The sequence below is a fragment of the Podarcis gaigeae genome, assembly GCF_964106915.1.
Source record: "Podarcis gaigeae genome assembly, chromosome: 9".
Taxonomy (NCBI): Eukaryota; Metazoa; Chordata; class Lepidosauria; order Squamata; family Lacertidae; genus Podarcis; species Podarcis gaigeae.
The window spans coordinates 64,153,748-64,225,836 of record NC_139685.1 but is presented as its reverse complement, the minus strand read 5'-3'; the positions used below and the strand labels follow the sequence as shown (position 1 = coordinate 64,225,836).

The 72,089-nt window shown below is 45.7% G+C and overlaps 1 protein-coding gene across 2 annotated transcripts; it reads right to left on the bottom strand.

Moving 5' to 3' along the window:
* Nucleotides 1-16,413: 16,413 nt before the first annotated feature.
* Nucleotides 16,414-60,460, bottom strand: GPRIN3 (GPRIN family member 3). Of its 2 annotated transcripts, none has more exons than XM_083756495.1 (2): nucleotides 59,915-60,460; nucleotides 16,414-23,706 (listed from the first exon to the last, which is right to left on the bottom strand). In XM_083756495.1, exon 2 carries the CDS (start codon nucleotides 23,596-23,598, stop codon nucleotides 21,274-21,276), a length of 2,325 nt encoding a protein of 774 aa, XP_083612621.1. In that variant the 5' UTR covers nucleotides 23,599-23,706; nucleotides 59,915-60,460; the 3' UTR covers nucleotides 16,414-21,273. The 2 variants fall into 2 exon arrangements, with proteins under 2 accessions (XP_083612621.1, XP_083612622.1); XM_083756496.1 differs by lacking the exon at nucleotides 59,915-60,460 and adding an exon at nucleotides 27,761-27,860 and having other exon boundaries at nucleotides 20,201-23,706.
* Between the last annotated feature and the right edge of the window lie 11,629 nt (nucleotides 60,461-72,089).

Here is a 72,089-nt window from a genome sequence, read left to right as displayed (position 1 = left end):
TTTTAAGCAAATGTCCAAAAGAGGGCAATATCATATCCATGGGAAGTCCAAATGGGCAGGGAGTTCCAAAGTGTAACTGCTGTCACACTAAAAGATTGATTTCTTCAATGTGCATCACCTGTAACAGTAACAGTTCTACAGATCAAAGCCGTTGAGTTGCTCTCAAGACCTTAGGGACATTGGGTGGCAGTCAATGCAAGTTCTACTCAAGAGTAAACCCTCTGAAGTGTTTTTTTTATTGGTTTGAAGTTAATTGATGCAACTTAATTAATTTTGATAGGACTACTCTGAGTAGGACTTGCTTGAACAATACAACTTGCATTGTTCCATGCAGTAGAAAATCTAACTTGACTGTGAGTCCTGGAAGGACTGCTCCTTGCCTTTTTTTCAACTGGGCCTGGACTGACTCCAGCTACAAAAACAGTATCTTGCTCTTGGATATTGTTTAGGCGGCTTCGTTGCAGGTGGGGGTTGTTGCTGTTATTGATATTATTATTATTATTATTATTATTATTATTATTATTATTATTATTGGATCTTTACTTTAGATTTTACTTCGATTTATGTGGAAATTGTTCAGTTTGGCTGTGTACTTTTTAATGTTTTATTCATTGTTAATTTTGCTGTGTTTGCAAAAATAAAAAATAAAAAATCCATGCAAACTGAGCATGGTTTGAACTATGGAAAGGCAGCATGCAAATAAAAGGATGCATGCATGTATCTTGACCACTACTGACTGTTTGTTTCTCTAAACTCCTTGGGGTACATTACCCATGCAGAGATGGGCAATCTGTGATATGATGCGTGCATGTGGCTCTCAGCTGTATTTCACGAAGTTGGCAAGGAGGGGGGCAAATGGGGAGAAAGGGGTGGCAGAAGAAGAAAGCAAGAGGATAAGGGTGGCCCATCCACATTCTTATTCTGTTCCCAGCACCCATTGGTCTCCTACCGAGCCAGTGACAACTGGTGCCCATTGGGATTGGTAGGACAGAAGGTTGGGAGATGAACAGCAGGTGGCGCCAGAGCCAAGGACAGGCAGAGCCACCCATTTGACTGGTCAAACAGTAAGAAAGCGGGCAGGCAGGGATTGGCTGAAAGCAGACTGAGATGAGTGGAGCAGTTTCTTATTTGCCCTAATGGACCCCCCTCCACTGTCTAAGCCCAGCTTATCACTGGCCCTGTCCAATGTAGGCATGCATGCCCTGACAAGGGGGCGGGGGAAGCTTCTCTGTCCTTCAATGCCTTTTTCAAACAAAATTTTATATTAGTGTTAGATTTTGAACATGAGGTCAGGTCCTGGCACTGAGTCACGCTCTCAGGGCAATAAAATGGATCAGCGCTGATGTACTTCAGTTGCATTTTTGAAGTGGATTCAATTCCCTTGGCCAGGGGAGCCAGTTGCAGCGAGCCAGAATTCCCCTGGGAACAAAACCATACAAGGTGAAAGCTCCTCTGACTGGCTATCATGCCGAGGAGAGAGCGAGAGAAAGCAAACAGAGAATGTTGTGACAAATTCGGCAACAAACCGTCCTGTGGAGCCGTTGAGAGGTGGGTTTTGTCTGCTTGCTCAGACTGTGGCGTAGGCATCAACTCCCCGAGGCCGTGGGTGCCCGAGCACCCACAAAATTCCCCATGAAAGGGGCCCAGGCACCCACAAATTTCAGTGCTAGGGCCAGGCACGCTACATGGCACCCATGGCCACTGGGTCAAGTTGGGACTCCTGGACTAAGAACACCACTAGGTTAGAAAACATTGTAGCTGGCAAGATGTTTTGCAAAGAAAAGGCTCCAGAATACTGGTAGTAAAAGGAATAGGAGCGCCTCTTTTTTTGGGTCTGCTGGAAGCCCACATCGTGGGAACGGTTCCATAATATTTGATATGGCAATATATTGTGAATCACCATGTGTGTGTGCTATGTAAAAAACCATGTTGTGGGAAAAACCGTGAAGCCGGCCGTTGCTTCTCTCGCTGCTGCTGCTGTTGCTCTGTAATATAAAATAGCACTTGTAAGCAAACATTAAAGGTAAGTAAAAAATGCATCCGTTTTAGACCACGTATGTAGTAGCAGTTAGCAGGACATTACCCCGTTCGCATCTACATACTGTAGTTCTATCCTTATTCCAGACGTTGTGATATCTAGGTATATTGTGAAGTTTAACTGGTGGTATATATCACAATGTTGAAAACCAGACATCGCTCAGCACTAATGCATTCCTTGGAGCCCAGATCTGCTGCCCCCTGTGGATCCTGCTGCCCAAGGCAGACGTCTCCCCTTGCCTCAAGGTCAGGCCAGCCCTGTGCCACCCCAATCTCTGAGTGGCGAGAGACCCCAGGGGTTCCAATGCATACTCTGTGTTGGGTTTCCTTGGAAGGAGGGTCAGCGGGAATGGCAGTGTCTTTAGGATATATGGTTTTATTTACAGATATGGCACTACCTGAGCATAGGATGGAGGGGCTCACAGCATTAACAACCCAACAGAGCTTGCTTCCCCATTCGGTTCCCAGGGAAGCTCCAAAGTCCAGTGCAGAGCTACAAAAATAACTTCACCCCTCTTTCCCTCTCCAGCCCCCCCTGTATTTTACCCCTCTGGCTATTGTTCTTGGAATACCCACCTCTTTGTTCTATGGCACAGGGCAACTTCTTTGGTCATGCTACTGTAATTATGGTAGTTAACAAGCCAGGCAAAGTAATTATCTCAGGAAAGGAAGTGGCTTGGATGGTTTTCTTCTTGCCAGTGTGGTGTAGAGGTTAAAAGTGGTAGACTCGTAATCTGGTGAACCGGGTTCGCTTCCCCGCTCCTCCACATGCAGCTGCTGGATGACCTTGGGCTAGTCACACTTCTTTGAAGACTTTCAGCCCCACTCACCTCACAGAGTGTTTGTTGTGGGGGAGGAAGGGAAGGGAGAATGTTAGCCGCTTTGAGACTCCTTCGGGTAGTGATAAAGCGGGATATCAAATCAAACTCCTCTTCTTCTTCTTGTAGATTCTAACACACACACACACACACACGGTTTGGAAGGGGCACACATGGTATCATCCAGACCAGGGTTTCCCAAACTTTGGTCTTCTGACTGTTTTTGGTCTACAATTCCCATCATTCTTGACCACTGGTCTTGCTAGCTAGGGATGATGGGCACTGTAGTCCCAAAACAGCAGAGAGACCCAAGTTTGGGAAAGCCTGAACTGATCCTGCAACTCACAACATGGGGTTTTTATGAACGAATACAGGTGGGCTTTCTTCCAAGCAAACACACACTGTTCTCTATCACCAGCTTTTCTTGGATTCCTTATACTGTTACCTTCCAAACTGCGGAAGTCCATTTCTTATTTTAACGTGGGTTTGTTGCTCCAGAGTGACAGAGTCCCTTAGTCTACTGCAAACCTAAAATATGCACCTGAATTCATCCTGCAATATAGTGACAATCTGGAAGCAATCTGTGGGGAGAATGAGAGGGGTTTGGCATCAATGGTCAACTCCTATTTGGACCCAGACCTGCTGCCACTCAAGCAACATGGGGTAAACATGATGAAAACATGCTCAACTTTTGAAACACTTTGCTTGAGAGACTTGTCTGCTGAGGCAGGGACTTGCCTAACCTGAAAGTGCTGGACGAGGCAGAAATGCTGTAATTCATTGAGAAAAACAACCTGACCTCCGAGGTCTCTTTGGCAAACATCTTCCCATCTGGCACGTCTGTTGTTAAAACACCGTAAAGAGAAATATTGGCTTAGAGATGAAGCACAGTGTGGCCCCCTTCAGAAACAGCTGGAGTGCATCAGACCAATGGGCCATGGAGCCTAGCTTTCTGGCGGCTTCTCATATTCCACAAGGAAGTGGAGCCAATGGACATCCATCGCTTGCTGCTCAGGAGACACCCAAGCTCTTGTTCCTTTCCTTCGCAGAGCAATCCTATGCAAGCTCCTCACTCAGAAGCAAGTCCTGCTTCTTCTGGGCTGGCAGTTTACTCTACAAAGGATTGCACCCCTTTGTTTTTTTCTGGATAGATGGACGCTCTACTCCAGGCATAGCTAAGCTGTGATATTACAATACACTGCTCAACTAAAACTCCCATGATCCCTTGCCATTGGCCACACTGTCTTCTCTCTCTTTGTGTGTGGACATACACAATTTGGAACACCACCGCATATGTGAAATCAAGTCCAACCAAATTCAGATACAAACTGAGATAAATATCTCCATTCAGCAGAGAAATGTCTTTAGCAGGTGCCAGAAGGCAAGAGAGAGCACCCATGCGACGTGTCATGGGAAGACTTCCCCTGAGTTCCTTGTCCTGCATCCTTGCATGTCCTTCCCAGTGTGGTGTAGTGGTTAAGAGCGGTAGACTCATAATCTGGTGAACCGGGTTCGCTTCCCCGCTCCTCCACATGCAGCTGTTGGGTGACCTTAGGCTAGTCACACTTTTTTGAAATCTCCCAGCCTCACTCACCTCACAGAGTGTTTGTTGTGGGGGAGGAAGGGAAAGGAGAATGTTAGCCGCTTTGAGACTCCTTAGGGTAGTGATAAAGCGGGATATCAAGTCCAAACTCCTCCTCCTCCTCTTCTTCTTCTTCTTCTTCTTCTTCTTCTTCTTCTTCTTCTTCTTCTTCTTCCCAGCTATGTGGTGTGGAGGGAGGGAGCAGGATGGAGGACAGAGACCATGCACATTCCCAGCGATCGCCCCTTGTGGTTATAATGCCGGGTATAACTAGTATGGGATGGAAGGAGGGTGAGATCTTTCCAGTGAAGGAGGGCTGCTTTGATTCCTGCTTTCTGCTCACAAGTAAATCCCAACAGTGCATGCAAGCAGCCGTGTGGTGTGTGGGTCTTCTGTAAGGAGGGATTTAACAGAGGGGCTGCCATGTTGAGTGTCTCAGCTCAGCTCAGCCACTGCATTGCTTGGCTTCCCACTGATTTCAAAGGGGCTTGTGCAGGAGAACTTCCTGCTTAGTTGTGTCTCGTGCATGTAGGGCTGCTGAGTGTCCATCATCCTCAAGATATCTATCCCATCTGTTCTGCAGGGTGCTCAAGGTGGAGTGTGTGGTTCTCCCCCCCCCCCATATGCTGTTGAGACATGTGCTTCCCACTCACACGCAGCTGTGCCAAAAGGGGCGGGGGCAGAACATGGCAGGAGCAGAACAGGGGGGTCCCTACTAAACACGTCCTGCAATGGAATCCCAGTGCAAGTGGCTCCCACAGGGGAGCTGCGAAAGAATGTGGCTGGTCAAGGGCACCTTGACCAGCCAGAGAGCCAGTGTGGTGTAGTGGTTAAGAGCGGCAGTCTCGTAATCTGGGGAACCGGGTTCGCGTCTCCGCTCCTCCACATGCAGCTGCTGGGTGACCTTGGGCCAGTCACACTTCTCTGAAGTCTCTCAGCCCCACTCACCTCACAGAGTGTTTGTTGTGGGGGAGGAAGGGAAAGGAGAATGTTAGCCGCTTTGAGACTCCTGAAAGGGAGTGAAAGGCGGGATATCAAATCCAAACTCTTCTTCTTCTGTTATGTACTGAATTGAATAGGATCCAAACTGCAGCAGTCTGATTGGTCCTAGAACAATAGGATCCAAAAGGCAGCAGTCTGATTGGTCCTAGAACAATAGGATTCAGAATGCAGCAGTCTGATTGGTCTTAGAACAATGCAGCAGTATGATTGGTTGGCAGGAACCACCCAATCATGCTCCAGATAGAAGTGAATCCACAACCTGATTGGCTTACAGTAGAATTCCAGAATTAGCCAATCATGTGCAGCCCATTGTGTAAATAATGTATATAAAGCAGATACTTTGAGGGGACATTCATTCATTCCTCCTCACCACTATGAGCTGAATAAAGAGCATGAAATCACTTTGCGACTCTGAGTATATTTCAGCACCGTGGACTCAAAAAGGTTGAAAACCACTGGCCCCGTGCCAGAAGCTCGGCCCTGCCCTCACTGGTCCTGGAAGGAGCCTTTAAAAAAGTCCCATACGCTCCTGTTCATTGGGGGAGATAGGAAGCCCAGAGCACTTGTTCTTTAGATGTCCCTTTTATGAAGAGGCACGTCGTGAGACCATTGATCCCCTGCTGGTGAGGCTCTCTGACCTCCCGGAAAAGCAAAAATTCAACCTTTTCCTGTTAGGCAAAGATCAGAAGATGACCCGGACGGTCGCCAGATTCTGTGTACAGATCTGTAGGCACAGACCATATCCCAACTCAAACTAGTTCGTTAAGAAAATCCCCAAACTCGGTTCTATGGGTGACTCTGGGTCAGCTCCCTGAGATAGTTTATTGTTGTACATTGTTTTTAAATTTATTGTTGTACATTGTTTTAATTGTTTGTTTTCCTTCTGTGACTGTACCCCCAAGTGTGTTTTATAAGCTGGGCTCCGATCTATCTAGGCTGAGACCCTACCTGCCCATGGACTGTCTTGCCAGAGTGGTGCATGCTCTGGTTATCTCCCGCTTGGACTACTGCAATGCGCTCTACATGGGGCTACCTTTGAAGGTGACCCGGAAACTAATTCAGAACACAGCAGCTAGATTGGTGACTGGGAGTGGCCGCCGAGACCACATAACACCGGTCTTGAAAGACCTACATTGGCTCCTAGTACGTTTCCGAGCACAATTCAAAGTGTTGGTGCTGACCTTTAAAGCCCTAAACGGCCTCGGTCCAGTATATCTGAAGGAGCGTCTCCACCCCCATCATTCTGCCCAGAAACTGAAGTCCAGCTCTGAGGGCCTTCTGGCGGTTCCCTCACTGCGAGATGCCAAGTTACAGGGAACCAGGCAGAGGGCCTTTTCGATAGTGGCGCCCTCCCTGTGGAACGCCCTCCCACCAGATGTCCAAGAGAACAACTACCAGACTTTTAGAAGACATCTGAAGGCAGCCCTGTTTAGGGAAGCTTTTAATGTTTGATGTATTACAGTATTTTAATATTTTTTTGGAAGCCGCCCAGAGTGGCTGGGGAAGCCCAGCCAGATGGGCGGGGTATAAATAAATTGTTGTTGTTGTTGTTATATCACTGTTCCCCCGGTGCCTCCTTCCAAAGCTCAGGAAGCTTCTACCCAGCTTAGGGAGGCTCACATGCACGGCGTCTGTCCCCCCCATCGCCCTCGCAAGCTGGCCCCTCTGGCCCCAACTGTTCCCCCTACGAAAAATTTAACCACATGCCACTGATAGGAAAGAGTCCCAAAGGGGGCCACCACACTATGGGTCCTATTCTGACATTGTATGGAACTGGAACCAGTGCTGTTTTTGCAGAAAAAGATGTGCTGGAACTCACCACGAATGCCTCCCTTGTTCTCTTATAATGGCAATGGCGCACACCTGAGAGGTGCTGGAACTGAGTTCTGATGAGTTCCAGCCAAACAAAAAGCCCTGTGTTGAACAGACTCAGTGGAGAGCATTCCTCATACCCAGGCTTCCAATTCAATCCCTGGCACCTCCAGGCATGGTTTGGGAAATCCTGTCCTGCAAACTTCAGGAACTTCTGCCAATCAGTGTAGACCAATATTGACCTAAATGGACCAGTGGCCTGGCTCAGTAAAAGGCCGTTTCTTTTGTTCCTTATATACCTAAGGTAAAGGTAAAGGGACCCCTGACCGTTAGGTCCAGTCACGGACGACTCTGGGTTGCGGCGCTCATCTCGCTTTATTGGCCGAGGGAGACAGCGTACAGGTTCTGGGTCATGTGGCCAGCATGACTAAGCTGCTTCTGGCGAACCAGAGCAGCGCACGGAAACGCTGTTTACCTTCCCACCGGAGCGGTACCTATTTATCTACTTGCACTGTGTGCTTTCAAACTGCTAGGTTGGCAGGAGCAGGGACCGAGCAATGGGAGCACACCCTGTCGCAGGGATTTGAACCGCCGACCATCCGATCGACAAGCCCTAGGCTCTGTGGTTTAACCCACAGCGCCACCCGTGCCACCCTTATATACCTACCCAATCCTTTTTTTGCTAGATGTGCCAGGGATTGAACCCAGAACCTTGTGCCATTGTCTCTTCTTGTCACATCTTCCAGAAGTAACCTGAGGAAGCAGCCCCTCGCATCACTGCATTCAATTGCCTCACCAGTCCAGCATAGCAGGAATGCCTCCCTAATGATCCTTCAGCACATTTCATGCTCAAAATATTACTTGGCACCAGAGACGGCAATCGCTCCTCAGATGAAGCGGCACAAATGTCTCCTTGCAGCTGATGTGATTTGTGGGATGGCCAGTGCTGTGTTGTCACTCGGGCCTCATCCGCACTGTGCATTTAAAGCAGTAGCATACCACTCTCAAGACTCATGCCCCCCCCCCCCACGAATCCTGGGAACGGTTGTTTAAGGGTCCTGAGAGTAGTTAGGGGATCTCGCTTTCCCTCACGGAGCTATAATCCTTGGAGTGGTTTGACAACCAATCCCTCTTCCAGGGAACTCTGGGAACTGTAGCTGTGTGAGGTAAGTAGGGATCGCCTAACACACTCTCAGAACCCTTAACAAACTATAGCTCCCTTTAGCCCAGATATGGAAAGAAGAGAAAGTCTGTACCAGAGAAGAATGGCAGACTAAGATGATGGAGTATGCCAAAATGGCAAAAATGACTGGAAAGATCAGAAAGCAGGAAGACCAAAACTTCAATAAGGAGTGGGGGGAATTTATAGTTTACCTTGGAGACCAGGTAAACAGTCAAAATCATTGGCAGGACTCCGATAACACTTGAAATGTAAAAAGAACTATAGATACAATGGAGATTTAAAAATTGGACTACCATAAAAGAAGCAGTAGGTAAAGGTAAAGCAACCCCTGACCATTAGGTCCAGTCATGACTGACTCTGGGGTTGCGGTGCTCATCTCGCTTTATTGGCTGAGGGAGCCGGCATACATCTTCCGGGTCATGTGGCCAGCATGACTAAGCCGCTTCTGGCGAACCAGAGCAGCGCAGGAAATGCCGTTTACCTTCCCGCTGGAGTGGTACCTATTTATCTACTTGCACTTTGACGTGCTTTCGAACTGCTAGGTTGGCAGGAGCAGGGACTGAGCAACGGGAGCTCACCCTGTCGCGGGGATTCGAACCGCCGACCTTCTGATCAGGAAGTCCTAGGCTCTGTGGTTTAACCCACAGCACCACCCATGTCCCTAAAAGAACCAGTAGAAAAGGTTTAATAATAGAACCCACGGAGGGGTGAAGGGAAGCCCAAAGATTCATGCGAATCTTTTTATTTTTTTTATTATGATGAGTGCAAATTTTAACATGTAAACCAAATACAGTAAAAAAACAACCTAAAACAACAACAACAAACTACAGCTCCCTGGATTATTTGGGGGAAGCCATGACTCTTTAAAGTGGTACAGATATATATAGTGCAGATATGGCCTCTCCCTGGGCCTGCTTCCAACCACCTCCTGAGCCCAATCTCCCAAACTGCCCAGAGGAAGAATGTGTGATGAGTGAAGGATGCTTCTGTATCTTGTCCTTGGTCACTGCATCAGTGCTCAGGGAGGCCAAGTGAGCAGGAAGCAATAGCCAGGAGGAGGAGCAGCAAAGCCAAGAAATGCCAGGTGTGAGCAGTGTGTGTCTCCTGCAGTGGCAGACCCTACAATTTTTCTCCGATGCAAAAAGGGATGTCCTATTCCACAACAACAGTTTTACCATTTATACCCTGCCCATCTGCCTGGGGTGCCCCAGGCACTCTGGGCAGCTTCCAACGTATACATAAAAACTTAAAACTTCAGACGGCTCAGGGGTCGGATAACTCCATACCCTCCAACATTTCTCTGTTAAAGAAAGACACCTCAAAGAAAAGCGCGACATTCCAGGATCAAATCTGAAACCAGGACAGCTCCTGTAAATCTGGGACTGTCCCTGGAAAATAGGGGCAATTGGGAGGTCTGCAGTGATGGAAGACTTGGCAGCCTGATAATGGAGCAGGGAGGAATTTCCTTTGGGAAAATGGCATGGGGAAAGGGTTAAATACCCCTCCCCCTAGTGCTGCTCCCCTGCATCAACTAGAGGGTTGGACTAGATGACCACTGGGGATCCATCTGAACACTACAGTTCTACAAGCACATGAAATGTTATTAGACCACAACTACCACCATCCGTGGGACGCAGGTGGCGCTGTGGGTTAAAGCCTCAGCGCCTAGGACTTGCCGATCGAAAGGTCGGCGGTTCGAATCCCTGCGGCGGGGTGCGCTCCTGCTGCTCGGTCCCAGCGCCTGCCAACCTAGCAGTTCGAAAGCACCTCCGGGTGCAAGTAGATAAATAGGGACCGCTTACCAGCGGGAAGGTAAACGGCGTTTCCGTGTGCGGCTCTGGCTCGCCAGAGCAGCGATGTCACGCTGGCCACGTGACCCGGAAGTGTCTCCGGACAGCGCTGGCCCCTGGCCTCTTGAGTGAGATGGGCGCACAACCCCAGAGTCTGTCAAGACTGGCCCGTACGGGCAGGGGTACCTTTACCTTTACCTTTACCACCATCCGTGAGCACTGCGCATGCTGGCGGAGACTGAGGAGAATTAAAGTCCAACAATATCTGGAGGTTCACGGCTTTCCCCATGCCTGTGCTAGGCATTAATTCAGAAGCCAGTCTTCCCTCGCTTGCGTGTTCCAAACAAACTTATAAATTTGGGCTTTCTCCCCCTTCAGAAACAAGCAAGTTAATAAAGACATTGTTTATTGTGTTATATTTTTTTATTGTGAAAATCCAGAGATGTAAAACAGCAAAACATGGAATTTCCTAAAGGGAGTCGACCAAATCAATAATGTAACTTCAGTGTATTATACAGAACTGTTTTCCACATGCAAGTTTCTAAAGGTAATATACCAAAATAAATGCTATGATATAGCTTGGAAGGCTAAAACTAGCTCTGTTTTGTACAGTGCTTCACATTTCAGTCCCCGGACGTAGAAAAAGAATACAGCTGCAAGAATGCAAGACAGCTTTAGGAGCCTATCAACCTTCCAATTTTCGGTAGACAGATTTGTGGCCATTTTAGAGCGATCTTTTGCAACCGTCTGAAATGTTAAGGTCAAGTCCCTGTGTAAGCCCAACACTGAGTTTGGATGCCATCCCTTATTTAACCAACTCTTAGGTCTGTGTTGGCACTGGCAATGGCGTAGGAAGGGGTGTGTGGTGGGTGCGGTCTGCCCCAGGTGTCATCACTGAGGGGGGAGGTGCCAAAATGGCAAAAATGTGTGTTTTTGAAAAAATAACTCCGCACCCACCACACGCCCCTTCTTACCGCCACTGCAGGAGCAGTCTCACCTTGAGTGATTTCCAGAAACAAGAAGCATTGATTGCTGCCTCCAGTTTTGCAGGCAGACCACAGCCTTTATAGCTAATAGCCTTCGACAATCCTCACCTCCATGAATCTGCCTAATCCCGAGGCATACGTAGGTGAGGCAGGGGGCACTGGGCGTCACACCATGAGGCCTGCAGTGTGCCTGAGCCACTTGTCTCTCCTGAGAGGGAGGTGGCGGGCGGACTGCCTGCAAGCTCTGCGCTGCTTTTTTGAGCAGCTCGGGGCTTGCATCTGCCCACCACCTCAGCCGCCCTACAGGGGCTGCAGAGAGGCTCAACGCTGTTGAATGGTCTCTTTAAATTTGAAGGTTCATTATTGTTCCACAAGATGCGTATTTCTTTAAGGGCCAGAGCAAATAACGTGACCTAGTTTTACAGCTGTGAAGCAGTATAGCAGGTGCTGTTAAGTTATGTTAATTACCGTAAGCTGTTGAGTATAGTATATAAAGAGCAGCACCTAGCTCTCTCAGTACCCTGGTGGTTGGGTTGGTGGATGGGTCATGCTTATTGATACATTTAGTGTAAAAGGAGTTTTTGTTTTTGTTATTTAAACCTAGTTGAAGTTATTTTTGAGTTCCTTGTAATGTGTGTGTGGTCTCCCCAGCACGCTTTCTGCAGCGCAACTAATCTGCAAATAGCCAACAGACGCAGCACGTCTTGCCTTGTCTCGCCCTGCTCCCATGGGTAGCTTGCCCCATCCCCATGGCCTGCTCGCTTTGCCCCTGACTGCAGGGTGTGCACCCTGCCCCGGGCACCTGAGCACCTAGCTATGCCACTGGGCACTGGGGAGCTTCTGATAGTGGAGGCACATTTTCACTTATGGATGTTCCTTCCAGATTGGTTGCCCTTCTTGCCGCCACATGAAGCATCACTGGCAGAATCAACCCCGCCTTAAGGGTGTGTTCACATTACTGCCTTAAGAGCACAGCGAAGTTGTGTACCCCCGCTGTGTGTTTCACAGCTCTCTCTCCTCCCCACAGCTGTTCACCTCAGCACAGCTTCAATTCATTGCTGAACACGCCAGGTGGGCTAGAGACAAATTAGGAACCGCTTGAGGACTCCAACTGTGTGAAGCTGGTTTGAGAAATAACGCATCAAACAGTAGTATTTCTTAACAAAGTTCAGGATACATACGCGTCTGGGCCAACATTGTGTGAACACAGATTTGACAAAGCGGCTCTGCAATCACAGTGAAAGGGAATGTAAACACAGCCTAAGAAGAGAGAGGATACTGTTAAAACATCTCCCTGCAGCTCTAACATGCTTTGCAATATAATCAGTTCCTACAGATCATTACAAGCATTATATGCATTTCAGGGTCGACGCCCCCCCCCCAACAAGTTGTTTGGCACACTTTATACTCGCACTCCAGTATTTAGGTGATTCTAAGCCAGATCGCTTCTCTCTTCTGGGCCAAACATAGGGATGGATGTATTAGCAGAATGCGATTGTTTGCTTGGGATCACTCTATAAAGGCCTTTAGTCCATGACAGTTAAAACAAACACACACAAACACACCAGGCACTTAATGCTGCTTGCATTCCGTCCTATTACAGCCAAGTCTTAAAAATAAATACTTTATACCATGGGATGTGCTGGTGTTGTGGTCTTTTTTATTATTTTGAGGGGGGAGGGAGAAGAAAGGGAGAACAGAGGGCACACTATTGCTTGACTGCAAATGCATTTTAGCAGGCCTCTGTGCCCATTGTATTGTATTCACTAACAGTCCTAATTTCCCCTCACTTTCCAAGATTGTTCCATTTATTCTAAAGCAGTGTACCAGAGCTGTATTCTACAACTTACTCTCTCTGCTCGTGTGCACTCAAGTTCCCTGGAAGCCAATTATTCTCAGTTTCAAAATATCTAGCTAGCTATATATATATACATACATACATATATATTTGTATTGGAAACACTATAATTAGAGGCGTTTTTTCAGCTGGAAGGTGAGGTGGGTTGAATTCTTCAGCTGATAAGCTGCTGCAGAGCGTGAAGACAGATCTCACAGTTTTATCACGGAGCAGAAAACTTCCATTGTTTTTGACCACATTTAGGACTGACTTCCTCTGCTACTGAAAGGCCAGTAAGAACGTTTGCTGTAAATGAAGAAGGGAGGAAGCTTCATCCCGATTTTTCCTCATGAGATTCAAGTTCGTTTAAATACAGATATTTGTTTATTCCCTCAGTTCTTCCGACACATTATGAATAGTCCAGTCACAGTTTTGTTTTGGAAAAAATAGTACAGTATCGGCTCAAGAAAATCTTGTCAGAAGAGTTTACCATACAGAAGAGTTTTACCATAAAGAGGAAAAAAAACATTGGAGAAAATGACAGAAGGTTCCTTGACGGACATCACTTTCACAATCCGCGAGGACAATTTAGGGGGGAAACAACGGATTTGAAGGCACGAGAATAAACATCAAGAAACTTTAGATCATCTGAATGTGAGACAGCCACAAACAGGGCAGCAGTACGCTAAGAGCGAAAACACACTTTGGTGCCCAGCTGAGAGACGAACGATGGCAAGAGATCCCAAACATCAATGACTCTTACCGAACAATACCAGTCATGGGATACTACTGTTCAAATAATAAACCCAACATTCACATTTTGGACGATGATAAGGGAGGCAGGAAAAATGATATTACAGACCTCTTTCACAGGCATATACAAAACAACAACATCCCCCATCCCTCAAATATGGCACTTCAAATATCATCTGCGAGTGAATCAAAAGGTGGAATATGAGAGAATAGCTTTTTGTTATTTAAGAGTTTGTTCCGGTGACTGACGGCTAGACAGATCAATCCAGGGCCCTAACTTATTTGCTGACAAACAGTGTACTCAAAATTGGCTGAGGCTGAAACCTGGAAGGAAAAACAGTAACAGGAAACACAAGGTTGAGGCCAGGTCTTAAGGCATTGCCTAGAGCAGACATGGCCAAACTTGGCCCTCCAGCTGTTTTGGGACTACAATTCCCATCATCCCTGACCACTGGTCCTGTTAGCTAGGGGTGATGGGAGTTGTAGTCACAAAGCAGCTGGAGGGCCAAGTTTGGCCATGCCTGGCCTAGAGCTAATGGATTTTGTGTACCTATGAACTGGTTTCATGTAAAATGTAAATTTACCAGCCAAAGTCTGAGAACCTGATCTGGTGCACATTGCCTGTTATCTGCTACTATCGTCTATCGGACTATACTTAAAAGAAATGCTGAAGGGTCTTAATATCTCCTTGTTATCTCTTCCTAAACCCTGCTTCTTTAGCAAATCAATAGTTAAGGTACTGAAGGCCACATTAATTAATTTTCATTTAATTAAGTGCACAGCGAACACAGGGAAAACTTGGGGCATTGGCTGGGATTCACATTGTTTGGTTAATGCTTGTTTACATCTGTCTGTCTCTAGCACAATTTTCACCAGCACCAGTGCAATTTTAAAACACACACAGACAATTTACACCAATATTATAGTGTCAATGGCCAAGTATGCAATTGTTTTTTAAGATTAGGGTGTCAGTTTGAAGACTGAATAAACAGTGCTGTTGATAGCTAGGAGGCAATTTGTCTCTACAGATTTTGACAATAATAATAATAATAATAATAATAATAATAATAATAATAATAATAATAATTATTATTATTTACTGTTGATACTGGAGAACAATGAAAAGCATCTGTCACAGAATTGCAATGCATGGAATATAAAACTGAAATGGCAGCATGGCAATTATGATGAAGATTTAATGAACTTAAATTTCTAATCCATTTGATTTTGGTATTCCATCCAGAAATATGTTGTTCAGTTATGCAAAAGGAAGATTTACACATTGGAAACATCCCATATTTTGTAAAATATTTGCCATGCAAGTTCTATCAGCATGTTCTATTTACCATTTGCACGGTATCATAAATACTTGCCCCCTATCCGCCTCTCTCTCTCCATAAGGAAGTAATTCCTATTAATATGGCATTGCATCCTTCATCCCGTAAAGAATGCTTTGTAAATGATGAGAAGATTAGTGCTTGGTAGGATGGACTTTGCAGAAAGGAGAAATAAGCCCAGGCAGATATTCTAGGGTAAAGTTTTCAAAAACAACTCAAGTCATTTAAGCAGCAACTCCACACTCACCTGCCTGGCAGTAAGCCTGTTTGGACCCCATGGGATTAGCTTCTGAGCAGATGCATATAGGATTGCATTGTAAAAAAACAAAGCCCTCAGCTTTGTGGTATGTGGAAACCAAAAGGTTAAAAAAATTTTTTTTCAAATAACTAATAATAATGATTTTTTAGATTTATTTCACAAGATTTACAGTGGAACCTTGGTTCTGTCAGAGCAGGGTTTCCCAAATTTGGGTCTCCTGCTGCTTTTGGACTACAGTTCCCATCATCCCTGACCACTGGTCCTGCTAGCTAGGGATGATGGGAGTTGTAGTCCCAAAACAGCTGCAGACCCAAGTTTGGGAAACCCTGCTGTGGGGAGCATTTTGATCAGGGGTGGCCAATGTGGGGGCCCTTCAGCTGTTGTGGACTTCAATGCTCATCAGCCCCAGGCAGCATGGCCAACAGCTGAGGAGTCCAAAAATATCTGGAGGGCACCATGTCGGCTCCCCATTACAGATTGGCCCCCAAGGTCATTCAAGGACCCTTCCAAATATGATTCTATAGGGACGATCAGGACTGCGCTAAGCCCTATGCTGAGCCCATTTGGGGGCTGGGTGGGAGGGAGCTCTGCCTGCTGGTGGAGAGATTGTGCCTCAAATCTCCTTTTCTCGAAACCAGGGTTTCCCAAACTTGGGTCTCCAGCTGCTGTTGAACTACAAAGGAGATTCTACTCCCTCAAAATTAGATTGGCAGAATAAAATGTTAGAATATGCAGAGCTAGCAAGATTGACAGCAAGATTCTGAGACCATACAGATCCAATGTTTAATAGTGAGTGGAATGTTTACAGAGAATACTTAAAAGGACATTGTAATAATCTACGTTCTTTGGCAGGCCTCAGTTGATTTCTGCATGAAATAAGAGAAGTTTACAAAATTAACACAACCGAATAACCTAGGAGAGATAAAGTTAAGTGCGCAGTCGTAATGTAAATTAGGAATCACAATGGGGGAATTGGAAGTCATCTTGGAATTCGTGACATGGGAATTCAATCTAGCTAGCAGGACCAGTGGTCAGGGATGATAGGAACTATAGTCCAAAAACAGCTGGAGACCCACATTTGGGAAACCCTGCTCCACACAATACCCAGTTCCCTTAGCTGCTAATTTTGTTCGCAGCCCTTTCTACAGGCACCTAATTACAGATGGATATGAGCCCTAAGGAAGCACAACGGGTAAAGTAAAAAACTAGACTGCAAATCTTTCTAAAGAATATGGTGATAATATTTGTGTAAAACACAACGGTGAAAGCTGTTGCTGTTTTTTGTTTTAAATGCAACTGAATTAATTCTTTTAAGAGTGTTCAATGTTTTTCATTTATTTGTTTAAGGACAACATTTCAAGGAAGGATTTGCTGAACTGGTGCTCCTTACAGTAAATTATCTCCTATCATTATTATGTGTGTTGCATGCCCAACAGAACAGCCTGTTTTGCCGCCAGGGAAACAATGAAGCAAGGGTCAGTAAGATGTACATCTAAGTACATTCCAAAAAGCACCAGTGCCGATAGCTTCAAGCCAATATGTAAAACAGAGCTTTTCCCCTTACAAAAACAAAACAGAAGGAAAAATGGTTTTGCACAATACATGGCAATAAAGGAACTAAATGATTTCATGCTTTTTAAAAACAACAACATTGGAATACATTTCAGACAAAGTTAAGCATTTGGAGGGGTATTTCAAAAAAGTTCTATGCAGGCCTTGTTTCCATGTCACAGTAAACCATGGTTTGTGCTTTACTGTGAATGAGTACATTGCTCGTACTTGGCTCTTCCCTTTAGTGTGAATGAAAACAAACTATGAAGGCTTGTTGTGATCTGTGAATGTGAACCACATCCTGCTTTTGCCTATCTCAAGAAGCCAAACTTCAGGTTTCCTGAAGTCCTGCTTAGGGGTAAACCATAAACTACAGACGGCTACCCTGTCACCCTCCAGATGTTGTGGACTCCAAATCCCAACGTCCCCATCCCATGGTCAGGGATGATAGGAGCTGTAGTCCAACATCTGGAGGATTTCAGGTTAATCACTCCCACTGTAAACCATGGTTTGCTGTGACATGAACCAGGCCACTTGCTTAATTTCCTGTTTAAATTAGGGAGATATACAAGTGCTTAATCTTGCCAGGATTGTGGTCTATGGTCTTTATTGTGATTTCTCTCATAGCTGCATCCCACGAAGGATTGGCTAGTGTAGTCTTAAAGATAGCTATTAGGCAATGGAAACAACCTACCAGCGAAGTCATGAAATCCTAGGCAGGTTTGGATTTATGCCAGCTTAGTCTCTCTGAATTTTTCTGGGACTCAGCTGATTCAAATTCAAGGATGTAGGTTTAATCAGTTTGTGGACTTGGTTCTTAGGAAACTTTTAAATGTGAGCCTCTGTTTTACCGCATTCCACATGAATTTCTATTATCCCAGTATGGCATTGTGGTTTTATTTTTTAGTTTCTCTGATGGGGAAAAATGCAAGTATTTTCTTTTTGAGGACAGATAACACCACATACTCAAACTGTGCTAGTTATTGGGTCTGTTTTCTGACTATGAACAAAAGACAGAGGGGCAGGCATGGGAGATTGGAATTGGATGGTCTGTACTGGAATATGTTGATATCAAAACTGACATCTTAAGTAAACTCTAGGGAGAAGGCAAATCTTCGAATGGGACAGTGGAACTACATGTCATAAGGAACCCAGGGTTGCTGCCAAAATGAGCAATAAAACTCCCCTTACAGCTAGATGTCATAACGTCATGCATGTCTGCAATCTCAGTTACGGAAAGACGGAAAATGCACAAAACAGTGGCATCAGAAATAGGCCACATGTTTTACTGCACACTGTGGAGGGGGAAGGGGAATATTTAGCATAGGGGTTCCACTTTTGGCCGCAGACTACTTTTATTTTGTGCAATTGGTGGTTCCACCCTGCAATTTATCTGGAATAAACATGTATATGACTGCAAAATTTGAATTTCACTCCTGGAATCCAGCCTACTCTGCTTGAGCAGATTCTGTTGGGATGCTTAAGCCTTTTACCCATCCAACCTCAAGCAAGGGAACAGATATACCACAGACCTTTCCACTTTCAGCTGGCTAGGCTTGTGGCTTTTGCTTTTTTGACACGGAAAGCCTGGCAAAGGTTGGGCAATTATCTGGATGCTGTGATTTCCCTTCCCCCAGATTGTCTTTCTTAATCTAGCCCCCAGATCTATAAAGCAACAGTTACACAACTGGAGTGACAAAATCAATTAACAATCTACTAAGCTCTTCTGGCTGAGTGGCCACCGCCAATTTGTGGAGAGGGGAATAATTTGGAATTGATTTTTTTTTTTCTTTTTTAATAGTTAAGTTCAGTAAGAGTGCAAAGGTTCTCAGAACTGGGAAATCTATATGGGAGAAATCTTGTTTAAGCCTTACTGAGTGAAACTGATGGAACGAATGGTACCTTAACAGCACGGGAAGCCTCTAAAGTGCATATCCTTCCTGTGGTGCTCTGAGATCATTCAGGAGAGTATAGCAACGCAGATTTCCCCCACAATGTTATTATCCACGCTGAAGCCACTTCAGAGGCTCTTCCCACCTGCTCTGAAATGAAGGGGCACTCACATTTGCCTCTGAGCTAGAAATTATAACAATTATATACCACCTTTATCCTCAAGGTGGTGTATGTGGTTGTCCTCTTCATTTCAGGTAGGTTAGGCTGAGAGGGGGAGTGACCCAAGGTCACCCAGTGAGCTTCATGGCTGAGTGGGGATTTGAACCCTACTCTCCCAGATCCTGGTCTAACACCCTAACCCTTACGACACACTGGTTCTCCATGTTAACAAGACAGAGTAAAGAACTAGCAGTTATTTCACCTTCCCAAACAAGTTTCTTGGGAACAATCTGTAGGGAAACACAATGTTCAAACCCTATGACAACATTGTCCTGTTGGTTGCTCACATTCAAGACCAAGAGGCATAGCTTCTATCTAGCATGGCAACAAGCAGCCGTCCTGGCACCATGAATTGCACCATAAATCTCTAGCTGAAAGGAAAAGAATCTAGGGGCTGTGATAAGAACGCTGCAGAGATTCTGGGAGTTGGAAAGGAGTATTAAATGTTCAGTGCATTTGAAAACTGCCCACCTTTTCCTAGGCTGAGGGGGAAATGGCGAAGATCTGTGACGCGGTTTACTAGTGAGACGGAATGGTTTCTAGGAAACTGTTGCCTGTTCTGAGACATCAAAGCAAGGGATGGAGAGATAAGACCTCTGAGATACTTTGAGATTCAGTTCTGCACCAAGTCACAATGGGAGAAAACAACAAGTTGGGAAGTGAAAGAGACAACAATATATATGGACAGAAGGAATCTCTATGGACCTAACAGTTTTCACACACAAGGCAGACTAAAGATAATAGTTTGAGTTCCTCACTTGAAGCTTTATAAATTTGTATCTTATAACATCACGAATGGAGATAATTAATTATGTAGCTGTTGACTAAAGGGTTGTTATTATTATAACTGAAATGTAACTGAGATAAATTAAGATCATGGAACGCAGTGATATAAGATCAGAAATGCACCAAAATACCATACGGGGAGCCACTTTAACTAAAATGTATTAATTGGAAGTTGATTGGCATTTTGATAATTGTATCATTTGGGAATTAATTGTTATTGTTATAATTTGGCTATTTTGGGGGGTATAGTGGAAAACTAATTTTAAAAAATTATTTTTTAAAATTACAAGGCTGCACAATAATCTTTCATGCCCTCTTTACACTGCTGCTGAAAATCCAAACCATTTCTCCACTTCTCTGTGGAAGTATCACCTCTAAGATAAAACATTGCAAAATACAAAATTGCAATGGGCGGGGTGGAGGACAGGAAAAGGAGACCCATTAAGGAGCAAATAACAGTCAAAATCTCACAATTAACAGAAATTCTGGTACCCATTGAAATTTCTTGAGTATTTCTGAAGTCCCTTATACTCCAGTCTGAAGGACCTTTATCGCGTCTAGGATGCCAGAGGTTTCCAGAACCTTCAAGAAGAACGCCACCAGCAGGCCTTTTGGCACACTGTAACCATATATGTACAGATTAACCTTCTCCAACTGGATGTCCAGATGTTTTGGACCACAACTCCCATCAGCACAGCTGGGGCTGATGGAAGATGTAGTACAAAACATCTGGATGGCCCCAGGTTGGCAAAGGCTAGCATGTGATTGGTACAGGACCCCTAAGGGCTTTTTAGCATGTGAGGCAAAAAGGGGTGGATCGTCTTTGGGGTGCCTCCTTCTGACCGGCATACTTGGAATACCACCCTAATTGCAAGGGGATATCCTCTTACCACCGCCTCAGAGAGAGTCTATCATTTTAAGAAAACCAGCTCCTTTGACTCTCTCAGCACCAACGCAACCTGATCCAGGTACTTGGGAATATTTGCTACATAAGTTGTTGAAGTTTTCATTATCGACATTGTTAAGACCTAGTTGTACGTGAAAGGCATTTGCAAAGGGTTTGATGCCTCCCTTCTCTTCCGCCTGCAAAAAGCTGCCACACTGTTGGTGCAGTAAATTGGCAATCTCACATTGTGCTTCGTTTTTAAGTGCTTATGTTGTCGTTTGGCAACAGACCGGAGTGGCTTCTAAGTAAACGTAAAAGCTGCACGTGTCGTTTGCAGAGAACAAGACAGCTCAGATGTGATGACTTACTGGGCATACAATACACAGCCATTACTCTGCCCCCCCCTCCCACCCCCCACCCCCAATCATTATATCAGAATCTCAAGCATCAAAGCTGAGCTCCTGGGCTTATTTTCTACAGATTTCTGTGCACACACAGAAACAAATGGCTACAAACGGACGCTCATCGCCTTCCCGACTCTTTCAGTCCAACACAGAGGAAGCAGCAGGGCGAACGCAGCAATTGGGGCGCCTGAAATTCTGCATCATGGACTGGAAAACACTGTGCTGCCTCCCTTTAAGTTTTCTATTTGAAGACGTATCCGAAGAAACAGATTTCCGGGTCTGGCTGTTTTGGGCCTTAATCAGTTTCTCGTGTTCTCTAATCTGCCTCTGCAAGTGATTCTGGATGGCGACCCCCAACGACTCGGGGTCAAGGGAGGCCCCGTAAACCTCCCAAGTCATGCCCTGCTCGTCCCACACGACATCCCGGACGCGCTTAGACTGCTTCGGGTGCCCTTTGCTCTCCGCAGCAGGTTTTCCTTCCTTCTTCTTCTCGCCGAGCTTTGGCAAGGGCAAAGCGGGAGAGGCTGAAAGATTGCCCTTCTCTCCCTTCTTAGTTCTGTTGCTTTTGGTTCCTAGACCAGGGCCAGAATTTCTACTCAACCCAGACTCAGCTTCCAGATTCTGAATGCTAAATCCTCTTGCCTCTTTGTCTGGAAGCTTATCCTGCTCAATTTTTGCTGTGGCTGGGGCACACACAGGCGGGGGCACAGTAGCCACTGCTGGAGTGTTAGTTGTCCCCTGTTCCTTCGGACTGAGAGGGACGGATTTCCCTTCCCCCTTTGGTTTGACGTCCACGTGGAGGCTGGCTGGAACCGTCTCAAGACTCTTAACCGTCTCAGTGCGCAGCTGCTCTCTGCAACCGCTATTGGGAGTGCCGCCAGCGGTGCGGAGAGCCTTGTCTTGTTCAGATATGCTGCAGGAGGCTGGATGCATCTGTTGGCTTTCTGCAACAGAGGAGGGTCCAAGGTGCTGAGGTTTGCTATTGATTCCTGGCAGAGCAGAAGGTGGAGGTAGCTTGGTTTCGCTGCGTGTGGGGTGCGGGGAAGCGCTGCCATTGACAGTAATCTGGTCAATCGGCGCTGTCTTCAGCATGGCTGAAGCGTCCAGCAGCTCCTGGGAAGCATCGCTGCGATGGCTGGCTGCATTTGCTGTTTGTGCTTCTGTCACCTTGGACGACGTTTCTTGCACACCGCCAGGGCAGGGATACGTCACGTCGCCTGACAAAGTCGAGTGGGCTGTATCGTGAGTGCCTGCTGTGCCCTCTTGAAGTTTGACAGCCTGAACTGCCAACCCCTCGTCTACTGCAGCTGCTGCCTGGATATGGGCTTCGGTCACGGTGGCAGGAGACACAGCTGTCTGGACAAGCGCCGGAAAGTCGTCGACGATTTCCGACTGCTCCTTCCCGCCGGCTCCTGTGTAAATAATGTGCAACTGCTCTTGCTTCTGTGTTGCCTGGGGAGGCATGTTTTCCCGTAAGAACGCAGCAAAGATGCTTGGGCTGGTGGACGCTGATCTGCTTTCCATGCTGGCTACAGCCTGCACCCCGGCATCCTGATGGGTCCTGCTGGCCACCTCCCCACCTGCAACCCCACCCTCAGGTTGCACCATCATGGTCCCTGTGTCCTTCAACTTGGAGGGCTCAGGTCCTACCTTCTCCACAGCCTTGTCACTGCACGAAGGCTGTGGTGGGCTCCCAAGGCTGGGTTTGGGGACCATCTCTGGTGCAGTTCTTGAGCCAGACTCGGAGCCTGCCTCCTTTGAGCCCTTTGGCTCTGAATCCAAGCAACCGTGGGCCTTCAGCGCAAGATCAGAGACAGGCTCCAGTTCCTTTGCCGAGTCTGGCACCTGCGTCACTTCGGGACTAATCCTTTCACCCACAATTTCCTTTGTGGTTGGAGCAGCTTGCTGGGCATTTGAAGGAGGAGAAGACCTGCCATGAGCTGTGCTCTCTGTGACTCTGCCACCACCACCTCCAGGCAGAGAGCTTGCCTTATCTGCTGCACTGCAAAGTTGTCCTCCAGCACCACTTGGCACAATTTCATTGGCTTCCTGGGTAGCAGGTGCCTTGACTGCAACATGTTCTTTTGCTGGGTCCTGGCCTTGAGCTCCGGCATCACTACTGCTTTCCCGCTCAGAGTTATTCCCCAGCTCCAGAACTGCTAGGCAGCCTTCTTTGGATGGGCTGGAGGATCCAGGAGCAAACATTCTTGGTTTCCCAGTGTCATACCCACAATGCCGTTCGCCTGTTGCAGCATCAGCTTCCTCCCCACAGTTCCCTTCAAGCAGGCGATCTCCAGTGGGTTGCACCTTGGCAGTGAAAGGAAATCCATTGCTGTTGCTCTCTATGCTGGATTGCTTGTGCTGGTGTTTAGAGGACTGCAACCTTTTCAGGTCGTTTTCCTCCTCAGAAGCGGTGACCAGTGGACGCTTGGCAGACCTCAGAGGATCTGGTACAGTCCCCATGGGAACGCAATGTGTTGCAAGGCTCCTGTCAGCTTCGCCCAGCTTCTGGCTCAGAAGGGCCTAGGCGGAGAGAGGTGCGGCCACAAGCGTCTCTTCCTTGCAGCTGGTCTGTTAAAGAGAGACAGAAATATTTACAAATTCAGATAAAAAGCAATGAAAATATCCAGTGTAGGCTCTGTACCCAAGCAGGTTCAAGATGGGGACAGTGGAGGCTGGACCATTACACCAAGAAGGGCACTGTGCTACCAACTCACCCCACCTGCCTTCCCACATACATCCATTCCAGGGGGTGCCACTGTCTGCTAGGTTCCTTTTCTTCAAGGGAGGAGGATGGCGGCCAAGGTAGAAATTGTTGGCTCTGCCAATCATTGACTCTGGCTCCACCAGCTGCCACTGCACGAGGGGTATTCCTCCAGATGTTTTGGAGTACAACTCCCATATGTTCTAGTCAGCACAGAGAGTGCCAAGGTTGCAAAGTCTGGCTTGAAATTTTACACAGAGATTCACATGAGCAAACTCAGGTGGCCCTTTCTATTTACAGTGGTACCTTGCGTGAAGTACTCAATTCGTTCCAGAGGTCCGTTCTTAACCTGAAACTGTTCTTAACCTGAAGACCACTTTAACCAATGGGGCCTCCTGCTGCTGCTGTGCCGCCGGAGCCCAATTTCTGTTCTTTTCCTGAAGCAAAGTTCTTAACTTGAAGCACTATTTCTGGGTTAGCGGAGTCTGTAACCTGAAGCATATGTAACCTGAAGTGTATGTAATCCAAGGTACCACTGTACTACCTGGAAGAGCCATTCCCGATCCCCATCGGCTTTACATAATTAAGCAGTGGGTGCTTAACTTTCCCCCTACTTCAAATTAATTACCCCCCCAGGTTGCTTTTCCCTCCATGAAGTTCTTCATACAATTTTGCAAGGGTAAACATGTGTGGAAACCCTGCAAGGAGAGAAAGCAGCTTGGAGGGTGGAAAGACTGGAAGCACAAATGCAAACATGGATGGAGAGAAAAGGATAAAGCACATGCTCCCCCTTGCTGCTTCTCCACACAAAACTGTCCCCTTACAAAGTTGATTTTGGAGGGGGGGCGAGGGGAGGAGACAGGGAATGTGTCCATTGGGCTTTCGTTTCACACAATGACACATAACATGCAGCTGGGCTATCAACAGGTGTTTCCCCCTTTCCATGCTGAGAAAAGATTGAAAGCAACTTTAAGCAGGACATCCTTTTTATGTGGAAATTATCTGTGCCCGGGGGAAAATACAGGATAGGCTCCAAAGAGCTAGCACCTGGCCTTGGCGTACTCAAAAGCCTGGCATGCCCAGTGGACTGCTCGTGTTTTGCTCAGGATACCCCATGGCCAATCACCATCTGCTTTCGAAAGGCCCCTCAATCTCGAAAGCAGTTTGCCACACAGCTTGGGAGTTCCAGAAAAAGAAGCCCAAATCTCCACTGGGCTGAACAAGCCTTTAGAGCCCATCCATAACGTACAATCTGGTTCTCAGGCAGTGACCTTGACCACATTTGCAGGAGAGCTTGCCCAACATTTTCCCTCTAGGGTTTTTACTAGGTAATAACGCCTCTGGGAAGAGATTCTTGGCATTGTGATATTAACACTCCTCACATTCAGGTTTGGAGGGTTTAGCCCATTGTGTAATCCACTGTCAGCAATCCACCAGCTCTGCTAAGATTGATTTTGATAAAACGCACAGAGAACAAGAGCCATATTATGCCAGTACAGAAAGGATCCACGAGGAGGCTGGACATCCAAGCCAATAAAGCAGATCCCGCTAACATGCAGGGCTATGTTTTAAGATGCTATAAAGCACACCTAGTTAGAATGCCTACATCAAATACAACTGCAAGAGCTTGAATTAAACCAACTTGCTTCTTGGTTATCGCTGAATATTGCTTCCTTTTGTTCCCAACAATTACAAGATCTTTCTAAGTTCACATGCTTCACATCTCTTACCCTTGTAACTTTCAAACTGTGGGAAGGCTTCTAAGGCTGCCCTAGTTAAGGGTGGAGTTCATTGCACTCCAGAAAAACAAATGCCTGAACATTCACCCCCTCCTCCCAGAAGTAATGAATCGCCCCAGGCTCTAGAACAGACTTTCCCAAACTTAGGTCTCTAGCTGCTTTGGGGGTACAAGTCCCATCTTTCCTGCCCACCGGTCCTGATGATGGGAGTTGTAGTCCAACAATAGCTGGACACCCAAGTTTGGGAAAGTCTGCTCCAGAACAAGGCTGAGGGACGCCACATGAATGCTCTTTCATGCTAAATTGTTTGCCTTCAGCAGTGGTGTCCAAACATTTTTCAAAGAGGGCCAGATCTGATGAAGTGAAGGGCCGTGAGAGCCAACCAAAGGGCCAACCAAAGTTGCTGACTTTTTTTTTAGGATTGAAGTTGTTGAGCTTCTTTATGATTTTACCCCAAAGTTGTTGAGCACATTAGGCCCCCGAAGCAGACTTTGGACATGCCTGCAAGGCAAACTGTTGGACTCCAACTCCCATCAGCCTCAGCCTCTGTAGAAGCCTACAGCATCTACAGAGCTGTAGGGAACCTGCTATAGTTAATTCCAGTGTCTCAGTGCTAGACGGTCTTGGTCAATGTTAATTTTCCTCTGTTGGCTAAGCATAATGATTTATTTGCTTTAAAAAACAAAACCATAGTGCTGAATGCAGCCATGTGTTTGGATCTTCAAAGAGGATACTGCGAAAAGCAGAACAGGGTAGGTGGGGAGGAGCAGCCTGATGGGCAAAATTGCACCAAGTCACAAAGAAGCATAAAGAAGGAGAGAGGAAAATACAATGAAGTACAAGCACCTACTCTCAGAAGAATGGCAAGCTGAAAATTTGCAGTGTTTATAGCCCAAGTCAATAACCAGAGGTTTGGGTTTTTTAGAAAGACGGTCAAAGACTGCTTTTCCAAATAGCTGAATTAAAGTGCAAGTGTTACAGCCAAGGCTCTTCATACAAATCCAAGCCCATTCTCATAACTCTTCATGTACTGACCTCTTCATTCAAAAGAACGGCTAGGCAAGGCCATCTGTCAGCAAACAAATGGACAGTTTCTCATACATAGGCTCCAAAAAGAGGAAACCCTTTGTTGAAGCAACTTCCCTTGCAGTCTCTGACAATTTAACTTTTCTTCTGGTGGCTAGGCATAAACACTTCAGGGTTGTGGAAAAGAAGTACTGTGATGATTTAGTTCCCAAATCTCAGCTGGACTAAAACATATAAAAGCCTGGGGTTTAAAATCTGAACTGCAAGTGCCATAGAAGCAGTTATATAAAGCTATTTCACATTGAAGCAATGTATTAAAAAGCTCCCCACGTTACCACCAATATCCACGCGGACTTGCTTCAGGGAGAAAGTAAGAAGAATTTTATACATGGTGAAATATACTCGGAGTCCTGTAGTGATTTCATGCTCTTTATTGCAGCTTGTAAAACAGTGATTTTTTTGCCCCCCCCAAACCTCAGGCTTTTATATACATTATTTACACAACGAGTCCCATCTGATTGGCTGATTCTGCTTCCCTCCTGGAGCCTGATTGGTCTTTTCCTGCAGACCAATCAGTTCTTGCATTCTGCAGACCAATCAGTTCTTGCATTCTACAATCCTACCAGCCTAATAGGCTGATTAACTTTCTCCTGGAGCCTGATTGGTCTTCTGCTGCAGGCCAATTTTGCATTCTAGGATCCTACTTGCCTATTGTTCTAGGATCCAAGCTTAGTACATAGCACATGGTAAGCTGCTTGTGAGTTCCAAAAGTGGAACATGCCAGGTAGGAACTATAGCCCTGACTCCTTCAATACTCACACACTAATATCTGCATACTAAGAGTAAATAATACTACAGGAATCGTATGGACTGTGAAAAGGCTGACGGGGGGGGGGGGAGACACCCTATAGCAACTAAATCAAAGAATCAGAACCGTGGCGTTGGAAGGGACCCCAAGAGTCATTTAGTCCAATGCAGAAATCTCAATGCAAGCATCCATGACAGATGGCCATCCAAACTTTGCTTCAAAACCTCCAAGGATGGAGAGTCTGCAACATCCCGAGGGAGACCGTTCCACTGTCTTAACAGCTCTTACTGTCAGAAAGTTCTTACTGATGATTAGTCGGAATTTCCTTTCTTGTAACTTGAGCCCTACCCTCCAGAGCAGGAGAAAACAAGTTTGCTCCATCTTCCATGTGACAGCCCTTTAGATATATGAAGATGGCTATCACATCTCCTCTCGGTCTCACCTTATCCAAGCTATTCTGTGAAGACAATACAGTGGTACCTTGGAAGTTGAATGGAACCCATTCCAGATTCCACGTACGTTTGAAGCTGTGTAGAACGTTTGGGTTCCAAAGAAATTTCGCAAACCAGAGCACTCCCGGGTTTGCGGCGTTCGGGAGCCAAAACATTTGACTCGCAAGGCGTTTGGGATCCATGGTACGACTGTACTGACTTAGATAGACCAAAGAAAGCTTCTTGTGTTCCTGGACTTCAACACCTTCTGAGGTAGCCTGTTCAACTGTTGAACAGCTTGTGCCCTAAAGTTTAGTGAAAAACCCTCTTCCTTGTAATTTGAGCAGTGTTGGTTCAGGCCATACCCTTTGGTGAAACAGAAAACAAGGTCCTATCTGTGCCACACATTCGAAGAAATACTCTACCACCTTCAACGAAAGAATCCTAGGAACTGTGGTTTGTTAAGGGGGATAACTGCTGAGAGTTGTATGAGATTCCTGTTCCTCTGAGAGTTACAATTCACCAAGTGGTTTAAAAATCATCCCCTCTTCTCAGAGAACTCTTGAAATTGTAGCTCTGTGAGGGGAGTTGTGGGGGGTGGTGGTCTCCTAATGACTCTCAGCAACCTTAACCAACTGCAGCTCCCAGAATGCTTTTGGAGAGGCCACAGTTGTTTAAACTGGTATGATACTGCTTAAAATGCATAGTGCAAATTGGGCTAAAGAGATAGCTAAGAGAGGGAGTCTGGGGTTATAAATTTCAGTGGCAAGTCAGGGGAAGCAGAAATAAGTTATAAGGGATATCTATCTATCTATCTATCTATCTATCTATCTATCTATCTATCTATCTATCTATATCTATCTATCTATATCTATCTATCTATCTATCTATCTATCATCATCTATCTTTCTATCTTCTATCTTCTATCATCTATCATCTATCTATCTATCTATCATCTATCTATCTGTCATCTATCTATCTATCTATCTATCTATCTATCTATCTATCTATCTATCTATCATCTATCTATCTAATCTATCATCTATCTATCATCTATCTATCTATCTATCTATCTATCTATCTATCTATCATCTATCTATCTATCATCTATCTCTATCTATCTATCTATCATCTATCTATCTATCTATCTATCATCTATCATCATCTATCATCTCTCTCTCTCTCTATCATCTATCTATCAGAATGAGAGAGAGCGATCCTGTGACGAGGAACTCCTGGTAAGAACATGGAGTAAGGAACTATTCTGGGTCATTGAGTGTTTTATATGAAACAGGAATCCTTGTATCTTTCTAAGCTCCTCTTCCTCTTCTTTTTAAAAAAATGTCATTTGTCTACCATTGATTATCATGGTTTCTGCTGAGCTGTGGAACTCATTGCTGCCAGATCAGGTCAACGAAGGACCGTTGTCTTTCATTCTTTACTAAAGCCTGCTGTGAATTAAATAAAGGTGTTTCCTGTTTAAAAGCAAAAAGCTAAGGCTGTGTGCTGTGAACATGGAGCATGAATAAGCTTTGCTGCCCTTCCACACTTGGAGAGTCCGAGAGCTATTAGGCATTAGTGCTGGTGTGCCACCATTCCTCCTCTGGAGGACAGGGCTGCATTCGCAGTGCCGGCTGGTTGCAAAACGAGTATCATTTATTTATGATACGGCTGTCAGCTTGATTTCTTAAGAGAAAATATGGATGTATTGAGACCTCTGTGCACTGAGACATGCGCCATCTGGGCTGCAGGTTTGCTTTTCTGAATCAAAGAGCCAGTGGTAGGTGCTGGGTTTGCTTATTGCAAACACTTATTGCAAATACCTCCTGCCTCAACAGGAAATGCTGGAGATCCATGGCGGAATTTCCATTTCTATTTTTACTTATGAGCAGCCACAAGGGGTTTTTTGATTGGATCAGAGCAGCAATGTACAGCAAGCCCCCCCCCTTTTGAGTGAAGACAGAAATGCACCTCTAGACCAGTGGTTTTTTGTGTGTGGTTGTATTCTGTTACATGTCATTGGCACAACAGCAACACAGTAGTGATGGATTTATACTGGACCGTCCACACATCGTTCCCTTGTTACGTGATGCTTCTGCAATGTCATGGCATTAATGCCATCTGGAGGGGCACCCTTGCAGTACACCAAACTTTCCCATAATATTTACAGTATAAAGGTTACAGGATTTCAGTAGGAACTTGCGGGACGTGCACAAATTTGAAACCAAGCAGTTTGTTCGTCTTGAAACTCTTATAGGCACAAAGAGCACTGAAAGTATAACTGCCCTGGTAACATCGTGGACACAAATGATCATGAACGGGGTCAGCAAACTTTTTCAGCAGGGGGCCTATTTTTCAGGCTACAGAAAGTCTTTAAAAGAATGCACCATTTCTAAGGCATGTACTCTCCCTTGCCAAAACCCAAGCCTATTTATTGCCCAACGCTGCAAAGAGATTTATTTCTCTTTCCAAGGTGAAAGGCGAGGAGACGTGGCTTGTAAAGGACATACAGTAGTTAAATCAAACAATACCCCAACGAAGTGACGGCTACAAGAGTTATTTAGGAAAAAGTTGTTCTGTAGCTCTGGGTACCCTGGCAGGAACGTTATTTATTGGCCAAACCACGGGCCAATGTTTGCATAATGGCCTTTTGTATGCTTATCTGCACAGTCTTGTTTAATATCTGGACTTAGAGGTTGATCAAAGGCAACTCCTGTTAAAACAAGAATGCACTAATTAATAGCTGAAAAATAAAGGGAATAATTATACCAAAAAATGTAAGAAGAGCCCTGGCGGATCGGGCCAAAGGCTCATTTTCACAGTGGCCCACCACATGCCTATGGGAACCCTGCAAGAAGGACACAACGGCAATAATTTTCCGTTCATGATCCTCAGCTGTTGGTAGTCAGAGGCACATTGCCTCTGACAGCGGAGACAGGCATAGCTGTTGCAGCTAGTAGCCATTAATAGCCGTTGTGACATGCTCCCTCAGTGAAGATAGGAGAAGGGCAACATGACCGTGTCTGAGGAGATTTAACCTTGCTCACAGAGAATTCTGGAATTCACCTTATGTGGTAGCGTATATAATCTTGATATTTGGGTTCCCATGACAACTTATTCCCCAAGAGAGGTATAAATCAAAGTTGAGACACAATGGAAGTGGGAACTGTATTTTATTACCACTTACTCAAAGAGGCTTGGCAGCTTCACTCTCAAAGGCACAGCCCTTGTATTCTGCCCGAAACACTCTTCCAGGTTTAAACAAGAACTTTACCTGGAATTATCCACCACAGAACTGTTTCTGTTACAGCTATCTCCCCCAGGGACGGCTATCTGCTTTACTCTTCCCATAAAAGCACCTCTAGACCCTTTCTGAGGAAATTAAACAGGTTTATCCTGCCTGACAAACCCCTAAGAATGCCTAGCTATTTCCGTAGCCAGACCTTATATCGCCATTAAACTGTCAAAATTCTCTCCTTATTGGTCATTTCTCCTCCCTGCCATGACCAGGACTGATACCTGGCTTCAGAACTGTAGTGGTTACTGAATTTGTGGTTGCATTTTAATCTGTATTTACTGTTACTGTTTTTTATTTACAACAATTGGTTCAAAATTTAGATTTTTGGATTGTTTTCTAAGGTTGTAAACTATCTTGGGTTGGCATGGAAGATGGCATATAAATGCTTAAAAAAAATAAAAATGCATTAGTTTTAATATATTTTTAACAACTTGTTATGGAGTATCTCCTACAAGGTCTCTCAAGCCCTGCTCCAGTAGCACTTTGGAGACTGACTGGATTTCTGCTACCTGCACTCACTGTGCCTAACTATGGGGGCCACGCTCCACCATCACATGCTCAATGGGTCACAACGCCAAAGGGGAAAAAACAGGACCTGCATGCCAGAGAACACCATATGAGTCAGAGCAGACAAGAAATATCCATACAAAAGTGGATAGGATACCTACCCACCGGCTTGAAATGAATATTTCAAGACCAGGATTGCACTACAGCTGTCTGCCTGAAGATTTCTGACAAAAACAAACAATTTTCATTGGCATGCTGTGTGCATTTCATGCTAGAAAACACAGGAGAAAGAAATCCCATAATTTTTTAAAAAATCCGTAATTTGGCAACCTATCTAAATTATGTGAATGACTATAGTTTGCCCCACTCACCAACATTACCCTAGAGCAGGGGTCAGTAAGAAAGAGCTAAATCAGGGGTCAGCAAACTTTTTCAGCCGTGGGCTAGTCCACCGTCCCTCAGACCATGTGGTGGGCCAGACTATATTTTTTGGGGGGAAATTAATGAATTCCTATGCCCCACAAATAACCCAGAGATGCATTGTACATAAAAGCACACATTCTACTCATGTAAAAACACCAGGCAGGCCCCACAAATAACCCAGAGATGCATTTTAAATAAAAGCACACATTGTACTCATGTAAAAACACACTGATTCCCGGACCGCCCGTGGGCCGGATTGAGAAGGCGATTGGGCCGCATCCTGCCCATGGGCCTTAGGTTGCCTACCACTGCCCTAGAGCTTCCCCTTACTACCCCATGCAACTGTTAAGCTCGTTTTTCACCTTCCCAACCTCATTTCGAAAGCCCCACCTTGCAGCTGTTTTTCATGTTCGCCTCATGCCCATGCTGTCCTCCTTCGTTTTGTGCAACTGCCCTTGAGCAAAATCGAACCCCGTGAGCAGCCTCCTGCAGCTTCCTTCTCCCACACATTGAAACTACTATGCACCCTTCCCACCTTCCGCCCAGTTATGAAACCATCGTTCCCTTCCACTCATAATAAGCCACGATTATTTTTTAAACTTCAGCAAAGAACATTGAAGGCCTTCTATACAGCAAACCCTGAGGCTCGCTGATAACGGAAGCTTGGATAACAACATTGTCTTCCGTTAATTGTAGGCTAATAGATGCCGTTTTCTGTGTCAGGGCAAGTGCTTCCTTGAGGCAAGAGATCTAGATTGTAGAAAACTTAAGTTAAGAACCAGTTAATTGGGTGGGAGAGGGTGGGGGAAGGACAGAGGAAACCGTCTGGAAAAACCTTTCGTCACAGTTCTATATAAAAGTAGGGCAAAAGGAGGGTGATGGAACCCAGAGAGAAGGAAATACGAACTACTTTGGATAGGCACTGAAATAAGTGTAACTGCACTGCCATGATCAGAGATAGGCACAATGTTCTGATATTTGTCTTGTTTGCTGCTGAAGAGAGGAGGGATTTCCTGGAGAGTAGTTTATCATTGTTTTGAACTTCAGGTGCTATTATAAACGATCCTGGTCTGATCAGGCCTACTGAAGGCAGTCTCTCTCTCTCTCTCTCTCTCTCTCTCTCTCTCTCTCTCTCTCGATCATCCTTCAAGCATTTCTTCCATGTGCATAATGAATGGCCAAAGGAATACACAGGATTGCACCTGCTGGTCTTGGCCCTCTTTGACCTCCAGGTGTTCAGTGGAAGCATGTGAAAGAGGTGTGTGAAATCTGTACAAGCGCAGCAGTGTGAAAAACATGTGTACCTGTGGATGTGAAATCTGGACATGTGCAGTGTGTGAAACCTACCTGCACAGATCCTGTCATGCAATCGCCAACCCTGCAAATTAGAGGATTCTGCTCAATGCATGGAGGGTGGGAGCGAATATATCGGGATAAATTGTGTTCCTGTCTTTGTTTTCAAGGAGTGGGCTAACCTCACCTTCCAAATTCATATTTGTCTACAGTTTCCATTTTGATTCTTGTCCCCCCCCCCCCTTGGCGATTCTAATAAAATCATAACTCATTTGCTCTGATTAGTGTGAGAGAAGCAACACAAATGAATAAAGAAACACAGTAACTGACCAGTAAAAAGTCACTTACGGCTCTATTTTTGCTAAATAATGTTGCAATCAAAAGGCATTGGGTCAAAATTAAAAATCATTAGGAAAGAGATGCCATTCTCACAGGTTAATGTTCCATGCAGACTATTGGTCCATTTATCTCAGTAGTATCTGTACTGACTTGCAGGGGGTCTCTGGGCTTTCAGACAGAGGTATTCCCCTAACTCTAACTGGGATTAAACTTGGCTAGGTCTGCATACAAAACATGGGCTCTGTGTGTTGATTTAGTAAGGAGTTTCCATTTAAGCCTTCTTTTAAGACAGCAGGGAGTAATGGAAGTAAGCCCACAAAAAGAGATAGGCCTAGGCATATGTGTTCAGTTTTGCTATGGTTGTTGCATCTTGCTTTCCAGGTGAGCTACTTCTGCCTTGAGAGTGGACACAACACTCTCCCCTCAGCCACAGTCAGATGGTATTCTGCCCATCTTCTAAGAGCTAAGAGTGGGTCGTTTGCTGCAAACTGGTAAGAGTTCCCAACTCTCTTTAGTTCAAGATTAGGAAGCAAAGCTAAAAGGTCTATCTATCTGTCGGCTCTCTTTGTGTTAAGGCTGATCTCTTAGCTTGATTGTTCCTAACTTGTACAATATCCACATTAACTTGGTGCCTTTGACTAGGTCTTTGTGAAAATGTAGCAGTCTCTTGGAGACCATTTTTCAAAAAGTTAACTATAGGCACAGATTTGTAGATACAGTGTGATATGAGGCTATTATTCATGGGGTATAATAGGCAATTGACTCCACTCCCCCAAACACACACACACACACACACACACACACACACGGACCTTGATGTACTTGGAAAAAGCAAAGTAGATCTCATAAGCCATGGTCTAAGAAGCCAAGATCAAAGTCCTTAGCATAATCTGCAGGCTGAATCCTACCAATACCACCACTATCTTTTCCATGCCACAAGACTTTTTGACATATCATTGCTTGTTTTTATAACTTGGTCTGCTCTATCCAGTCCACATGCAAAGCCATCACAGAACCCATGTGAGAATTTCATGAATCATTAATCACAACTCCCTATTCATCATCCTTTGGGCAAGCATTCATCAACTGGGAAAAACTACCGCCTTCCTTAAAATTAAAGATAATGAATGCCATCTCCTCACAAGGTTAGCACTTTCCCAGCACTTTGATAAATACCATTTTAAACTGGGTCTGGGGAATCGGAACTGCAATATATCAAAGTCAGGCATAACCACAGGCATCTCAAATCTAGTTCACTCTTCGGTGTTTTCCAAGCCCTGCAACTGGAGATCCTGTAGAAAAAACCTTCTGTATTCAGTCAGCCTGGAATACTTTCCAGTGCTTTGCTGTAAATGGCACCTAGCAATCTGATGATGAGCACTAAATTAAACTGGAACACCCTTTGCTACTTATCGATTGATTTAACAATAATTACTCACTGCTTGATTGTATGTGAAATGTCTAGGGGATTACAAAAAAAAAAAGAGTAAAACCACCATTAAAATTGTCAATAAAAGATGAAGTTCCAAAATTCGAAAACTCAAAACAGAATTAAAACTAACAATAACTAAAGCACACATTGACATCGACATGTCAGGACAGACCTCCCTGAACAAAAATGTTTAGCAGGGAAGTTCCAAAGTATAGAGGCTGATTTCTTATAATTACATAACAAATATTGTCTGGCAGCTGTTATAGTTGCCAGCGTTTATTTTCTTTTTAACTTCCTCCACTGAACAATTTTTAATCCTTGGAGGATGACAACTCGGCCTAATGGCTTTGTATTTTGCTTTGTATTTATAGCAATTTTGTTTTTATTTGTTATTCTTAGCCACGCTGAGCTTTTTAAAGGAAAGTTGAGATATAAATGCTTTAAATGAATGAAACAAATCACCACACAGGACGCAGGCCAACACACATCAACAGGGCCACAGCTGGACTCCCAACTGCTTCTGATACCAACCAGCTCACCAGATTCAGGAGCCATGCTGAATTGGAAAGTTTTCCAATGCGCTTCAAATACAAACTCAATTCACGGACAGTATCTGATTAGTGCACTGGAGAAGGCTTAAAGAAGTCCCTGCAAGTGAAAGGGGTGAGAAGGTGCCGTGTGCGTGTTTCTGCGTTGTTCTCGGTGTGTTACTAATCAAAACGATTAAAATGGGCTGGCCGAGATGGAGGAGAATCGTGTATTTATTCTCAACCTTCCAATGTACTCCTTGACTTTGAGATATATTTAAGGATGCAGAATCATCCGCCAACGGAAGAAGGAAGAAATAAAAGAGACAACAGAGCCAGTGCTGGCAATGCATTTGAAGAGAGGCACAGAAAGTAGAGAGGACCAATAACTGTTTGGGGTTAGGTGGTCTTGCCTGCACCCCTCCCAATGCAGCTAGACCTAAAATAGGAGTAGCAAACATGATGCTCTTTGGAAGTTGTCAGAATCCATCGTAGATTCATAGAATTACAGAGTTGGAAGGGACCCCAAGAATAATCTAGTCCAGCGGTTCTCAACCTGTGGGTCCCCAGATGTTGTTGGATTACAACTCCCATCATCCCTGAGCTCTGGCCTTGCTAGCTAGGGGTGATGGGAGTTGTAGTCCAACAACATCTGGGGACCCACAGGTTGAGAAAGGCTGAATTCTAGTCCAACCCGCTGCAATGCAGGAATGAATCCCTCACCTTTGGCCATGCTAGCTGAGGCTGATGGAAGCTGGAGTCCATTTTGGGGGTGGGGTGGGGAGAGAATCATGTTGGCTACCCCTGGTGTAATGGTTCTAGGGGTTGCTCGTGCGTAAATCGACGCCACACCTGGCTGGGTTACCTGGGTGAACCCTTTCTGTCCGGACAGCCTCTCACCCGTGGCTGTCTCAATCGCTGGCAGAATCAGTCAGTGGGCGTTTCTTGAACTTCTTCCAGCAAAGAAGCTCTTTGACGCCTAGTCGCCGCCTACTCTCCCTGCGTGGAAGCCTTCTGCGCAGGGAGGGTGTGGGCAGCGGAGGACCCGTGTTCTCCCCGCTGGTCTCCGGCGAGGAGTCATGGAGCCACCTCGCCGATTCCCCCATCTGCCCCCCTTCTCCACTGGTGATACGGTGAATTCCTTCCCCAGAAGATGGGCTGCTTCTCTCCCTCCCGGGACGCTCTGCAGAACACCTCTGGAGCCCTCCCTCTCCCTCTGGCTCCGATGGCAGTTCCCTGACACCTGGTTTAAAACAACAACTGGCTGATGCAACATTCCCAATATTCCAACCATGGAGATCCCTCTACATCTCTTGGATTAATACCCACCCGCATGACCTTTTCTCTTTTTCCAGGGCAACACTACATGCAGCAATGCTAGTCATGTTTCTATCCCTGTTGTAAAACCATGGCTAGCATTAACACTGATGTCAACGTGCACCATGGTTAACTCTGACAGGACAGAGGAGAAATTCATGGAAAAGGAGGACAAACGAAAGGGATGGAGGCTGCAACCTCGTGGTGCATCACCCAGTGGCTCATATAACAATTGAGTACTTTTTCATGAAAGCACCAAATATGCACCATTTCTTTTAATGCATGGTGGCCATTTTCAGATATTGAGGCATATGGTAATGCACATGCATAGCCAATTGAAATATATTAATAGTCCACAAATGTTGCAAAATTGGGTGCTTTTATGAATAAGTGCATGACCACTGAACAGGGCAGCTAAGCCGGCACATTAGGAAGACTCACTTCTCCTTGCAGAAGGCAAGCATCATTTACCATGTATTTACACAATATTTGCAAAAGCAAGTTTCCCAAAGGTGTAATGACCAAGATAGCAAGTGTAGAAAGGGAATCTTAAAAGACTGGATTCTGTCTTGCCTTTACCACCCACTTACACTGTGATCTTTAGCAACTGATTTAAATGAGGCTTCCTATTCTGAGAGCAGGCGAGGGTGCTAAATAATACATCCCTGAATTCCAAAAGCATACAGTGTGCTGCTTACTGCAGACAACAGGAATGTAAGCTGTCAAGTGATTTGAAGCCTGCTGCAACCCCCCTGCCCGCACACCCAGTAAAGGCACATTTCGCCATCTTGTCTCCCACACCCTGCCCAAAAATGGTATCTTGGCTTTCATCTGAAAACTGAGAATAAATGACAGCACTTCACCTCCCAGAGTTGCTTTGAAGATAAAAATCAATAGCGTTTGCAAAACACTCAGCTGCTCATTTCTTTTATGTCAATGAATGGCACTGGGGAAGTTAATAAAATTGCTGTTGAGTGAAGAGATTGGCTCCCTTTTGTATAGGAGGCTAAATACAGGATTTAGAATCCTAACATTGGACAACGTTGATCTTTACCCATGAATTACATAATGTGAGTGTGTGTGTATCTGTGCGGGAGTATCTATGTGGTCTAGCGGATAGAATATAGATAGGGAGAAGATCAAGTTCAATTACATGTTTAAGACATAAATCTACTTGCATACTGTGGAACGTGGGTGTCCACATACTATTTGCAACCTGATACAGTGGTACCTCGGGTGACATACGCTTCAGGTTACAGACGCTTCAGTTTACAGACTCCACTAACCCAGAAATAGTACCTTGGGTTAAGAACTTTGCTTCAGGATGAGAACAGAAAATGTTCTCCAGTGGCGCGGCAGCAGCAGTAGGACCATTAGCTAAAGTGGTCTTCAGGTTAAGAACAGTTTCAGTTTAAGAGCGGACCTCCGGAATGAATTAAGTACTTAACCTGAGGTACCACTGTATTTTTCTCTTTGTTTTGAACATATTAAGGAAATTCCCATTGTGGGTTGCCACTTAGCCATAATTTTACAAACTAGAGCTGCACCTTCTTGGCCAGCTGTTGGAGCTAGAAGTTTTAAGTCGGTCCGGTAGGGGGGCGAGGATGCCAGCCCAGCGCACTCCTGCTGTCATGGCACAAGAATGAGCAACAAGGCATCACATGGAAGCAGCGCCCGTAGTTGTGTCCATGGATGCAATGTTCAAAAGCATGCACTATAAAAGTGTGTGTCGTGCTGCTGTCCCATGTACTTGGAGAGAACTGCATTCATGTGTCTGCCTGTCTGATGCTATACAGGCAAAGCAGCCAGCGCAGAATAGATGCCAAGCATCTCCCACCCGGTAGAATTCATCATTAGAAACATTCACAGGAATGCAGGAAGCTACCTTAGGCCGTCTAGTTCAGTGGGGCTCTGGTGTTTGGGGCAGGAGGCTCTCCCAGACATACCTGGAGATGCTGCGGACTGATTCTGAGGCCACCTGCCTGGGAAGCAGATGCTCTAGTCCTGAGCAACAGCCATCTTCCTTGCCATTTATTCCATGCTTCTTTCAGATACGCAGTACCCGTTTAAGGAAGGGACCACCACTCAGTGGCAGATTGGAGGTTCAACCCTTGGCATCCCTCATTAAAGAAAGACCAGGCACCAAGTGACGGGAAAGGCTTTCGGCTTATAGCTAGGCTCGAATAGGTGAAGAAACAATCTGGGCCAGTAGAAGGTGGCTTCCTATGTTCCTATATATTCCCTTGCTCAAGAGGATGCTACCAGCCTTGGCAGACAATCTGAAATGTAGAATTAAAGGTTCTGCAGGACACTCCATAAGTCTGTACAGGCAAAGAAGCATCCCCTCCACAATGACTTGATGCAAGGCACCAGAATTTAGGAAAATGAATGGTGGCAACCATTAGCCACATGAAAGGATATTGCACATGTCTTGCAAAAACCTTTATGGCAGGCCTCCACAAGTTGCGATGTAGCAAACAGACTGTGGTCCAGACACAGCCAGCCATGCATTGTCACCTGCTAGGTGCTTGGGCTTCTGTCCCCACAACAGATTTTGCCATCTCCAAAACTGAAGTCCCTAAAGGGACCCCTGACCATTAGGTCCAGTCGTGGCTGACTCTGGGGTTGCGGTGCTCATCCCGCTTTATTGGCTGAGGGAGCTGGTGTACAGCTTCCGGGTCATGTGGCGTGCATGACTAAGCTGTTTCTGGTGAACCAGAGCAGCGCACGGAAACGCCATTTACCTTCCCGCCGGAGCGGTACCTATTTATCTACTTGCACTTGATGTGCTTTTGAACTGCTAGGTTGGCAGGAGCAGGGACTGAGCAACGGGAGCTCACCCTGTGGCAGGGATTCGAACCGCCGACCTTCTGATCAGCAAGTCCTAGGCTCTGTGGTTTAACCCACAGCGCCACCCACGTCCCTCTGAAGTTCCTAACAGGCCACCAAAAGAAGGCTGGGGGGGAGGGCGGGCAGGGCCAACTCTATTGTTGGGCAAAGTGAGGCAGCCATCTCAAGCAGCAAAATTTTGGGAGGATGGAGCTGTGTGTGCCCTCACACACCCTCCCTATGACAGCCCACTGCCCTTTGGTGGAGTGGAAGACACTGTCCCATCAGCAGTGGGAGCCAGTGTGGTATAGTGGTAGTCTCGTAATCTGGTGAACCGGGTTCGCTTCCCCGCTCCTCCACATGCAGCTGCTGGGTGACCTTGGGCTAGTCACACTTCTCTGAAGTCTCTCAGCCCCACTCACCTCACAGAGTGTTTCTTGTGAGGGAGGAAGGGAAAGGAGAATATTAGCCGCTTTGAGACTCCTTCGGGTAGTGATAAAGCGGGATATCAAATCCAAACTCTTCTTCTTCTTCTTCTTCTTCTTCTTCTTCTTCTTCTTCTTCTTCTTCTTCTTCTTCTTCTTCAGTAGTGTTGAAGTAAGATTCAGTTGCCAGTCTTTTCAGTTTCTGTATATGGAACGGGGAAGGCACCATTTTGACTTTTGTCTCAGGCAGCAAAATTATCTTGAGCCAGTTCTGCTGGTTGGTTGTGTTCATTATGATGGGCAACAGGTTTTTGAGGCCTCTTCTCAAATATCTCTATTGTTGATTTCATACTTGAATGTTTCAAAATAAGAGGATTGGGTGTGTATTTAGCACTTTTCTGGCTCTCATACAAAACACAAGGAAGCAGAACAACGGAGAAAAATTTTGATCGCCACCATCCAAAGGTGATGGGCAGAAGAAGCGTTTTAAGGATGTTGTCCACCAAACATCCTACAGAAATGATTCAACAGAAGAAATGCCTGTTGGGTAACTTTTGTGAACAGAGAAACCTTCGACAAGTATCAAATGCCTCTGCATTTATTTGAAATCGACTCCCCTGTAAGGAAGTCAATATTTATCACCATACATATAGGGAGGGGGAAGAGAATATATATATATATATATATATATATATATACATATATGCAGGTTTTGGTGTCCTCAGGTGTCTTCCCGTGTAAAAGTTGGGGTGTCTAGGCGACGTTTCGACGAGGTCTCACTCGTCATCTTCAGGCTGGTGCTTTCGGCTTCTTGTTACTGGAACAGAGCGGGATCTCAATGTTTGAGTTCCTATAAATACTGTAGAGGGGGTGTGGTGTCTAGCCTCCAATGTTCTGGGCAGAGAGGAAGTTCCCAGGCTAGTGTGCCTTTTCTTCTTTTGTTCCTTAATTACTTGAGAGATACCTTGAGTGATTTCTTGAGTGATATCCTGAGTACCACTTAGGTGGGTCATTAGGTGTGGATTAGTTGCTAAAGTCTTTGTGTCTTGACCTCTTGAACTTTGTGAAGAGTTTTCCTGAGAAGATGGCTGTATTGCACTTAGTTGTGCTTTGGCTTGGCTTCGTGTATAGGGGCGAGCTGTGGTTTTGTGGCTTGTGTCAGCCAGATCTGTGTAGGGATTGCAGGGGGGTGCAGCATCCGGAGGTGCCACCATGGATTGGCTACTGGATGGTGTCAGTAATTCATCTGTGGAGAGGGTCTGGGTTTGGGTCTGGTGTGGTTGATTGGTGTTGGCGTTCTGTGTGCCTCTGGATCTGGTGTCAGTTTTTGTGGGGAGGGCTAATTTCCAGATGTCTGGCAAGCGGGATGTGTCGTCACGCTTGTTCATGTTGTGAGGGTGTTTCTCTATCTCGATGGCTTCCATGATTATTCTCTTGTGGTGATGTTCCGTGTTAAAGAGCAATTTGGAATCTGCAAAATTAATTTCGTGTCTGGATCTGACACCAGATCCAGAGGCACACAGAACGCCAACACCAATCAACCACACCAGACCCAAACCCAGACCCTCTCCACAGATGAATTACTGACACCATCCAGTAGCCAATCCATGGTGGCACCTCCGGATGCTGCACCCCCCTGCAATCCCTACACAGATCTGGCTGACACAAGCCACAAAACCACAGCTCGCCCCTATACACGAAGCCAAGCCAAAGCACAACTAAGTGCAATACAGCCATCTTCTCAGGAAAACTCTTCACAAAGTTCAAGAGGTCAAGACACAAAGACTTTAGCAACTAATCCACACCTAATGACCCACCTAAGTGGTACTCAGGATATCACTCAAGAAATCACTCAAGGTATCTCTCAAGTAATTAAGGAACAAAAGAAGAAAAGGCACACTAGCCTGGGAACTTCCTCTCTGCCCAGAACATTGGAGGCTAGACACCACACCCCCTCTACAGTATTTATAGGAACTCAAACATTGAGATCCCGCTCTGTTCCAGTAACAAGAAGCCGAAAGCACCAGCCTGAAGATGACGAGTGAGACCTCGTCGAAACGTCGCCTAGACACCCCAACTTTTACACGGGAAGACACCCGAGGACACCAAAACCTGCATTCCTGTACCCGTGAAAATCTACGAAAGCAAATATATATATATATATATATGAGGAGAAAGGCAAGACTGCTTAATGAGACTTCCTTTGCCTAAGATAGGCTGGCAAGTTAATAAAAGTGAGCTTTTGGACTGAGGAATCAAATTCTTCATCACACGACACAAACTCTCTTTTTCACTATTCGTGGCAAAGGAGGGATCGTTTAAATCTGGTTTCCCAACCTGGTGCCCAGCTGTTTCCGATTACAACTCCCATCTGCCTCCGCCAGCGCAGCTTCCTGTGGTGGATGGGGGTTGTATTCAAAACATCTGGAAGACACCAGGTCAGGAACGGCTGGCTTAACAGCTTTTATTTTATTTTCTTTCTCTTTCTCACTCACCCACCCACTCATTCACTCACTCAAGTACATCTTTGTGCTAATCAACCAAGTTGTCTGCTCAGTTTAAAATTCATTTTTAATTCTCCTCACCTTCCACCTCCTCTGTCTGCCCTTGACAATCTACATACTATATGTGTGTATGACTGACATGAGCTCACTGGCTGAAAAATTGAACACAGCACCTTTGAGTGCCTAGATTCACTGTTTAATTTATTATCCCCCTCCCTCCCTGCTCTAGACTCTGGTCCACTTTTTAATCTGGGGTCAGTAATTTAAAGACCTAGCCTGGAAAAAGAGTCCTGTATCCACGCATAGGAAAATATTTCAGAATGTTCTTCTGCCAGAAGGTATAGGATGACGTAGGGTCAGATTTAAGTTTCAGCTAATGCCGTTTGGAATCAAAAGAAGGAGACAAGCATGTGTGGGTGGGTTTGTTTGTTTTTTGATAGCTACTCCATAACAAACCTAAATAAATCTTTTCCAGGTTATGCAAGCATCCCATTTTAAACTTTTTTGGGGGCCACGTGTCCTTTGCTGGCCTTTCCCCCCACATTTGATGGATTGCGCCTGGTGTCAGTTTCTGTGGAGTAGCCTCAATTTGAACCCATCCATTTCTGCCTTCAGACTTTTGGTAAAAATGCAGTGGGCACATCCAAGAAGACACGCCTTCAGGACATCAATTTCTTTTAATGCCATGGAACGCCTGTTCATGTTAAAAGTGTATTCTCCCTTTTAAAACAGCCATATAGCACTGAAGTTATACACCAGCAACTGGAAACCTTCGGGCAGTGGGCCTAAACAGGTGTCAAGTGACTGACAGGTGATTTTCAGTGTTCACTCATAGAGGAGTGTCCTGGCTCCGACTCTTGGACACAGAATTTCAAAGAAACCCAAAAGATTTATTCAACTATTCAGCACACAGTCTAAACATTAGCCCATAGTACAGGATGCACAATTCATAAGTCTTTGACAAAGCTGTAAGATAAATGACTAGGAAGAAGGCAATACGTTGAACTAATAATAATAATAATAATAATAATAATAATAATAATAATAATAATTTATTATTTATACCCCGCCCATCCGGCTGGGCTTCCCCGACATGCCTCTCCAGCCCCATATATATATATATATATGTCAGGGAACTGCCATCGGAGCCAGAGGCGGAGGCAAGGCTCCCAAGCGATGCTGGAGAAGGGCCCAGCAGGAAGAGAGGCAGCTCATCGGCTGGGGAAGGAAATCAGCGTAACACCAGGGATAAAGGGGGGCAGATGGGGGAATCGGCGAGGGGGCTCCAGGACGGGTCCTCCGCTGCCCACACCCACCCTGCGCAGGGAGAGTAGGCGGAGACTTGGCGTCAAAGAACTTCTTTGCTGGAAGAGGTTCAAGAAACGCCCACTGACGGATTCTGCTAGCGACTGAAACAGCCACAAAGTGAAGGGCTGTCCAGACAGAAAGAGTTTAACCAGGCAACTTCGCCAGGAGTGGCGGCAACTTACGCACGAGCAACCCCATATAACCATTACAATATATGACAGGTGGAACTGGTTATTCAAATAGTTCTCATCCCAAGTGAGAAGACTGTGCTTGCAAGTGTGCACTCCTATGAGGGGGTGTGTGATGGGCCGTCCTTGGCAAATGGACCCGAGTCCAGCAGCGGAGCAAGCCGATCGGGTGTCTGGGGGTGTATGGGTGCCCTGCGCCCAGGGGTGGGGCCAGCCGGGGCAGGATGCTCCGTGGGGCCTCCAAGGAGTCTGCCTGCCTCCTCTCACTCAGCCGCCCTACAGCTGAGGGGGAGGCGACAGGCACTCTCCCAGGAGACACATGGCTTGGGCGTGCTACAGGTAAGTATACACCTGAACAGTAAAGGAGATTCTAAAGCAGATCACACCACCTCAAGTACAGCCTATACAATGGCCAAATAGGGCATCAATGAGCCACCTGCTTCTGCAGTTTCCTTTGGACTGAAGAACACCTGGCCATAACCTTTCAGCTTTAGTGGCTCACAATTTGTGCATGCCTGATGTCCTATGGGGAAAATACCATTATGAAAAACCACCTGTCTCTTCCCTGCCCCAGCTAGGAAGGGCTGGTGCTTTTAAAAAAATTCTATTTCTCTACCAGTGACCAAACTATATGCACACGTCGTTCTTCGTTGCCTCCATGGAAAACACAAATTCACTTTCTCCCATGAATATTCTGTTAAAAGTACAACCAGGGAAGACATCAGCAGCAAGGACTTCAGGGTCTATGGATTGGAAAATGTGTTTTCTGCCAGCACTGAGTTTGTCCAGCTTCTAGAATATGATGGATGGAGAACTGCTGGTGCGTGATCTCAAAAGGTTTCTACCTCACTGGCTGACCTTACCAGAAAGAAGTCAAATGCAGATCCTGGGGAAGAATCAACTTGAATTTGTATACCCTTTTCAGGATTTGTATCAGCCAGCAACAAGATGACACAAAAAATAACAAAATCTAAGAATTAGTTCCACACCATGAATCCATTACGGTGCAATCCACATAAAATTAAATGTGGTCAAGAAATATTTCACACTTCAATTCTCCATTCAGCTGCAAATAATTATCAATTCAATTATCCATTACAATGGCCCTGTGAGATTCCCATATAGACTCTGGGAGACAGAGGAGAGATATATACCAGGATGTTCCACTTTACAGTTCTCACAACTGAAAATAAACCCTGAGTATCTTAAAGCATTTTCTTTAAGAAAGAAGGAAAACCAATAGTCCTTTTTTTGGGGGGGGGGGAGAAGACACAGAAGGCCACATTCCCTTGTGGGAAATCTTCAAGGATCCGCATGCCAAGGGCGAGCTTGGCCAGAGGCAAAAATGAGCTGAGTAATGGATGCAAATTTGTACAGTAGGCTTTCGGCTGTGCAAAACTTAGAGGCTTATATATACAGTCATACCTTGGTTCTCGGTTGTAATCTGTTCCGGAAGTCCGTTCGACTTCCGAAATGTTCAAAAACCAAGGTGCGGCTTCCGAATGGCTCCAGGAGCTTACTGTACTCAATAATAATAATAATAATTTATTATTTATACCCCGCCCATCTGGCTGAGTTTCCCCAGACACTCTGGGCGGCTTCCAATCGAGTATTAAAAACAACACAGCATTAAATATTAAAAACTTCCCTAAGCAGGGCTGCCTTCAGATGTCTCTTAAAGATAAGATAGCTGCTTATTTACTTCACATCTGAAGGGAGGGCGTTCCACAGGGCGGGCGCCACTACCAAGAAGGCCCTCTGTACTCAAGCAGAAGCTCCATCGATTTCTGAAAAACGTTCAAAAACTGGAACACTTACTTCCGGGTTTTCGGCGTTCAGGAGCCAAAACATACAAGTACCAAGGCATTTGAAAACCAAAGTACGACTGTACAAACACACACCTCTCTATCCTCCATGCAGGCAAGCAATGGCCATTAACACAGTTGAAAGGCACATTCCAGCCAGGCAAGTGCACCTGAGGAGGGTATGGAGCAAAGTCTGTATGGGATGTGGTTTGGGTAAGGGGCATGGCCTAGGATAAGTCCTGGGCAGTGTTCGAAGCTTGTGACCGAGGATGGTGCCTGACGTCTCCACCATCTGGGGATCGTTGGATTTGGACTGTTTTCACACGCAAATAACCACCCTGTAGAATTTTATCTGTTATGTTTTATCTGCACCATCAGAATGAATTTCTGGATCCAAAATGCTTTTTCTGTGCAGCTGGAGCAGGAGCAGCGAACAATGTTATAGCTAATGGTTGTCGCTTTTCTTTACCCACCTCACCTTACTCACAAGTTGTGAGCAATAGCATTACATTAGGAATGGCCTGTGTTACCATTAAGAAAAAGAGGTAGGAAGAGGCCAAAATATATGTGGACTGTCCCTGGATCAAGTGACTTTTCTTCTTTGAGCTCTCTTAACTTTCCTTAACCTAGCTCAAGGTAGTCATCTGAACTAGAAGAAGAAAAAGAGTTTGGATTTGATATCCCGCTATATCACTACCCAAAGGAGTCTCAAAGCAGCTAAAATTCTCCTTTCCCTTCCTCCCCCACAGCAAACACTCTGTGAGGTGAGTTGGGCTGAGAGACTTCAAAGAAGTGTGACTAGCCCAAGGTCACCAGATTATGAATCTAACATGTCAGGGAACTGCCATCGGAGAGTCAGGTGGTGGAAGGGCTCAAGGAGGCTAGGAGACCTTCGGATGTGGAGGAAGGAACCAGTACGGGGAGAGGGAGAGTTCCTGCAGAAACTCAATCGGAGGAAGGGCTCCAAGATGTTTCCAGTGAGAACAGCGGGGAGGGCTCAGGACCTCCGCTGGGGACGCCCACTCCGTGCAGGAAACTGTCACGCAGAGAATCCAGAAGGAGAGTTTCCGTCAAGGAACTCTTATGTTGGCGTAAATTCCGGAAGCGCCCACTGACGGATTCTGCCAGCAATTGAGGTAGCCATGCACCCATGGCTCCACGGACTGGGAGAGTTTAGGAGCTGATGGCAAAGCTTGGAGGGCTTAAACGCTTACGCACGAGCAGCCCCCTTTTCCCATTACATACCACTCTTAACCACTACACCACACTAGCCAGATGTTTACCTGAGAATCAATCACAGTCAGTTCATCATTTGAAAAACAAGACTTTAAAGCCATCTGACTCTAAAATGGCAACTAGCGTCTACTAGATGTTGGGCATTTAGTGTCGCTGGTCCCAGCAGAGATTCAGAAGGCATCTTTGACTCTCAGGAATCTCTTGGAAGACTTGCTGACTTTTTAACGCAGTGCTTAAAACACTTCAGACCAACCAGTTTGTTTAATGATTGCTTTCTTAAACAAGTGGTTTCACTGCTGTATACCACCCCTGATATTGCAGTATATAAATGGTGGTATATAACTACTTTTACAAATATATAACATGTTCCTCTATTAGTCTTTTAAAATCAAATATAAAGACACACACACACGGTGTAACCACCTAGTACATCCCTAAAGGTGAGGCTCTGTAATGTGCCTTAGAAGATGTATATACCAGGACGATCAGTTGACAATGATGATATATAATTATGTGGGTTCTTTTCTTACTTGTGTCAAAAAAGCAGCTGATATGCTAATGAATATTCTGAATGGCAATTAAAGACACTTCTTTTTTTAACCTTAGACAAAGATGGCAGGGAATGCTTTTCAGATATTTTAATTTTTAATGTCACTTAACAGAAACCAATCTGTTGTGCATCTGATGCTGAGGAACCTAAGTGAAGAGGGGAAATGGGAAAGATCAGATGGGGGGAAAAATGTCAATTGCTTTAAAAAAATACTAAACAAAGAGGAAAGAAGACTGCAATCTTATGCACACAGAATAGTACAACACTGAAAATATGCACGTGTCTTCCAGTAGGTGGGAAGACTTCTAGATAGGTTAGGAAAAGAAAGCTATTGAATCTGATAAATGTAGCTTTTTTATCATAGCTTTCTGTATCAGGTCTGTAACATTTAGTTGTGCCCTGCCATTAGGAGTGTTTGTCACAAAAGAACTACCTGCCTCCTTGGACGGTTGATGAACATGAGGAAATAACAGAACAAACCTTACAACTGTAATGCCGAATGATTTCTCTATGTATGAGCAGATTCTGCACAGAGTTTGAGAATTGGTGTCCTATTCATCATTTTTAGCAATTGCATTTATCAGCAAGTCACAAAAAATGATGCACATTATTTTGGAATCCATATACTTGGAAAGGGGAAAAGACAACGACTGCCCTTCTGTTCGGTTCAAATCATCTATATAAATACAGTACTGTGCACCACCCTAGCAACTGTTTCTATAGACAAAGAGCTTTCGGATTTGAAGACCATGGCAAGGTATTAGGGCATCTTACCAACTTAATGTATCTGAGATGGTAGGGATGATAGTCCCTCTGCAGTGTCAGCTGCAACAGCTTTTGCCTTTAAAACACTAAATGTTTTTAGGACTGAAGTGCCTAAATAATGGACTCCCTATCTCAAGAAGTAAGCAATGTGGTTTCCTGCTGATATTGTTGGATTACAGCTCCCAGCAACCCTGAATAGCGGCCAAACGTGGTGGACAGGGCCTTTTCTGCTATGGCACTCAGGAATGTGGAACTCTCTGCTCCATGAGATTACACTATCTCTTCCTACTTAGCAAGTGTTCCATTGCTGTCTGGGGGGAAAAAAAGTCACTTTCTGCAATGTAGATAGCTTTCAGTCCTACTATTTTTAGGTTTCATCAGTTTAAATGTTTTATTGCTGCTTCCTGTATTCTGTTGTAGCGATCCACTTTTGTACTGACTATTGGTATAAATATTTTTATTTGCTGTGTACTCCTCCATTTTAATATAAATAAATTAACTTTAAATGAACTTTGAAAACTGCTCACCTCACACTCACACCCTGCAATAAACCAAGTTACTCACTTTGATGCAAGAGTTTTGCAGATTTAATAAGTAACTAAATATCTGTGATTAGAATACCAGTTATCACCGGTCTTTGTTTCAGCAAAATAGCTGCAGAGTTCAAAGTCCACAAACCAGTTTACTTACACACACACACATACACACACACACGATTTCACCCAATGGATAATAGTTTCACCAGGAAATGATCTACATAAAGCATTTTCCACAAGGCAGTTTTGTTAAAACAGACATAAATTCACTTGCCACAAAGTATTATTTATTTTGGTTAAATTTGTTTCTCTTTCTTTGCAACATTCAGACATCACCACAGATAATACTTTGTTGCATCTGAGCTTGTGGTGGGAAAAAAATAAGCCACAATCCTTGGATCAGTGTTACATCCAAACCAGGAGTCATGGTTTGTTCCGCTTTAAACAAACGGCAAACCAGTAAGCCAAGAAAACCTCGGCTTATCATTGTGGATTGTTTGGAACAAAACAAATCACAGTCCCTGCTTCAGAAGTAATGTTAATCTGAGGGCCATGGTTTGTTTCTTCCCAATGTGAGCAGAAAGAAGAAAAGCAGGCAAGTTGGCTTGCGCACATTAAACCATTAGCTATGGTTTACTGCAGGGCCAGCCTTATCATCAGGCAGAATGAGGCAGCTGCTTCAGGCAGCAGATGATGAGGGACTTGGAGCAGCAGGAGTTCCTTGAGTCGTATGGAGTGCCAGTGCTCTCCATCACCTGTGATGATGTCAACTAGAATCTTGCTGGCTTTGGAAGGGGCCATGCATTAGCTTGTGACAGGAGCAACACTGCAGTAAATCACACCGAGAAAGTTGGAGTTCACGTTTATCAGCAAGGAGAGGATCTAACACAGGAGTGTCAATGAGCACAGCAGTTCTTCATAGGTTTCCCCCCATGAAGCAGTTGCTGAGACTGAAGGTCCCCACTTCCCCACAGCTGCCTAAGTCCCTTCCTCTCCAAGGGTTTTCCCAAGCAATCTGAGACTGTGCCTGTGTGAAGCTAACTTCTCCGTCCTCTTCATGCCTCTCCTGGTTCTAGAGACCAGCAAGGGATGGAAGCTTGTCACTGCAGGAGAATATATCCATGCCTCTTCACCAGCCTGACTCATCTCTGCCTCTTGTGCTCTGTCATTCCACTCTCCTACTTCAGTTTCTGATTCTGGATTTCTCTCTGCGACAGACCCCACTCACTAAACCCTGTTTTCAGCTTCTGACACCTCCTCTCAGTCTTCTCTCTCTTACCACACATCACCGTCCCATCACCAATCCCCTGGCTCTGAGCCTTCTTCCCCAGCTGATTCCACACCATTCCTCTGCATCCAACCAGTCTGCGACATCTTGTGTTTTGGTTCAGGCAGATAAATGTCTTGGTCCAGTCCTGACTAACCTGATGTCTGAAAGTGGCCAAGGCTATAGTAGAATCTGTGCTAGAGCTATCAGGTGGATAAAGGCATTTCTGCCAATCTACATTACAAATACAGGAGGGTTCCAGCTATCTTGTAAATATGTGTGTATATTTATTGTCTACCTCAACTTCCTGCCAACCTGATGCTTTGAACTCTAATTCCCCTCAGCCCCAGCCAGCATGTCCAATGGTCAGCGATAAAGGGAGCTGTGGTGAAGCAACATATGGACGGCATCAAGTGTTTTAGGGTTCTAGCTACATTGAAAGAGCTTCCAGTTTCATAGCAGCCTTATCTGGTTGGGTAGATAAACATCAATAATAATGCATTGCCTAATTTACCACTCAAACTGTGCAGGTAAGCTCTTGTTATGAAAAGAAAGCATGAGCTTATCGAAGGCCAACTTGAGCATTGGCACCAGAGGCCAAAGCTTTCATCTGCTCTGGAACAGAGGAAGCAGCAGGTGGACACTATCATAAAACATTAGGAGAAACGTCCTCACAGTACGAGCTTTGAACAATGGCTTGGAAGATGGTGAGCTCTCCTTCACTGGAGATGTTTAAGCAGAGACTGCATGGGCATTTTATTTAGTAAATAAAAAAGCCCTAAATGGCCTCGGTCCTGTATACCTGAAGGAGCATCTCCACCCCCATCGTTCAGCCCGGACACTGAGATCCAGCGCCGAGGGCCTTCTGGCGGTTCCCTCATTGTGAGAAGTGAGGTTACAGGGAACCAGACCGAGGGCCTTCTCGGTAGTGGCGCCCACCCTGTGGAACACCCTCCCTTCAGATGTGAAGGAAATAAGCAGCTACCCTATCTTTAAAAGACATCTGAAGGCAGTCCTCTTCAGGGATGTTTTTTAATATTTAACGCTGTACTGTTTTTAACACTTGATTGGTAGCCACCCAGAGTGACTGGGGAAACTCAGCCAGATGGATGGGGTATAAATAATAAATTATTAGTAGTAGTAAAAATTGTTAGCTGCTTTTCAAAATAACTGTGTTTTCCCAGGTGGCTTGCACTCAGTAGCATAGCATGGGAAGGGCTATAGGGGCGGTTGCCCCATGCACAAAATTGTTAAGGGTGCAAAATTTCAGTACCTGGTGCTGCCTTAATATAGCCGCACACTTCCATCACTAGGCTCCATTGAAACGGATTCCCCATGTGAACCAGGAAGTGACCTCGCCAGGCAATGGATGATGTGGACACCGTTAGGCAGTTGAATGTGCATGCGTACTCCAGTTATTTAACCCCTCCTTCACACAGCCCTGGGCTCTGGCAACCCATGCTCTACCACTGCTTGTGATGTCTGATAAAGCCAGCAAAAAACGTAGTCAATGTCACAATAACACAACACACAAGAATAATAAGCAGAAAACAGGACAGTCACAAAATTCTTCCAGCAAGTCACCATAGAACAGAAACTAAATCAGTCAGGCATGCCTTGGGCAGGGGGGTGGACTAGATGAATCAGAGGATCCCTTCCAACTCCACGACTCAGTTTTTATGAATTGTTATGTTCTTACAAGGAACTGAAATGTACTATTCTGAAGGTGCCACAATAGCTTAAAAATACCTAATTGGGAATATATAGAGTAGACATAGCCTGCTCATGCGTTTAATAGGCTGCCTAACAAAAAGCTCAACAGGAACAGTGTCTGTCACAGCAGCAGAAACAGCTGGATCTGTTTGAATTTGTTCCTGCAACACAGTCGTTAAAAATACAGTATTATTCTGTGTGGTCTCTCTTTCTCTGACTTCATGGATAGGAAAAGGTTTCCACAGAGAAGCTGTCATATGCCAGGTTAGAAGATTCATCCCCATCTAGCCCAATGCTGTCTACCCTGATTGGCAGTGGCTCTCCAGGGAGTCAGGCAGATAGTCTTACCCATCACCTGCCACCGTAGCCTTTTTAATTGCAGGTGCCAGGGATTGAACCCAAGTCCATCTGCACATGGAGCTCTGGTCTCCTGCTCAGCAGGCAACAGTGGAGAGAAGCAGAGGAGGACTCCATCCCAGCTTTCTATGGAAGCACTGGGTTCTTCTTCACAAAATACCTATAATACCCTGGCTCTTAGATGTGCCACACTTAAGGCTGGCTCACACATGTACACGCATCCCTTGGTTTTTGGCAGCTGGTTGCACAAACCAACTTCGCAAAAAATAAAATAAAATCACTGTGTTTAAAATGCTATGAGAGTCCTCCCTGGAAGAGAATTATCTCATTGACAGCCCATTCATGTTTGGAGATCATTAAAGTTACAGTCATCGAATGATAAACCTGCACACAATCCTATGCGTGCCTAGTAAGAAAAGAGAAATGTCTGCATTTTTCAGAGAACAGACCTTATTTGCATGTTCTGGATCAATAAGCACTTATCTTTCAGAGTTCACGCTTCTCCACACATTGCAAGGCTGTTTGTGGCTCAACCAAAAATGCATATTGAAATGCACTGTTTTAGGGCAAAAGGCATGCAAAAATGTGGTTTGTGTGCACGTGCACAAGATTGCAGATTGATGCGGTAAGGACTGATTGAATGAGCACAACCAAAATAGACATGGGCTGAAAAAAGACTTGGGTCATCCATCATAACTCAAAAGTATGTCCTGTTGAGTTCAATGGAGCTTACTCTCATGTAAGCACACACAGGATGAGTGATGTCATGTGTTTGTGGGAGGTTTATCGCATATATTTTTGAGAGAGACCAACTGGCTGGTTGAGACTTCCATTGTGAATAAGAAAAGGGAAAGGTCCCATCCTTTGCTTTTGCCTTCGTCTTGGGGACAGAACTTCCAAAATGACAACCGGTGGGGTGGGGAGCAATCATAATTATAGCATGTCCCCAGATTTCCCACTGGCTGCCTCCTTGATAGATTCGAAGAGAAGGTTCAGAACCAGAAGCCATTTAATCATGGTCTTATAAGTACGTGCGCAGGGAGAAAATGCCCTATAGGAGAGGCCTGTTCCTATCTAGCAGACAAAGGCATAACAAGATCAAATAGGAGGAAATTGCAGCAGCGATGTTCCAAGTGGGTATATTTTTAAACAGGGCTAATTAGACAACGGTTCAAAAATGTAGGGGAATGGGGTAGTGCCTCCCTTTGCTAGGAATCTTTTAAAACTCAGGAGCTGCAGACCTATGGCAGCTCAACCTTGTTACTACCTTACGTGTTCTTGTGTTTTTGTATTGTAAACTGCCCTGTGACCCTTGGATGAAGGCTGGTTTAGAAATTTAATAACGGTAATGATAATAACATCACCTCTGCAGGTTGGGAGGTCTCTTGCCAGCTCAGTGTTCCTAAAAAAATCAAGGGACACTGCAGAGAAAACACAAACTGTTCCAGGAAGCTGCAGTGTTCCAAAATGTGTTGACGTTTGGCTGTTATTGAGAAAGCAGAGAGGAAAATAATGATAATAATAAAGAAACAATCTTAAAATGAAACTATTCAGATTCTTCTGGGGGAAGACAGATCTGTGTTTGTTTCATTAGTACTCCAAATATGTAAGAGTACGCCTGAAACATCTACTGTCTCAACTGGCCTTCAAGTCAAAGCTGGACATCTGCCTAGGAAGCTCATGATTCATCCAAGTTCTAGTTGCCAATTAATTACAATTACTATGCTATTATTATAATTTCTAGAGTATAATCGACGGGCACAATGCTTTACAAAGTACAAGAGGACAGGTCCCTGCCTCAAGGAACTTACAATCTATATAATTCACTGCATTGGGGTGGGGAAGAAGAGGAGGGAGGTGAATTCAGTGGTAAACAGGGAAAGAATCTGCATTATTTCAGGCACACATGCTTAGGGTTAGACTGCAATCAGATACCCACTTCTCTATGAGTAAAACCCATTGACTTCAATGGGACTTTATTTCTGAGTAAACAACCCCTGGATGGTTAAGCCCAGTCAAAGGCAACTATGGGGTTGCGATGCTCATCTCACTTTCAGGCCAAGGGAACTGGTGTTTGTCCACAGACAGCTTTTTGGGTCATATGGCCAGCAAGACTAAACCGTTTCTGATGCAATGGGACACCATGACAGAAACCAGAGCGCTCAGGTGCCAATTCAGTCCTGGAGAATTAGTCCTTGTCAGAGGACCTTTGGGGGCAGCATGTCTCAGTCCCAACATGCAACAATGTTCCAGGACAGCACTGGGAATCTGTGGCCTTCCAATGTTGTGGGATGACAACTCCCATCTTCCCTGTTCCGATTCTAGAACAATAGGAATGTGTCTGCACCCTGCACATCCCCCTCAATTTGGCATGGACCCATCATCACCATATGGGACAATTGAGAACATCTGTATAAATCACTAACAACCCATCTCTTGGATCTCCCAAACTTGGGTCTCCAGCTGTTTTTGGACTACAACTCCCACAATCCCTGACCACTGCTAGCTAGGGATGATGGGAGTTGTATTCTAGCAACAGCTGGAGGCCCAAATTTTGGAAAGCCTATGCAAACTGGATTGTATCAGTTCAGGTCTGGTGCATTTATGTAAGGATGGGGAGGGAAATTGTTTCAGTTCAAATTTAAAGGCAAACATACCAAGTTTGCACATTCTGAAACATCATACCAACTGAAACATGGCCATGCGTCAATATTCTCACTTCCTGGAATGTTGCAGTGCAGTTCCCCAGCTGAGTAACGTGTATAGAAATGCGCATACTAGGGTAAAATGTGCATTAGAATGCACATATTCGAGAAAATTACATGCAAAAAACGCATTACATGAGGGGAAACGTGTTTGGAGACATTCACTGGTGAATTTTCACGAGGTCTTTAATGTGCAAATTGATTGGAAATGTGGGGAATGACCTAGGATTGGGGGGAAAATGCAAAACACAGAGCGAAACCAAAACATCCAAATCCACCCATCCCTGGATTTATTTCACATGCGCAAATGCTCCCTGAAATGGATGAAGAAGGATCTGTACACATGCAAAAGAAGAGATCAAAAGAAAGGCTGGGCTTTTCATTGAACGCAAATCACTTTGTTGAAATTGGAGAAGTGACTCAAACTCCATTGACTAGAACCATTCTCCCTAACACCCAGTTTCCCTGTGAAATTGAGGGTTAAGGTGAGATTGAGTTACCGGCCCTAAGTCACCTAGCGGGTTTTAGGCCCAGTAGGGGTTTGAACCCTGCTCTCTCCTCCCAACACCCTTCAGCATTCTTACAGAATTAGGTGACTACCAGGCCATTTCCTTTGCCTTCTACAAAATATGGAAAAGTGAAGGGAACAGGGAAAGGAGGGAGTTTTCTCTTTTCTTTCTAATTCTAGTTATTTTGCTTCTCTGCAGAGAGAGTGTCCAAGATAGTCTTGCCGGCCTTGCTTTCCTACATCACGAGTATTGTTGCAATTTCAGGTTGCCTAAAGCTATAAAAGTAGGTTAAGGGGAAAGGGCCGCCATCTTCCCTTCAACGTTCCCAGACCCACCAGCCTCATTCTGGGACATACCTGGAAGGACATGTATTATAGCTTATAGTTTGCAGTCTGGGGATAGGTACTGCCTGTCCAATTGTGAACCACCCTGAGATCTATGGGTATAGGGCGGTATACAAATTTAATAAATAAGAATAATGCCTGTCAATCACAGCTGAACAGCAAACTCAAAAAATACGAATTTTTTAATCTTTCAGAAGACTTGTTATCAGCCGGAAGAGAGAAGAAACCACAATATTATATGCTTGTCTAAGGAGTCCTGTTATGCATAAGGAACCAATGGGAACAGTTCTTTGGGGAAGGACCTGGACCAGCCCAAGACATTTTGCTGCCCAAGGCACAGGACAAGATGTCACCTTTACCTACTCCGTGTACAGAAGCAAACCAGGCTGGCAGCTGATGTTTGGTTCAAAGCTGGAGATGCAATTGTGTTTTCTATGGCACCCAAGGTCAGCAGGATAGCTCTGGGGAGCACAGAGCACATACAGCTGCGTCCCTTACCTGCCCCTCTGTATCTACTGCCTGAGACAGAAGCCTCACTCTGTCTAATAGCAGGGCTTCGCTCAATGGCAGAGCACCTGCTTCACATAAAGAAGACCCTAGCAGGGGCAGACCTTGGTAATATGGTGCCGGGCTTTGGGAAGAAGCCACGATGCTCTGGAAGGGTTCTGGAGCCCTCCCATCTCCTTCCCAAAGCTGGGCAAGAGCAAACTAGGCTTTGGGAAGGACCCTGTCAGAGCCCTCATGCCTCCTTCCTGAAGCAAGCACTTACTAAGCTTTCGAAAGGTGGCAGGAAGGCTTGGCAGCTTGGCAGCCTGTAAAAGGGTCCCAGACTGTAGGAGAACCATTGCTTCCGAGAATTGACAACACTGAGCAAGGTAGGCAATGTGGCCTATACAGTAGTACCTCGGTTTACAAATAGTCCTGTTTACGAACTATTCAGTTTACGTACTCCGCAAAACCATAAGTAGTGTTCCGGTTTGTGAACTTTACCTCAGTCTACAAACAGTAGCCAAACAGTGGAAGGGCACTGGCAGTGGGAGGCCTCATTAGGGAAAGCGTGCCTCGGTTTAAGAACAGATTTGGTTTAAGAACGGACTGCAGGAATGGATTAAGTTCATAAACAGAGGTAGCACTGTACAGTGGTACCTCTGGTTGCGAACGGGATCCGTTCCGGAGGCCCGTTCGCAACATAAAAAGAGCGCAACCCACAGCAGCACATCTGCATACGCATGGGTTATGATTTGCTGCTTCTGCACATGCACGTGACGTCATTTTTGCGCTTCTGTGCATGCGCAAGCAGCGAAACCTGGAAGTAACCCTTTCCGGTACTTCCGGGTTGCCGCAGGACGTAACCTGAAAGAACGTAACATGAAATGGACGTAACATGAGGTATGACTGTATTGTATATCTTCCTGTGCTCCCCTTTCTTTCAGCAAAAGCACCAAAAGCATCTGTCTGTTCTCCTGGCAACCCTGTTGGGACAGTGAACACGATAAGGCAGCCACCTCACACAGGCTAGTCATATACCCTCGCACCCTGCTTAGGCCTTCTCCCTACGACCCAGCCAGGGGGAGTCAACATGGCGTCCATCCAGCTGTCTCTGGACTACAGCTCCCATCAGCCCCATCCAGCTTGGCCAATGCTGAGGGGACTGACGGTCATGGCTAAGCATTGCAGAGCTATCTGAAAATCAATGAATGAAAAATGGAGGGGGCGGGGGAAGAGTACCAGTATACACGCAGGCTGGCAGGGGAAACATAAAATGCGGGGGATGCAATTTTTTGGCACAAATATAGATACCCCACGCTCCAGCCACAACACCTTCCCCCAACAATAATCAGTGGCAGCAGGAGCCACCCAAACCGTACGTGTAAATTAACGAAAGATGCCACAAGGCTTGTGTTCTGTTGTTGTCTTGTTTTCCCCGTCACCTGTACTGAGGAAGTATTTCGGTGCTGTGACAGTGGTGTTGCTATGGCAATGACTCTTCTATCTACTGGATTGAGTCGGGAGGGGGCACCCTGCACAATCCAAACACACTGCAGCAGTGTGATAGAGGGCAGGATCCGGAGGGAAGTTCTGCTTCACACATTCCTCTGCAGCTCCCATTCATCTCAACAAACTGGATGCCAAAGAGAAGCTTCTGGACTCTGTCCAGATATTTTTAACCATTTGTCAGCAAAAAGCCTCTGAAGTGGGCATATTGTGAACCCATTTTTTATTATAAAAAATTAATACATCTGACTTACATCTATCTGTTTGTTGGCAGTTCTCCACCCTACCTTTTCTTTTAAAAGCCCTCTGAAGGCAGTATTGAAAAACACCTCCGTCAAATGAAAGATAATTAAGTCAATAAACCAAGAGTTAAAATGCCTTCTTGAGACATGTGTCTATTACCTAGTCTGTTGTTCAGCTTTTGTTACAGACAACTCACCACTTGGAAACAGGAAGAAGAAACTCAATGTGTTTGTTTGAAGGTAAAGAAGCAAAACTTTGCACCCTCCCTGAACCCTCTCCTCCATTCATTCTGAGCAACGACAAATGAGAGTGTCCCTTTTCGTCCGGTCTCCAAAATGGCTATGGTGGTGCAATTGCTAAGGTTTGCTGTAGAAAGTGGTAGTTTTTATTTGCCAATTTTACAAAGGGTGTATATGGAAGATGATTGCTGTTCTTGAGACTAAATGTATTCCCAAGGTAAAGCTGCGTTCACACGACGGAAGGCAAGGCTACCAGCTACCCCTGTGTGAGTTAGAATCTCTCCCGTTTTGTGCTTACAGATTCTTGAACTTGCACTTCTGAACAGGGAAAGCAGAACAGTGGTGTATGTGCTCTGGAGAACACCTGGGTTGGTGCAGGCCTCAATTTACCTTGACTTCCGGCAAGATCAGAATCGGCAAGATCAGAATCGTAGTTAAAAAGGATTGAGATCTTTAAGTCGCCTGGAAGGATCGTTTGTGCAAAAGTAGCCTAGGAAGCAGCTGGCCTCTTGAAAGCACCAGGGCCTCTCGCCCTGACCTTGCGTCTGGGAAAAGTTCCCTCAAGTGCTTTATTTTCATAATAAATTATCCAGCCATCAAAGCAGCTCGTAAACAGTTAGTACACATGTCACGCATCTGGGCTTCAATCCAGTCCCCTTCGTTTGTTCCCTCTTCCCCAAGGCAATTCTCCTTGGATGTCTCTTCCAATTCCTTTCTAGGGGAGAATAGCAATCCTAAAGGCATCAAAGCTTTTATGGGATGTAACTAATAATATCATCATAATTTGAGTTGGCCATTGACCTGATTTAATTTTTGGTTCATGCAAACTGAAGATCACTTGAAGGAGAGGACTGACCCCCTTTCAAAATAAACGTATTTGCCCATCACCCCCATACCAAAAACACACGTGCAACTTTCTTTTTCTTGGTCTCTCCCTACAAGGGCCAATAAAACTACATATCTGCAAAGAAGATATTAGGGTTGAATGTGCCTGAAATGAATGCAACCACGGCCAGGGCAACTGAACTTACTGTATCTGCAAAGTTCACCTATTATTAGTAAGTGGTTTCTTCCTATCAAAGCGGGACTTCTATAATAATACTATTTACGTATTTAGAAGGGGAGAGAAACGATGAAAACAAGACTGGCGAGGAAGGGGTTTGGATGCCATTTCTTCCATTAGGCGCAGCGCGATCCTAAGCCGATGCCAATTCCGCCGTGCTTATGGCGGTGGCCATGCGCTTTTCGCCACGTTTCCTTGGAAGAATGAATTACTCCCCAGTTACGCGCGCGCCTAGGAGTAATCCAGTCAACGTACATTTGGGACGCGGCAGGATTTTTATCAGGATCCTCACCGGCCGCCGCCTGCAACCTGCATTGCCCCAACGCAAGCGCAACTCCCCGAGCCTCCGCTTACCTTCCGCAGCCAGGGGGAAGCAGCAGCGGCCGCCGCCGCAGCACCGGCAGCCAGGAGAGATGACCTTGCAGAGAAATTCCTCATCGGAGCAGCAACCGAGCAGCTTTCCCCGCTCGCAGCCTGGCGCGTAAAAACGCAGACGGAAAGAACCCTCCAGGTCGGGATCCAGGCGCCCAAGCTGCCAGGATGGACCTCAACGCGGGAGAAACCCGGAAAGCCTTGTCTACGAAGGCTCGGATTTTGAGGGAAAACCCACTGCGGGGAGAAGGAGCCACAAGTCAAAAGCGGAGGCGAAGCCGGGAACGCCGCGGCTGCTTGGGTGGCTCCGACTCCGGCTCCTCCCGGCGCGCATTTGGCGCTGTTGCAGAGGGCGGCGCAGGTGCCTCCTGGGGGGGCGTTTCTAGCCTTGGCCGGGCGGACGGGGAGGCGGCTTCTTCCGCTGCCGGCGGCTCCTGCAGCGGCTGTGCCCGCGATCGCCTTCGGAGCAGCCGCTCCTCCAAGGTGGCCCGCGAGGTGGGAAGGCGAGAGGGAGCCGCGCGCCCGCGCGTCACAGGCGCGCGTTGCTGGCTGCGCCGGCAAGGAATCGGGGCATTCAGAGCAGCCCCGGGAGGCGGAGCAGGAAGGCCTCTCGCCCCGGTTGCCTCTCCGCCCGACGCATTTCTCAAAGAGCTTCCTGCTGCAGGAGAGAGGAAGACACAGCAGCTGAAGTTTCCGCCCGTCTGGGGCCAGATTTTCGTTCCTCCCCGCCAAGTGCCATCCAGCATCGCCCTTTTCTTCGTTCCCATTTTGGGGACGCAGCTCAGTTGTAAACTCTCTTGGACGCCAAAGATCGGCAGCGATGGAAACGCGGAGAGTGCTCCTGCCCATGTGCAGAGTGTTATCCACCCCACCACACTCACACCTTGCTACATACCCAGAGCCAGCGCCCCCAGTTCAGAGTACAGTGGTACCTCGGGTTACATACGCTTCGGGTTACAAACGCTTCAGGTTACAGACTCTGCTAATCCAGAAATATTACCTTGGGTTAATAATTTTGCTTCGGGATGAGAACAGAAATCGTGCAGCAGCGGCAGCAGGAGGCACCATTAGCTAAAGTGGTGCTTCAGGTTAAGAACAGTTTCAGGTTAAGAACAGACCTCCAGAACGAATTAAGTTCTTAACCCGAGGTACCTGTGTAGATGGCTCAGTGCAGACAGGAAACATGGTGTTAATGGCCTCTTCGTTTTTGGTGTTAAATATTGCAGAAGGCTGAAGCCTCTCTGTTCTATCAATCAGGGGTGCCAGATTGAATAAAATTAGGGGTGGGGTGGGGTAAACCCCGCCCTGCACAATCAAATCACCTGATGCAGTGCACCCACAGCATTTGAATGGCAATGCCCATCAACTTGGGGTGGGGGGCAGTTCCCTCAAATATTTTATTGAAGGGGTGTGTGTGAAGGGACCATGGCAAGCATTCTACTGATGAAATGTTGGGTTGTCTTGTGGTGGGGAAGTAGAACAGCTTTCTGTGAAGACAAACGTAAAATCATAAAAGATAGACGCTTAACACGAATTATATGACACTATCAATATACATGGTACTTCACTTGCACAGATAAAGGCTTGTAATAACTCACTATTGATAATAATGAATAAGAAGCAAAAGGGTATGTGGAAGAAAGACCTAGAAACACTAGCGATGACCGTTTGGATTTGCTTGTGCAATTTCTGTTCCTGACCTTGGGCGAATATGTGAATTGTGGCAATTTCCACTCCTGTTTCCATTTCTGACAGAAATCTGCAACATCCCTACACCTCTTGCACCTCTGGTGTTGCGCCATTGCAAGAAGGTCGCCCTTCAGCCACCTGTGAGGTCAAGGGAATATTCCTCTCTGTAAAAATGACATAATGCCTCTTTGCAAGTACAGTGGTACCTCGGGTTAAAAACTTAATTCGTTCTGGAGGTCCGTTCTTAACCTGAAACTGATCTTAACCTGAGACACCACTTTAGCTAATGGGGCTTCCCACTGCTGCCGCACCACCGTCGTGTGATTTCTGTTCTTATCCTGAAGCAAAGTTCTTAACCCGAGGTACTATTTTTGTAGTGGATTCTGTAACCTGAAGCGTCTGTAACCTGAAGCATTTGTAACCCGAGGTACCACTGTAGAGAACTGTCAGACCATGGGCCAAGTGCAGGGTACAGCCTTCTATGGCTTCCACCTGTTTGCTTCTGGAACTAAGCTTCATCTGTGGGAAAGCTTTTAAAAAGTGGTAGCCACCCTACAATCTCAAGTGGTACAGTCTGCTCTGCCACCTCATTCCATTGCATGTGCAGAACACGCCCAAGCACTGCATCTATTCACCAAGCTTGAGATTCCTATGGTGAGAGAACACTAAGCAAGGCCTTCTAAGAAGAAGGAGAAGGAGAAGGAGAAGAATAAGAAGACATTCAGGAGGGCAGGGAACACATTTTAGCAGGCTTTCCCTTCAGCCTTCACCCAGATGTTACAGGGATCAAAAGGGCAACAGCAGAACTTTGAATTGAGCCCAAAAAGTCACCAGTAACTTAGCATAGCTCCTTCACAATTGGTCTCATTTTCTCAGCTGGTACCAGTCACCAAATTCTGAACCAGTGGCAATTTCTAAGCAGGCCTGCGCATGCGGTGTCATCGGTGTGCGATGGCATCTTGCAGAGCGCAGGTCAACAAGACGGGTCTTTGCGCCAGGGAGGTTGCAATCTACACTTTGACACAGAGGAAACAGCAGAGGGAGGGGAGGGGAGGCAGGGATAAGCAGGGAAGGAATATGCAATTGCTCAGGATTAATTTAAGGGCATTAGGCTTAATTATAGGTTGAGTTGCAGGAGGGCGTGGGAAATCGAGGGTTGAGCTAAAGTCTCACGGACGAGGTGGATTTTGAGGAGGTATTTGATGGAAGAATGAGAGGTGGCGTTACACAGGTGTTCTGGGAGGCAGTACGGAACAAAGGGAAAGTCGCTTGATGGTGTGGGAGACCTTTGGCTGGTGGAGGCTGGTAGTGAACAGCAAAGGTCTCTTCAAAGGCAGCTTCCGTGCACTGCCGTGCATCTAATCTAGAGGTTACCAAGGGGTGTGTTAGTTCAGCTGCAGCTGGTGAGTTTATGTTCGCAATCTTAACAAATCACATCCAATCTGAGTCGCTTCCCTAATTTGGTTCAGGGTGTGGTGAACTTGCAGGATTTATAATAAACTTTGGGTGGCTGGATAGAAAAATCTGCAGTGTGTGAAATACTTGTTGTATTCCAGCTTCTTGGACATGACCTTGAGTTGCATCTATGTATGCTTCAGAGTTTCTTCATCTCACCCCACCCCACTAACAAGCTCTTTGGCTGTCTCCAAATTATGAAAATGGAAAACCTATTACACAGCCTGCCATCAGAAGTCTATTTATATCTCAGCAGCATCTATAAACACCAGCTTCAGTTTATGTAGTAGAATCTATTCTAGGATTTGGCTAACAGAGATGAATTTGACAAAGAGATATCCAAGGCAATAATTACCCTATGTTTATTCAGAAACTTGCTAACAACCAAAAATGGTTTTCTCTGCAAGGCCTTTCTGCGCACAAAAAAAGAAGTTTCTCTTATTCATGCATACTTGCACTCTAAACCAAAACTCAAAAGTGCCACTAATGTGCAAACTAGATGAGGTATGAGGGTCTGCTTAATCCTTTCCCCACTCACCATTTCCCCTCTAAAAATCACCTAGCAGCTGCCTTTATAGCAGAGATACAGACATGCATATGTTTCCTCCTGTAGGTGGAAAACCAACAAGGAGAGGCAATTTTGAGCAAAAGCAAGTCAACAACAACGGGTGGAGGGGAAAGGGTTAAGCCTTCCAGAGAGCCTTCTAGTTTTGTAAACAAATATGTTAGACGAAAGATGCAAATGACTTCATGCCACATCTAGTTTAGCCCTGGATTCAGCAGGGCTTAGGGTGTAGATATATATTCCATCTGTTAACACAAGGGTTTGATGAGGGCCATAAATGCAGGGCAATGGGTGTGAGATATATTTTCAGAATAGAAGCAGCAGATGGGATGGAGTCTACAGCTCTCCCCATGACTCTCCCCATTCCCCTGCAAAATCTCCTGCCTAGCTATTTTGCTCACATCCCCTTGACTCCCAATTCCAAAAATAAGTCAGGCTGCAGTGAAACAGCTGGAAAGATGGGTTGGTTGGGGGAATGACAGGTGGAGCGAAGGGTTAAGCAGCCTCACATTACTTGGCCATTTCTATCCTGGAAATTGTCACACTCCTCTTCACACATGGGTTTGGGAACCTCTCTGGCAGTACAGTGGTACCTCAGGTTACAGACGCTTCAGGTTACAGACTCCACTAACCCAGAAATAGTACCTTGGGTTAAGAACTTTGCTTCAGGATGAGAACAGAAATCGTGCACCAGCAGTGCGGCGGCAGTGGGAGGTCCCATTAGCTAAAGTGGTACCTCAGGTTAAGAACAGTTTCAGGTTAAGAACAGACCTCCAGAACAAATTAAGTTCTTAACCCAAGGTACCGCTGTATAATGTATAGCTTTGCCCAGAGCCATAGCTACTGGGGGGGGGGGGGCTAACTGGGTTTTTTTTTGCCTCAGGTATAACCTCCAGAGGGGTGCCACTGAGGCTCCCAGGCTGTGTGTGTGTGTGTGTGTGTGTGTGTGTGTGTGTGTACACAAATGCGTGAGTGGGTGGGTGCCAAACTGGGTTAAATAAAGTGTGCATGGAATTTCAGACAATCCTGAGCAGGTTTAGTGGGACTTGTCTTAGAACTGCAACTGTGCAGCCTGACTTGCTAATTTCACTGAATTCAATGGCAATTTGTGCTTGATATGTGTGTTTAAAATTGCAGGCTGGTGTAGCCTGGTCTGGTAAAACCTAGTTTTTCTCCACCTGGAGCCAGGCATAAAGTTTATTCATTGTGGCACATTTCTGACTTGCTTTGCGGTTAAGAGAAGGCTCAGGTCTTGCTATGGTCAGAACTTGTATTCAGCTACCTTAGGCTTAGGGTTGTATGGCTCCATTTCAGGAGTTATTATCCACCGGGGCAAAGTGAGGAAGGGTTTGTAGCTCCACAGTCGAACATATTTGCATGCAGAAGGGCCCAGTGTCAGTCCCAGGCATCTGCAGGCAAGGCTGAAAAACATTCCCACTCCGAAACCATGCAAAGGTGCCGGTGCCAAACTTATTGCTTTCCTTTGGACCACATCAGCGAGGTCAAGGGGGGATGTCTTTGTCGACATACAGAGGGCCGGGAGACCAGCTGGCTAGCCCCAGCTGGGCCATCTCCTTCCAGCTGTCTCACTGCGAAGACCATCACCTCTGTTCCAACGTAAATCAGCAACCCGGGCTTCTGAGCCAGGGCACACTATCAGCTGATCGAACTGCACACACAGAATAGGCGTGAGGCTTGTGAAAGCGTACTACAACTACAGATTTATTAAGCATAAATCAGGACAAAGAAACATGTCATCTCTCTCTCTTCATCTATTTGGAGAGAACTGGAAAAAGCAAAAGCTATACACACAACGGAACTTCCCAGCAAGCTGTGCTGGAATGTAAACAGACATGTGACACGCAACAGTTCCACACATCTGCTCCTTAAGGTGGAATAGAAATCTCAACTGTCTTCTCATCTGGGCAGCCCAGGACCTCGATACACGCTGCCCAGGCTTGCACCCCGCGGTGGTCACCTCAGTGTTGCTAGCACAGCTGTTTGACTTCACCCCTGGAGGCGCACTCCATTGTCTCTCAAGACAGACGGATGCCAACAACATTTATAGGGTGATTGTAAACAGCTACCTGTTTACAATAGGGTATTTTACTTACTTACTTACATTTATATCACACCTTTCTTCCCAGTGAGCTTTCCAAAACAATATGAGAACAGAAACACAGCCATCCTTTAAAGTTTGCAATGCTCTGAGTTTTGCAATGCACTACTCCAGTCAAGTAATGCCTATAAAAAATGCATATACTGAGGTCAAGTGTGACTAAGTGGAGAGGTTCTGTGGTGGCAGGCTGAAAGACAGAGCTTCGGAGGTATGGTGCTCCCTTTTAATGTTTGTAGTGCCATTTATGTAAAATCCACACACATACGATTAAACACAATATTGTCATTGCTTGATGTTTACAAATTATATGCTAGTTGCCTCTGCACAAGTCCTTTGTTAGGACTCCCCTGCCGCCACCGCAGGAACGTCCTAAATAAAGAACTTTAAATACATATAAAAGAATAGTGAAATTTTTTTTGAAGAGTTACAGGAACAGGGACACTGACCTTGCACTCTTAAGATAAATATAGCTAACTTGTGAAAGCATGTTGATAAGTCTTGCCGTATTTGGTATTTGTGGGGCATGGACAGATTAACTTTGCAATTCCAACAATCACACTAAGCTGCAAGAAGTCAGGGCAAGAGGTGGCTTTGCCAGAAATGAGATCTGGGACTTGGCCACTGACAGGGTGGTGGAGGAAATAACTGGATTCTACCAACCGTATCAGGTCAATTGGGCTGTTGCTTGATAGGCCTCAAGAGAGCAATTGGTGATCGACGACTGAGAAGCACAGCTGTATGGGAAGACACACAAGGCAGAATACCACGGGGCCATTTTGGCTTGCTGGGTCGGATCACAAATGAATTTGCTCTGGAAGGATTAATATTCTGGCATGGTCTCCATTTCTCCAAGTGTTGAGAAGCTCCACTGTCACTGCTCCTCTGATTTGATTTCCTGTGGATGAGAGAGTATTGGAAATTGCAAGCCTGTCTTAACGTAAGCGGCAAATTCACCTCACACAAAAACAGAAATGTTATCAGAAATGACTGGGGGCTCTGCAAAAGCACATTGATTTCTCAAAGCCTCATAGCAGGGTGACTTTTGACATCTTCACATCTCCTTGGTCCAGGCATAGGCAAACTCGGCCTTCCAGATGTTTTAGGACTACAACTCCCATCATCCCTAGCTAACAGGACCAGTGGTCAGGGATGATGGGAGTTGTAGTCCTAAAACATCTGGAGGTGCGTGCTTGCCTATGCCTGCCTTGGTCTCTCATTTTGAATATTTTCATTTCCCTTTTTCTCTTGAGCTTCTGCTTGTTGAAATTCAGTCATCTTCCCTGGTGCCCATTCTTCCTGATACTCTCTCCCAGAATAGGATTTCACTTCTCCCTTTCTTCAGCTCAAAATCTACCTTTCCCATGAACCCATTGTCAGCTGAGGCCTCCCAGCTTGAGACTTGGCTGACTGCAGCTGAAGACACATAGGTTCCCCCCGACCTCCTGCCAAAGAAAATATTTTCACACATTGACCTGGTTTGCATGTAATGCTAAGCCACAGTTACAAAGAATGAAATGAAGCACTAACAGCTTAATACAATTCAGAGTGCATATTTATTCCCCTCCCAATGTTTCCTTACCCAATAATTTCAACATTTTATGTGGTTTTTCATATGGCCTAGAAGCCACTTATGGAAAATCTAGTTGAATTTAGTGCTTATTTCCAGGTTCATTGCTTCCGGGGGGGGGGGGGAATGGGATGAAATTTGGGGTGTGAACCCTGCATACAGTTCTTTCCCACTGCTTTCATACATGAACCATGCGGAAACAGAAGGACAACTGCCCCAGGAAAACCGGGACATCGCATTCCCCCCTGCGAGAGTACGGCAATCATTTCAGGCTGCAATATCCCGCCCCCAAAAACCTGGTTTTTGGAGTCTGTGATCTTGCATGGTGCCCCCAAAAGTGTGTTTTGGGGTACCATTCCAGGATGTCATGTGACTGGCACGGGATTTTGGACCTGGAAGATGGTGTCTGTTGGGGGGTATAAAGGGGCAGAAGGTTGGCAATATGTCCAATGATGCCTGTTTTGGCACACCACACGCACTGGCGTGAATGTAATTTAGTGTGACATGGTGGTATATCGATAAAAAAAGTCACCGTTCCATAATGCCGCAGGTGATGTGGTGTAGAAGGAACATTAGAAACTGGTTTGTGTGTTTGTGTGTGCGCGTGTGTGTGTGCGTGCATGAGCATTATAACCAGGAGAACCTAACACAATGATCCCAATGTCTGAATGAACCATCAGCTGCTGTTTAAAGCACAGAGGAAAATATTTCAGCCTGGTATTTAAGTCATAACAATGATGACCCCAAGGAGAACTTGTCTTGGGAAGAGATTTCACAGCCAGGATGCCGGCACAAAACAAACATTATTTCCTGGTTGCCACCTGCCTCACCCGCAAAGGATGGCCATCGGCAGCTGTCGTTACACAAAACCCCACTGTAAAAAACGGATGCAGACATTCCCAAAGAACAGGCAATTAGAATGATAGGTTATCATTTTATTAATAGCCTGCAACACGCCACCCCTGAGCAAAGTGAAAAAACAGGCAAACGAATGAGCCACCTTCCCCCCGGCCTTTGGGTTCAGCGGATGACAGAGTCCACTCAGATTACACAGCTCCCTCGAAAGATGTGGTTAATTGTACAATTAGAGACCCAGCTGCATTGGGGATAAAATAAGCAAGAAAAGCAATGTGGAGCCTGTGTGCATTTCCTACTGATCACGCACTCTCTCCATGCGACCTGAATACAGCAAATATTCCACATGCTGTTCCAATGCCTCTTGGTTTCCACCTTGCCTAATTGAGTGCTTCAGGTATCTCACAAATGGATCTGGATTCTAGCTAAACAACGGCACCTTTGTGTCACCGGGCTTGAATCGAAGAGGAAACGAAAAGCATTTGTTCCAGGTAGTTGGAAACCCTCCCTCGTTTTGGATTGAAAAACATTAAGGTACATAATGGATGCTATGCTAATGCAAAGTATGCAAATATTTTGGGTGTCATCTCAGTCTTCTGCAATGAAACAGCACTGCAGAGGTTCTGGAGGCCTAAAGTGAAGCAAATACTCTTATTTCAATATTTATTTGAAATGTTTCTGGCCTGCCCTTCAATGTCACCGACCCAAGGGTGGGCTACAAAACATAAAAATGTAAACATGAAATATTACAAACAGACCAAAGTAGACAAAAGTACCACAAGTGAACCAATGATTTTAAGTATACTATGTGGCAGAAGACGGATGTTCAGGAGAGCCTTTTATGCCCAATGGCCTTGTGGAGTAGGCCAGTTATGTCTTTTACCTGGTAAAAAAAAAAGGTAAAGGGACCCCTGACCATTAGGTCCAGTCGTGACCGACTCTGGGGTTGTGGCGCTCATCTCGCTTTATTGGCCGAGGGAGCCGGCGTACAGCTTCCGGGTCATGTGGCCAGCATGACTAAGCTGCTTCTGGCAAACCAGAGCAGTGCACAGAAATGGCGTTTACCTTCCTGCCAGAGTGGTACCTATTTATCTACTTGCACTTTGACGTGCTTTCGAACTGCTAGGTTGGCAGGAGCAGGGACCGAGCAACGGGAGCTCACCCCGTCACAGGGATTTGAACCGCCGATCTTCTGATCAGCAAGTCCTAGGCTCTGTGGCTTAACCCACAGCGCCACCCGCATACCTGGTAGTCGCTGCCAACACTTCCTTCTGAACTTACAGTCTTCTCCAGCTGGGAAGAAATCTGGGGATCCTGAACCAACGGAGCCAGTATTTTCCAGTCGATCCCTCTCAGCTCACTTTGAGGTGAAAGCCAGCACCCAACTCTCTCTCTGTCTCTCCCACAGATCAGAAGAGTGTGATTCTCTATAACAGCCAAATCCTATATTCACAGAGTGTCCCAGCAGTTTAAGCGAGTGGGAGATTGCAAAGATCCCTGAGGTTGGTAAGCACCAAATTCTTAATACTTATTAAGGACAGAAGGAAGGGAAGAATGAAGCAAATGGACAAAAGCAGAATATTGAAAGAAAATGAGCTCTGTGGCTCAAACCTGACAGATCCTAAGCTGGTCTCTTCAAGAGTAGGGCTGCCTGGACATTACCGGGATTTCAAAGGCGGAATTGTCGTCGTAGGGGGATTTATGAAATGTGACGCTTTGTTCTGGATGTTAGGCAAGTCAAGGTTTTTTTGGCGTTTTTGTAAAAAAAAAAAAAGGCTCCACAACTTTTGAGTCTTCCTTTAAGAAGCTAAACTACTTTCAGGGTGTCCTGGTTTTTACTTGTTAAAATATGGCAACCCTGCTCAAGTTTCCTGATGGTCAGCTATCAATTCTGGAGTTAGGGTGGGGATGGAGCCTAGTGTGCATACGACAGCTCAGTTTTTAAGGACTCCTTCTCTCTCCCATTGGTTTGTGTGACAGTTGTCATTCAGTGATAAATCAGACCTCATGCCATGTTTCATAGGTAAGGGCGGGTCTTGGCACCTGAGATCAGAGGAAACCAGTGATCTTGGTGTTCATAAGCACCTGGATTCCCCCTGCCTTCCTCTTTGTGGATCAAAGAATTTGGCGGGACTTTTCGTGTCTGTCTCATTCAACCAAAATGGAGTGGCACCTGGGCAAGGATTCTCCCCACCCCACATAATATACTGTACGGGGGGGGGGGGGACTGCCTTCAATATTGCAGGTGGCTCTGTTCTTCCAAGACTGGGCCAAATTAGTCTTCTGCAAATGACTGGGAAAATAGCTGCATTATAAGTTGGCACCAAGGAGTCTTCCAGGCATCTCCCTGCTGCTGAGGAGTCACCTGAAGCCACCATCCCTCCCTGGCCATGGCCCATGTCCTCCCTGAGTGTTTTTGCCCAGCTTGAATGTGTTCTTGAACTTGTGTTTTTGCTGCTTCCTACCCTGGGTGGAGATTTGTATGTAAACCTCTGTCTTTGGCACAGCTGGAAGGTAGCTAGCTAAAGTAAGGTAAGAGTCACATCCATTACTCCGCCCACTTTTGCCTCTGGCTCCACCCACCATTAGCATACGGCCCCTGGAAGGTGGCTTAGAGAAGAATGTGGCCCTCAGGTGAAAAAAGGTTACTTGCCCTTGCTTTAAAGGTACAGGCACGTTTGCCCTCTTTGTCTATCCAGTCACACTAATAGGTTTTATTCATCAGAGTGTGAACATTGCCTCATATTTCTTATCCTGGAGTACCTTTTTTAAAAAATTAAAAAACTTGATGGCTTTGCCAACTAATAGCTTCTCACAGGCAATTCAAAGAGCCAGGCTAACAGTTTCAGAGCAATTATCACTGCACTTCCATCCTTAAAAATGTAAATCTCATTATATTTGCACAAAAAAAACGGTTGTTTCTGGTTAGAGGTGTTCTGGTGCATATGGGTGAATGTTTAAAAGTTACATTTCTGCCTGTTTCACTAGGCCACATGGCAGCTTAAGCCGTTTGCATCCAGAATAACAACCATACATCCTCAAAACTATCAAGGAACTATTTCCTTTCTTTCCTTCTTTGTTCCTCAGGACTCACTTTGAATCTTTCACTGTAAGAAAGGCAGATAAGAGAAGAAGGGACATCTTCACACAGTGCAGAATTAATGTACGGGACACTCTATGAAAGCAAGATGTCCTCACCATCCATCGTCATCTTAGATTAGCTAGGAGGCTAAGGGACAGGTCTATCAGAAACACAGGACGGGTCTATCAGTGGCTATTGATGGCTGTATCAGAGGCAGCATCCCCTGAATACCCATGGATGAGGTGGAAGCAGGAGTGCGGAAGAGCTATTTCATGCATGCCCAGTTTGTTGGCTTCTTGGGAGCCAGTGTGGTGTAGTGGTTAAGAGCAGTAGTCACATAATCTGGTGAACCGGGTTCGTGTCTCCGCTCCTCCACATGCAGCTGCTGGGTGACCTTGGGCCAGTCACACTTCTTTGAAGTCTCTCAGCCCCACTCACCTCACAGAGTGTTTGTTGTGGGGGAGGAAGGGAAAGCCGCTTTGAGACTCCTGAAGGGGAGTGAAAGGCGGGATATCAAATCCAAACTCTTCTTCTTCTTCTTCTTGGGAACATCCAATTGGACTCTATGAATCTTGAGTTTCCTTTGATGGGGCCTCTCCTTTATCAGTTGACCCTGTCAAGCTGGCAAGCTGATCTTGCAGGTTTGGCAGCAGTCCAGGCAGGGCCACCCCTTTAATTTCCCATAATGCTCCATAACAATGGTAGGCACAGCTGTACACACATAGCCAAGTACAAAGCAAAAGTACAATTTGGATTCTGATATGTGAGGTGATTGTGAGGGAAGGAGGGGGCGGGCTGGGTTCAGCCCTGCCAATTGGTGGATTC

Coding starts and splice junctions, on each gene's coding strand:
- GPRIN3 (XM_083756495.1), bottom strand. CDS start 23,598: ATGGGGACTGTACCAGATCCTCTGAGGTCTGCCAAGCGTCCACTGGTC.